Genomic DNA, 60,948 nt, shown 5'->3' with positions numbered 1-60,948 from the left:
GGTATAGCTCAAACGAGTTTGCTATTCGCAGAAACAGGAAATAGTGACACAGGCAACAAGTGGCAAATTCAGGAGTGTGATTTTCGGTTGTACCAAGAAGCTCGCTTTCATACGTAGTCGTAGGATCTCTCCCAGTCCTTGGTTGATTACCGAATGATTGCGGTACTACGGCTAAGGAGCCTGGAGAGTACTAAGTCGAGAATTGACAAAGTGGTCCGTTTGACTGCCTCTTCTATCACTCTCGAATTATGTTATGCAGGGCTGGGTACGGAGTAATAAATCATGTAATAAAAAAAGGTTTTGTATTGTTTATTCACAGTGGTTCTACCATCTTCTCCAACTTACTTATGGAGTAAACATCTAACTATTAACAACTTTAAATGATTGCAGAAACACTTTTTGATCTCTAGCATTTGAAACTCAAGTTATCAAAAATTTTCTTTTTAAAATTATTAAAGTTCGAGTTGTCTCCATCAATATTACTGTATATTTTGAATCATTTATTGCAATTCAATTAGGTTGCAAATAGTTTTTGAAAAATTAATTTGATATTATGTGTATTAAAATTATAGTACCTAATACAGTTTCCATATTCTTCAATTTAATCAAAGTCGATAGCAATTTGGATCGAAAATTGGTTAACGGTTCGGTAAATTTGATGTTTAATGATTGAAAAAATTTGCATACACGATGATGTTATCTTAACCAATTACCCAATTGATTGGCCCTAATATCTCTCTGAAGATTATCATTATAGTCAGTGACGTCATTTAGGTCACAGAAGTATGTCATTTGCATTGTACAGGCATCTGTATAATGCATTGAGTAAAAATAAGTTAAGATATTATGGTAGTTTAGAAAAAGTGTCCATAAAAAACCTGTGTATAAAATTAACACAATCAGTAAGTAAGAATTTTTAAAAGTTTGCACACTTAACATGTTTCATAGAGATCAATCTTGCACTCGAGTTTAGGTACTGTTGAAGACGTGAAGTGGGATTTATCTTCAAAGAAAAAGCGATTCACTCAAGAACTTTCAAGCTTGATGATAGACGGGGGTTTACATACCTGAAAATGATTAATAAAGGAAACATGTTTTAAGAAACTTTTTCAATATAGCTCAGTAATTTGAAACTTACTTTCGTTTCGCACTTTACCTGCGCTTAATTGATTCTACGTTAATACCATATGATCGAAGAAAACTCGTCTAGTAAGCTGTGCAATTTATTTTTAAAATAATGATGTTGGCAACACCAACGCTTTCCTCGTTCAGTTTGACCGTTACGGTCAAATAACTGTCAAATAAAGGATCAAATAGCTGCAATGCCAACATCATTATTTTAAAAATAAATTGCACGACCTACTAGATGAGTTTTTTTCCTCTTTAACTCAGTCTTTATCGCTTAGGCTCTGCAGTTCAACTGAGTGATTTATTTTAAATTTGTCTATAGATCCGCGAAAGATAGCTATTAGAAAAAGGCTGCGAAGAAAATAAAAATAAAGAAAAACTATCTCTTATTATGTAGAAAATCGCTATACTTTTAATTCTTGCCATAAGTGGCAAGTGCATAACATTTACATAATAGTGTTTTGTATTTACAATGATCGCTTTAGTTTACTAACCGATGTAGCCGAAAGCATTTCAAAAAGCTGTTTTAATGATGTCTACAACCTTGGTGCTTAAAAAAAGTAGCGAAGTGTCGGGCTTGATTTATTGTGATTTTAAAAAAGTATCAATGAAAATGGGAAAAGATAGAAAAAACACTTGACGCCAGGCATATAAACGCTGCTGGAACTGAGCCAAATGTGATTTATCATATACCAGTAGATTTGTATACATTGTCTAACTTGTATTTATTATTTTTGTAAATTTAATGAAAAATGTGTTTGCGTCAAAGCATGTCTGTTCAGTCCGGAAGAGAAATATTTTATTCGAAAATTTTTGTTTATTTTTCTACAGTAACAGGTAGTTGTTTTAACGTTCTGGTAACTTTCCAAAGGGAATTTAGCTTGACTAATTAGTCAAGTAAATATAAAGACATAAACACCTTAATTAATGTGTTCTTTATGTTTACTAGTCGAAAAAATAATCACGTTTTGTCATAAGGCATATTATCGTCTTACTTGACTCGGTTTGAAAGATTTTTTAACGAGCGCATGTTTTGTGAAGTTTTCTTAACAGCAAATAATTACATTTTGTAAAACCATAATAAACGTAATAAACAGTCATCTTAAAGTCTGCCTAAGAAGTACTATTTTCAACCCAAACAATAAACAATTAAATCCGGAACGGCTAAGTGAACTAAAATAAGCTTTCTTCAGTATAAAAGTTTTCAATAAAAGTTTTTTATGTTCAGTTCGTTAGAAACCACGAATCAAGTTTGGTGCAATGAGTTTCGATAAAAACGCCAGAAAAGCGAATACTTGTACAGATATTCGCAATTATTTTAAGGAATACTGTGATGCGACCAGTATACACGGTTTTAAATATTTTGGTGAGAATCGTTCTCTGTGTGAAAGGTAAAAAGATATTTTTTTTAAATTGAATGTGTTTTGGTAATACATTACAAAATAGGTTGTGGTGGTCCATGATCTTCATTATCTGCCTTTCTGGTTGCTGCTTTGTGATATTCACAATATACGAAAAATACGAAAAGAGTCCAGTGATCGTGACCTTTGCGACTAAAGAAACTCCAATTTATAAAATTCCATTTCCAACAGTTACCATTTGTCCGGAAATTAAATCGACAAAAGCTAAATTTTATTATGGTCGAGCAGTGAAAGAGAAAAATGATGGTAAATCGACTTTTGAAGAGTAAGAACTGTTATTTTTGTAAAAATTAGTTTAAACTTTTCGATGAATTTCAGTGATCAAAAAATAGATTACCTGTCGGTGTTGTGTGACAGCTATAATCGAGTGCCACATTTACAGAATGAGTCTTTCACTGAGGATTTTTTTAATACTTTACACGAGGTCAGTTTAAATTCGCGTCTTTTTTTTAGTTAGTAAATCATTATATTTTCAGATTAAACCGGATATTTTGAATCAGATTTACGGCTGCGTGTTCATGGGAAAAGAACTCAAATGCAAAGATATTTTTATTCCTGTAATGACAGACGAAGGAATATGCTACTCTTTTAATATTTTGGATCGTAGCCAAATTTTTGATGATTTAGTGTAAGTATAAATTTCAGCAAACATTTCTTGGGTCAAGGTTGGTAATATATTATATATTTTTGGTCTAAGTGTGATAAACTTTTTAATTAATTTTGTTCCGCATGTCGGTAGTTATCTGTTGATAAGCATTATCAAAATTAAATTACTTCCTGAATCGACTGGATAGTGTAGGTGCAGACGATGTGATCTTGCACTTATTACAAATTTTTGTTTAGTGTTATCGCATGCAAAAGTAACCAACAAAATTAACGTTCAAATTAGCTCTTGGTGATTTTTGAATCCTTTTTTTGTTCTTCTACAAATTTCCTGTACTTCTTTTAAATCTTTTTTAAAGAGGGTGTAACGTCAAAATATTATATTATTATTAACAACAAATTTACGATCAGCAAAACCGTAAAAATAAGTAAGGTGTCTTTTAGTCAGTCTGATGGCAGTTTATTAGATCGGGAATCTCTGACATTAGGGAATGCATTAACTATTTTAACACTTTTGATGTACTTTATGATTAGATAATCATAAACCTAGGCTGTAAAAAACCGGTCCTCAAATTTTGTGTTTTAAAAATTTGTCCATATTTGCAACCTTTCGTAATATTTACATTATGGGAATATCTCGTTCCTGTAACGGTATGAAGCAATTTTATGGTCCAATTAAATTATTTTCTCAGTTGTTTTGATTATAAATTGGTGTTCCGTTTATTAATAGATTTGATTTAAAAGTCTTATTTGTTACATTGTCCATTAATGTTAATACTTTAATAATAAATTTTCGTTATTTAAATTGCTCAAGAAATTTTTTAACATCCAAGGATTATGGTAAAATAGTATATTATGTAACACATTTTTATAAACGCCTCTTTAGTCACGAGTTTATTTAGTCATGAGCGGAACGAGTCTTTAAAATTCGACTGTCTAGCGAAGTAACTTTGCTGTCTCTACGACTTAAAATAAAACCATAATTAACGAAATTCTGAAATTATTACTGTACAAAAACTAAATCATTAACATCACAACATTTTTGTTGAACTATTACATCAGCTTAACATACAGACTGCAAAGTTTTTTCTACTCCCGTGTTTAAAATGTTACTTTCAGGTGATACCTTGACGGCGATAACTTAGATTTTAAATAGGGACACGAGCAGTGACTAAGCCACGGGCTGAAGTTAGCCCCGCTTTTTTAGTCACGGTCTGAAGTTGCTTCTTGTCAAATTGACAGTAGAACGAAATTTTTATTTATTAAGTAAAAAATGCATTTAAAATGTTTGGTAACAATTAACATTCATAATATGCATATTTATAAATTTACAAAATAATTTCATTTAACGTTATAATTTAGTAAGACGCTTTAGTTTTGAGAATTGCTTATGAAGGATGTTCTAAAAATTGAAAGTATAAACCGTTTTCTATATTTAATTTTCTAAACAGTAAATCTAATGTCTTCCGTTATTTCAAAGCTTGCTCGTTTAATTTTTCTGAAGTTCTTAGAATAGCATAAGTTGGTAGGATTAAATAACACAACAATAACAAATTGATATCGTTTTCATAATAAAAAATATAAATAACTCCGTTGTACACGTGTGTGTAAAAATTCGAACAAGTATGAACAACTTTAGAGCTTTATTTTTGTATAAAATCTTTGTTTTTTTTTTTTTTTGTTTTAGTGGCACCTTCTCCAATGCGCTTATTGAACTTGGTGCTTTTGGATATTTAGTAATTATACACTTATTTCGTCAATATTGACAAAAATAATGTAGGTGTCATTTAAAAATTGCAGTGTTTGTGACAAAAATGGTAATGAAACCCAGTGAATTAGGACCGACACATTTCTTTCTTATATCTTATTAACGTTAGTTAGTTTGCTTTATAAGAATTCGATTGCTAAACAACCATTGAAATATGCTGTACTGATGAGATCTAAGGATGTACCCAAACTGCAGTCTACAGATATTCATTGTGTTGTCTAAAAGTTTATAAAATAGGTGGTTGATTGTGAATAAACTATATTTCATAAAATTCTAATAAAAAATTTGCAGAGCGAAATTTGAGGTTATCTCTATCTGATATATTAAATAACTAGACAAGAATTTTTTACAAATGACGGAAACACTCTTTGTAATTAAAATCCTATCGAAATATGTTACGTACACTCAATATGTTGGTATTCTCAAACAAAAAAGATTTCAATCTATATAAGGACTAATTGTTTTGTTATTTCTACTGTAAATCTCACTATCAATCTTCTTTTCTACGACGAGTAAGAAAGAGGACTGAAAGGATAGAATCAACACCTAGGTACATTGAATAGTCTATTTCTCTTCTTTTAAAACAATCTAGACTGTTCGGTTAAAAGTTTTAAAAATTTACACTTATTAGCTGTGTGTTGATTTAAAAAAAAAAAATAATGATCATTTGGTCCCGTTTAAAGTGAGTTAGTGCTTTAAACCTTCTGAACATGCTCTCTATGCTGCAGATGACTGATCTTCTAGTTTATTCAGTATTATCAGTATATTTTTAATTATGATAGTTAATTTTGTAACTGGAGTCTGCTTTATCTTGCGTACTGTCAAAAAACTTAAGACACGCGGAAGTGAAGCGTAAAAGTGTTGCATTTATAGCTAGAACGAAATTTATAATTTACTTATTTTCAGTTTAAAACCAGATGCCACCTTTTTCGTTCAAGATTACATGAAAATAACATTTCTTTGGCAAAACATACAATTTAATGCATGTTATGTTATGGTTTAATGCACCTGGTGCTATTGTGATAACCACAATTAATATTTCAACAAATATAAAACTACAGTCTACGTTAATTTTAATATATTTTTTATCATAACACAGAACAATCTGGTTTTTAAAATATGCATCCCTTTAGTACTCACAATGTACTTAAAAGTTAGTAGATTTAACAATAAATGGTGATTAACTACATAGCGAATATTAAAATTATGTCTTCCATTATTGTTGAGACACTCTTACGTATTCTTTTAGTTATCACTTTAACGGGTATCACAAGACAGGAGAGAATTCCTCAACGTGGAGTATTGATAAAGGATATTTGAACGAATCTAAAATTGACATTTATCCAAGGAGAGCTTTACTTGCTGGAGCTGCGAATGGGTTAACAATGCAATTAGCGACCCCTAAAAATGATATAGATCATACCTGCAAAGGAATACAGGGTTACAGGGTATGTATGCTTTTGTAATTTAGGATGTTCATGTGAGTACTACTTACATTATAGTCGTTTTTTTTCTTGAGATTTGTTGCTGAAAATTTTAGTAAAAGTGCCTGTTTCTACAGCCAGATATATATATTTGCATTTCGTATTTCGTTTCTGAAATTTTATGAAAAGCCCCCGCTTAGAATTTTAATTTCCGCCAGTTTTTGTGACAAATTATAAATTCTCTGGTCTTACTAGACCCGTGTCTATTTGGTTCATATATTTGATTTTGGTTTTGTTTATTGCCATAACTTTCCGTTTTGAAATCACCATGTGTGTTGTAACCACATATATATTTTTATCTTTGTTTCTCTAGGAGCTTTTCTCGCACCAGACTAAACATAACTTGACTCTCGGTTTTATTTAAAGTTAAGTTTATACGCCTCGACTCTGAAAATTCTTGTTTATTTCCAGCTTTCTTCATGCTTGGTACAACTCTCCTTCTTTCATGTTTACATAAGCTTACTCGGGCGATGTACTTTTCTTTTTTGAGACGGCAAAATTTTCCTCTTGGAAAATTTACTTTCACCTCTCAACCTCTACTAAATCTATACCGGTGTTCACCTGCTAATTTGAAAATTGTCCTGTAATTTGTTTTTCACAAGAACTTCAAAAAATTATAACAAAAAAATTTTTTCCGAGTTTGGAGCATGTCAGATATCAAAAAGGTTTCGACATTTCTCAAGAAATTTACAACTGTCGAACAGGATTTGATGACTTGGTGATGTTTTGCTATAGCAGACGACGAGGAGAAACTACATCGAATGCAACAATGGCTTTCGAGCATTCTAGTTTCTTCTTTTCTCGATTTTACGTTTTTACTTCATTTGTGTCACTATTCCCTTTACTTCTATATTTTCTTTCTTTAGTTACTATATGATTTTCAGTTTAACAAATTATAACACTATGTCACACCATGCCATTTCTCTAATTGCAGGTGGTTTTGCACACACCTATGCGAATGCCGAGATTGAAACAGGAGTATTTTCGAGTACCATTGGATGAAGCCGTGGTTACAGCAGTTAAACCAATCATGATTAGTACGTCTGAGGCTGTAAAAAAATACGACATAAAGAAACGAGATTGTTGCTTTCCTTTCGAAAGAAAATTAATGTTTTTTAAAACTTACAGCCAGTTAAATTGCCAACTGGAGTGCTTAACTAATTTTACTCTAGCCACATGTGGATGTGTGAATTTTTTTATGCCACGTAAGTAAAATACATTTTAATGTCGAATGACACTTTACATAAAGAGTGAATTTCAGGACATAACAATACTAAAATTTGTGGAACTGGAAAATATGAATGCATGAAATTAGCTGAGAGTATTCTTTACACTGAAGAGGTTTACGAAAAATTTCTGGATCGTCCTAAAAAATTAATGCGTGAGACCACCGTAGACTGTAACTGTATGCCGCTTTGTACAGATTTAAGTTATAACACAGAAACATCACAGACAAGTTGGACTTGGAAAGAAGACGCCTTTTCGAGGAGCAAACAAAATTTAGACAAACAAAAGTAATAACATTTTTCTTTATCTGTTAAATATACAGTTTTTTTCTTTTTAGAATGCACTTGTCAAGTTTGACGATTTACTTCAAATTTAACCACTTTATTACATCAGAACGAAATGAACTCTATGGACCAACAGATTTCTTAGCCAATTTTGGAGGACTGTTGGGGCTATTTACCGGTTTTTCTCTTTTGTCTTTAATGGAAATTATTTATTTTTTAACACTCAGGATTTGTTGTAATATGAAAATGTACGGGAAATGGACGGGGCTAGCCAAGCAATAAAATAATGAAATAAACGAGACTCTAATTGTTGAACAGACGTTAAATCGTACAAGTTATCATCATCTCCCAACTTAATTATTCACCACGTAATAACGTGACAAAGTTATGTGAGATTGCAGTTCGCTTTACGATCAGCAAAATGTAAAACGCACGTTGGAAAGACTCACACATGTGTATAATCGTGTATTATTAATTTTCCAAGTGATTCTGGCGACTTGCCACAGTTGGAGATACCATAACTAATTTCAGTTTCATGAACTTGGCGATGACAAACGGGCGAATGTTGAGTCGAAGGAAAAGTTAAATGTTTTGATGCTGTGGTAACTACACTTGAGTAGTATTGGGCTGATTATCTTTATTCTAATTTATTACGTGGCAGCAACCAAAAATTTCGAGGCAATTCATAACACTTTGTATATGATAATAATTTATGACATGGTGTGGGCAGAGAAAAGTAGATTTCTGCTGGGATGTTGAAAATAGATCTTGCACGATTAATTTTATTTTCTGCGGCAAATAAAAAAGTAATAAATATTAAAAAAACATTATAACAGTGTAAGAATTTGGAATTAATAAGTTTGTTTTATTGCTTAGGCGCACAAAGAATTTGTTTTTTTTTTTTTTTAAATATTTATGTTGTTACAAAATTTCTAAAGCAATAAATTGTGTACCTATAGATTTTTGTTTAGGTCAGATTTCTGATTTTAATAGTTGACATGCCAAAATAAATGAGAGAAGTATTTTTTATTGCTTTTAATTCTGAACTTGGTAGATCATGTTTACAATTTTGCAGAACAGCGGCAGGGGTTCTATTAAAGTTATGTAACTTTTTTAATAGTCAATAGTGGAATCAACTAAATACTAACATATTTTTCACGTTTGAATTTGCCATTAAAATTTAAGGTTTGTGAGATGCTGTTCTCTACAATACCTTTATTTATTTATTACCTCATGGTTGAAGATCGTATTTTACTAGATGATTTTGTGAGACAATAAAAAATTTGATGACGAATTAGTATAATTGATACTGATAATGAACAGCAGTAATGTTATTTTATCGGATATAGGATGTAAATTCAGAAAATTTGAGGGCCATTTGCTGCGTCCAATAAAGCCAGGAAGTTCAACCCAGCTACCAACCACACATGCAGTTCTAAGCTGCAGTTCCTTCTTGCTGGAATACCTACTGTGAATTTCAAAATGAAGGCCACTCCACCGAAAAACGACGTTCTTTAAACTGTTGTTCATTTATTGTTAATTCTTTAATTAAGAAAAACAAGTGATGTTTTTTCATTTATTGTTATCTAGCTCCAAACGATTAGGAACTTGTGTGTACTTTTCGGAAGATCAATCCTCCGTTCTTATTGGCTTAAAAATATTTCTGGCGAATATGCAATCATTACAAAGATTAAAAGATCCTTCAATAACGAAAAGTATTTTCTGTAGTATAGGGATTCATCAACAGATCTATTTTTATTGTCCTATTTAAAGAAGTTCGGCCAATACTCAGCTCCAAAGTTATTTTATGTTGAGGTTGCCTAGGATTACGTCGTATTCTTTCAGGAATAATTTTAATTTTTTTGGATCGAGGTGGTTTTAATAGTTTTGAATGTCGTTACAGATTTTCCACACTTACAAAAACGCAAGCTCATAGAAAAAGAAACTTAAGAAAACAATGGAGCACTGTACTTTTTCAGGCTTTTCATTTACGTGTTCATTCTGTGTGCCGCTGTAATGAATCAGAGAAGGATATTTTCGCTCTTCAATGAAATTTAATCTTGATGCAACAAGGAGATATTCGAATCTATACTTCTATACCTACTTATATTATAAAGCTCAAGTGTTTGTTTAATTGAACGCGCTAATCTCAGAAACTACTGGTTCGAATTAAAAAAATCTTTTTGTGTTGGATAGTCCATTTATCGTACCTACATATAGACTACATAAGATCACGCTTCGATCAATAGGAGCGAATTAGCAATGAAAAATTCCGAAAAACGGGAAAATTATTCCTCCTTTGTCAGCGTCCGTTGCTTACGCTGCTTAAACGGTTAAAGTTACGTAAAAATCATGTATGACGAAATTGTTCCCCTCTAAAAGTTCTAAAGAAAAGTTCGCGACAGCATATGTCTAAGGTCGACTCAGTATAACCTTTTTTATGTTAAAGAAATTTGTTCTAAAATAATAATGCATTATGTATAAAATTCTCGCGTCACAGTGTTTGTAACCGAACTCCTCCGAAATGGGTTGACCCATTTATATGAAATTTTTTATGTATATTCGGTAAGCTAAGTGATAAGGGTGGCCCACCCTAAACAATTTTTGCTTATTTTTTAGACAAAATTTTTTATTTTTATTTTTTTAAGATTTAGCATCAAAAAATACATATAACCCTAAATTTTGAAGAATTTTTTATATTACAGGGATGGTTTATAAATAAAAAAATAGGGAAAACTTAAAAGAACAGCTAAAAAATGAAAAAATTCTAAAAAGTTTGTATGGGAATCGCCACTTCGAATTAATTTCAGTAGTTGGCGTTCCTGACGGACCGGTCGTCTAACTGACGTGTCATACAAAACTATTTCTTCCCTGCGATTGTGAAATAGTTATTTACATATCAAGCGCCGAAAATGAGACTTTGCATCCGAGCGTATTTGTAGCGTGAGAGCGAAGCTCGAACGCCACAAAAGCGCTGCTTTTTATTAAAAAAATATTAAAGAACATTACTATTATCATTAATAAAAAAAAACTAGTGAAATTGTGTTGTAACGAAAATATGTTGCCACTACCTTCTCCGTTACCATAGCAATCAATAACAATTCCGAAAAAATTGTATGAAAACTGAAACTGGTGGCGATGAAATGAATTCGCGGTAAAATGAATGGGTATGTAGAAAAATACGTTGGAAAGCATTGTCGGTGGTGCTCCCTGCGAAATTTCGCACTCGGTATGAAGAGGAGTTGAAGAAATTCACAAAATGATGAGACGATAACAAAATTAAAAATAAACATACTGAGACGACGTTTCTAGCTTATTTTAAAATCAAGTCCGGAACTTTGAAACCCTCTTCAACGCTAAAAACGACATATTGTCTGTAAACCATGACGTACATTTGGACAAATATCCCAAACTCAAAGCATTTCTCAAGCGGCAGAGCGATGGCTACAAGCCGAAAAAATCTGTAATGTTGAGGCCCATGTAGAAACTTTTTTAAAAATAGCCCCTGATGACAAATTTTTATTTATGAAGTTACATATAATATAAATCAAAATAATCGAAATTTAGCTGCTTTTTTTCAGGCTGGTTTAGTTATTACGGGTTCTGAAGCATGCAGAAGGATAGAACTGACAAGTCTTTCCACAGAAAATCTACAGTTTGTAGTCATGGCAGTGAAGCATCCTCATCAAATTGTGTTCCTGAAAATATTGAAATTGCAAATGTGACTCTGGAGGATTCAAAGACTGGTCTTACCATTTCAAATTCAAACTGTCAGAATGTCAAAATAAATTTTCATATTAATAAATAAGTGGTTAATTTTCACAAATGTAAACACCTTATTAGTTTTGTAATAAATGTTTTCTTGATATTTGATAAACAAAGTCATTATTGTCACTGAAAGAACAATATTTGTCCGGAAGGCAGTTTAGTTTGTCCGGTAGGTTAGTTTCTCCTTGTTTCAGAACTTTTATCCACGTTAATGTTTTTTAATAGTAAATAATCGCAGCAGACCAAGGTATCACAAACAACTATTTACCTTGATCCTAAATATAAAATCAGAAATTATTGCAATTGAACATTCCAAAAAGAAATCCCTGATTCCAAACGCATTAGTGTAAAATAAAAACTTCTAACCAGAATAAACTCAGCAGCCGATGTCGGCTGACGTTGAAGCAATACCAACCGAAATCGTGTGAGCAAATTTGCCGTAGCAATATAACTTTAAAACGATTTATCTAAATTTGTACTGAATTTTATAAGTGCAAATACCGCATACATCATTTTGTTCACTTAATAATTAATTCGGCAATATTGGTTTATTTTTTACTGACATTTTTTACTTTCGGCTCTAGATCCTCAAATAGTTATTTAAACATTAATAAGGGAGGTAGGTAATATTTACCAGACGAGAACGTGATTGCGCCCGAGGGGGTACCCCGAGGGCAAGCAATGGAGTCCGAATTGTTTATAACATTTTTCCTACTCCCCAGAAGATAAAATTTTTATGAAGAAAAGTAATTAATTAATTAATTGTGATAGTACAAATACAACTGAAACGTTATTAGTCAGCCTCAGCATACATCTGAAACGTTACTAGGCAGCACATACATGCAGTTATTTATAAATACAAATAAAAGGAAATTTGTCAATTTCAATTAAATTGCTGGATAAAGAAGGTGGTAATAACATTGAATTATCAAAAAATTGTAACATGAAAATGTTACCACAATTTAAATAGCGCGCGCATTTAGAGAGTAGGGGGGTAGGAGCTGGAAGGTTCGAGAAGAGCGTGGCTTTTGGTTTTGAGACGGCGACGAGAGAAGGTCGAGAGAAAAAGACACGGAAGTTTTGGGGTGTTGTTGTTCACGAAGGGGTGAGAAGTTAGTGTCAAGGAGAGGTGTCATCCTGTCATCCTGGTAAGTCTGTCGAACCGCCAACCTGGAGGTAAATTAACAGGGTGCAAGGACTGCTAAAAGCTACAACCAACCGAACTCCTGCCCACCACATTTTTTTGATTTCAAGTCATAGTTTTTTTTTATAGTGTAATTAGTCCATTTAATTTATTTTATATAAATAAAAAGAGCATTGGTGAAGTTGGGTGGTCTCAGTCCCCCCAACCCTCCTTTCCACCATAACGACTGAGTGGCGCCCTATTATTTTTGGTTAGGAAGAGTTTAGCAACGAAGTTGAATCCAAGGTAAGTGCAAACACCACGAGAAGAACCCGCTCTCCGAAAGTAGCACCGGCGTAAAAAGAAGATAAGAGGTTATACAAAAAATGGCGCCGTAACGTGGGGCCAGATGCGGTATTGACAGTGGTAGGTGGATTTACGACTTGGTTCGACTTCGTTACTTGTGGAATTCTATAAGGTCATAGGAGTTTGTTGAGGTATGGTACGGTGGTGTGGCAATTAGCAGCCCAAGTAATGAAATAGGTGGTGACAGACATTTTGTTGATGATATCGTGCGAACATAATTCTAATTACTCTGCATTTTAGACTTTGTCATCCTGACTTTGTCATCCTGACTTTGTTATCCTGACTTTGTACATCTCGAATTTGTATGTCTTGGCTTTGGATGTCTTATAACCATTTCACATTGGTGATATTAATATGGACGACACTTTTAAGGCAAGGTATTTACTAGCAGGTGAGCTCGATTATGAGTTGCGTATAAGGGGAATTGTAACCAAGCGTGGTAGTGATGATAAACGGAGGTTGTTGCAGCGTTCGGTTGATAAAGACATCGGTCGACCACTAGAACTAATTTTGGCGTATAAAGACCCGCAGTTTGATTACGAGCAGGAAGTAGAATCAATTAATAGTACGATTGATAGTATTAAACAGTTGATGCCGGAATTTGAAGGTTCTCCTCAAGATGCTTTATTTAAACGGTTGCGAACGCGAATTGCTCATGCGACTCTTCGGGTTCTTAGAATTAAAATTCCTGACAATCTTTCCGAACACGACGCTAAAGAAATGGTGGAGTTCCGTAACGAATCTCATGCAACGTGTGCGCTACTCGAGGCCGAATTGTATGATAAGGTAGAGACCACCGCATCGCCGCAAGTGTCTTCTCCGGTTGCTCCCGTTATTTTTCCGTCAGTAGTTCCTTCGCTTCCACTAGTTGTCAATACTAAATTAGTACCAATTTACAAGTGGGGGATTTCGTTTAGCGGTGAAGCCCAAGGTGTAGGGGTTAATCAATTTCTTGAACGTGTTGACGAGTTGTGTCAGGCCCGACATGCCACTAAGGATGATTTGTATAACTCAGCAGTTGATTTGTTTAGCGGAAAAGCGTTATTATGGTATCGAGCTGTTAGACATAAATACGTAGATTGGGATTCGTTAGTGAACGCGATCAAGCAAGAATTTCTTCCTAGTGATTGTGACGATATTTTATGGGATGATATTAAAAATAGAATGCAGAGCAAGGGCGAGTCCATATCAATTTACGTAGCAGTGATGGAAACACTTTTCTCGCGCCTTTCGCGTGCTCCGTTAGAAATCACTAAAATCAAAGTAATCCAAAAAAATTTGGGCTTAGCATATTTGAATCATTTAGAGATCGCGGAGGCAAAAACGTTAGATGAATTAATTAGGATCGGTAAGAAAATCGAGCAGATGCTTAGTTTGAGACAAAGATCTAAGGTTCCGTGTCGACAGTCGTGTTTGTTGGAAGCCGAGTTGGCTGGTGTACAAACACAACCTGTTCGGGATACGTTTAAGGAAAAATCCAGTAACGAGAAAATTTCTAATTTTGTGGTCCCGTCGAGGGCAGATGTACAACCTTTCGGTGAGGGTGAAGTAAAACAAGGCAAGGAAGATCCGCGGAAGACCCTATTGATCTGTTGGAATTGCCGACAACCAAATCATAGCTACCGCAATTGTGTGGCCAAGCGCGTGAAATTTTGTTACAAATGTGGTCTGCGGAACGTGACTGTAGCATCTTGTCCAAAATGTCGTTCGGGAAACGAGTAACGGAAACACGATTTTTAGGCCGGTCGTCGTTTCCAAAGTTTCACAAGGTCAACGCTGATCGGAGCAATCGTTTCGGTACTACCTATTCTAAAGTAAAAAGTTTTGTTCAGACTCGCGATGATTGGAACAAATGGGTTAATTTTGTGCGTCAATTTTATAAGAGTAGTATTAGTCCTAAAAAGGGGGAAGTCGCTCCTACATTTTCGAAAAGGGATGGGGATAACAGGCCCTTTATTTCGGTTCAATTGAATGGTAAATTTGTCGAGGGGTTATTAGATACTGGTTCTAATTGCAGTATTATCGGACGTGGTGGTTTAGATTTACTTAAACAACCGCGATATCATATAAATATGGTTCCTTCCAAGCTAAAGGCCGTGATCACCGCAGATGGAAAATCTCACTGTGTTGCAAGCGCAGTGGAACTGGAGATTGGGTTGCAAGGAAGGCGTCATAAAATTTTCTTCTATGTAGTACCTGATTTGATACATAAAATAGTTTTGGGGAGTGATTTTTGCAGACTTTTTGCGTTAAAGTTGGACTTTCGAACATTTTCTTATGAAATTTCAAGTGCGGGTTTAAATAATGGTCGAAAGCAGCCAAAAATATCGCACGTAGGTGCAGTAGAAGCATCAACAGAGTTAAATTCGGATATCGATCAGTTAATATCTACGGATTTTGATGCGGATAGTCGAAAGAAAATAGAAGAAGTAATTGGGGAATTTAAAAAGTTGAATTACACCGATCAACTGAGTCGAGCTACAGTTAGTCCACACCGTATTGACACCGGAAACGCGCCTCCCTTCAAGCAGAGACAGTTTTGGTGGTCTCCGTATACAGGGTTAGTCACGAGAGAATTACTTCTGAAAATTAATTTTACGCAACCCAAAATACGAATACCATGTACCATTTGATACTAACTGAATTTAAAATGAAATGCTTAATCCATGCTTGCTTTGAGTTTGGCAATGTCATTTTGACAATTGTGGAAAAGGAGGTTACGCGAGTGTCCATGGTGGTACCGCAGCCAGTCGGAAATCTCCTCCGGCGCCGCTAATAAATTTGTCAGTGTGCCTCTTGATCTTTTACAACCGATTAATCACGAGAAATTTATTTCTAAAAATTCCTTTTACAGCATTTTATTCAAAGGTTACAACAGAAACTCAAACAAGTAAGTAAATAATTTAACTACTAATCTGTTGAAAATGTTGGGCATTTTGGGGGGATGCTACGGTTTTTTTTGTAAATGGATGGCCGAAGAGGTCCAGAGGTTGCAGATTTGCACTTCGAAGACGCTCTAGGTGACGCAGAGATAGCGAAATAACACATGCACATTAGCGGCGAACAACATTGGTAGAGCACTTACGGCTTCAGTATAGCCCAGATTGATCTGACGGTATGTCGTCGATCCAATGGGGTTCTAGAGGCGAGTCAACGATGAAAAAAAATGTTAAAAATTAATTAACGTCAAAGTGACACTGCCAAAGTCAAAGCAATCATGGATTAGGCATTTCATTTTAAATTTAGATAATATCAAGTGGTACGGGGTATTAGTATTTTGGGTTGCGTAAAAATAATTTTCAGAAGTAATTCTCTCGTGACTAACCCTGTATGTTATCGGAATTGAATCGTGAGATTGATAAAATGTTGAAGCTTAAGGTTATAGAGCCTTCGAATAGTTCATGGTCCTCTCCGATTCTTTTAGTTAAAAAACCTACTGAGGAATTTAGAGTATGTTTTGATGGACGAAAGTTAAATTCGGTTACCGTGCGGGATAATTATCCTTTGCCTTTAGTAGATAGGATATTGAGCATGCTAGGTGACGCGAAATATATCAGTTCGGTAGATTTGAAACAAGCGTTTTGGCAAATACCGTTGGAAGAATCGTCGAAACCAAAAACAGCATTCGCCGTACCAGGGCGTGGTCTTTTCCATTTTACGGTGATGCCTTTCGGGCTCACTAATGCAGCTCAAGCTTTGCAAAGGCTAATGGATGAATTATTCGGTCCAGAACTAGAGCCGCAAGTTTTCGTATACTTAGATGACCTAATTATATTGTCGAAAACGTTTGACGAGCACTTGTCCGTACTACGCGACGTAGCGAGACGTCTGTCGAAGGCGAATCTTTCGATTAACCTAGACAAGTGTAAATTTTTTCGCCCGTCTTTAAAATATCTGGGTTTTATAGTGGATCAGCAAGGGCTCCGTACAAATCCCGAAAAGGTTGAGAGTATGGCCAATTATCCGGTGCCGAAAACGTCTACTGAAATAAAGCGATTTGTAGGAATGTGTTCCTGGTACCGCCGCTTCGTGCCGCATTTTTCGTCGTTGATAGCGCCGTTGAATCGTTTGTTAAAGGGAAAGCGCAAACGTCAAAAAGTCGAGTGGGATGAAGACGCTGACCTCTCTTTCCGTAAGCTTAAAGAAGCGCTCGTATCAGCTCCTGTTTTAGCCAGTCCAAATTTCTCTGAACCTTTCACGATCCATACCGATGCTTCAGATACGGGTTTGGGCGGTTTGCTTACCCAAACCATTGTTTAAGTATATTATAGTTGGACAACCTATACGGACAATCACTTTCCCATGCAGAAAAGAATGAATATATATTTTACATCTCACTCGCTTCACTATGAAGTGGCGGTACCTTACGAAAGGGGGTAAAAATAGTCCGTAAGCACGTGATGTCGATAAGGTAGTAAACGGACGTATTAATCAGTACGTTGTACGGGGAGCAGTCACAAAATAAGCAAACGTACGTGTTGAAGACTTTACATATATGTAATATATGTATATGTAGTGCATACCTGTTTCAAGGTTAAGGTAACAAAAATTTAATATTATCGCGGTATACCTATTATCCATGAACTGCATGGCTAACAAATATGCGTTCCTTCGTCCACTTTAAAGGTACGAAATTAAACGACCACTACTTTAATTAATAAGTAACAAGTCATCTAATCTGCCTCCAGAATAACTATGAGTTATCATCAAACTATGAACACCAAATTAATTCAATATAAACATCTTCTTACGTATTTTTTTTATTAACAGTAGTCAAATCATTAAATACATATTATATTTGAAACTAAAATGCATTTCATCCTAAGATTGTATCACAAAATATTCATCACCATTTAAATATATACGATTTAGACATCAAGAAATAAATTTAAAATTGCAAAAATTATACTAAAACAGCCTTAAATGTGTCTTGTATGTACGTGCTTATCAGTATGTAGGCATTTTAACGCACAGCACTAATCGTTCTTGATGAGTAATGACTGATGACTACTGTACATCCTCGAAATCGAAAATTTAAAACACTGAAAAATTCAAATATGGGAAAATTGTAAAATCGAGAAATCGAAACATAAAAAAATCAAAAAAATAAAAATTGGAAAATCTAAAATTTAAAAATCGAGAAATTGAACAATCGGTTAATTCAAAAATCGAAACATCGAAAAATTGGAAAATCGAAAAATAAAAAAAAATTGGACAATCGAAAATTTAAAAATTCCGAAAATTGAAAAATTGAAATATAGAAGAACTGAAAACTCAAAAAATCGAAAAAAATTAATAATTTCAAAAATTGAAAAGTTAAAATTGAGAAATCGAAAAACTGAAAAATCACAAAATTGAACGAAATATCAAAAAATTCGGAAATTAAAAAATTGAGACACAGAAAAGTCAAAAAAGCAGAGTCTAAAAATCGCAAACTTAAAAAATTGAAAAATTGAAAAATCAAAAACCTGAATAATCGAAAAATTGAAGAAGTGAAGAACTGAAAAATCGAAACTTTAGGAAGTGGAGAAATGGGAATATAAAAAAATAGATTAATTGAGAAATCCGAAAACTAAAAATTCAGAAACGTCAAAATTTGAAAAATAAAAAAACATTGAAGAACTGAAAAATCGAAAAATCTAAAATTTAAAACATTGAAAAGTTAAAATATCCTAAAACTGAAAAATGGAGAAATCCAAACATCAAAAAATCAAAAAAAAAAAATCCAAAATTTAATCATCGGAAAAACTGAAAAATCAACGAATCGAGAAGTCGAGAATTTAAAAAATTGGACAATTGAAAAATCGGATAAATCAAAAATCAAAACATCGAAAAATCGAGAAACCGAAAAGCAAAAAATCGAAAAACCAACAAATTGAAAAATCGAAACATTGTAAAATTCAAAAATTGAGACATCGAGAAATCGAAAAATCAAAAGACAAAAAAATCGAGGAGTCGAAAAATCGAGAAGTCGAAAAATCAAAAAATTGAGAAACCGAAATAGGCCAAAATCGAAAAATTGAAAACTTAAATATGGAAAAATTGATAAAGCGAGAGATTGAATAATTAAAACATCGAAACATCCGAATCTCAATGAATTGAGATTTAAAAAAATTTAAACATTCGGAAATTAAAAAAATTAAAATATAGAACTGGAAACTCGAGAAACCGAAAAATTTAGAAATTTAAAAATTAAAATATGAAAAAGTTGAAAAATTGAGAAATTGAAATAAAAAACAAAAAACTGAAAATCCAAAACTAAAAAATAGAAAAATCTAGAAGTCGAAAAATGAAAAAGAATCGAAGAATCGAAGTATTGAAAAATATCAAAACTGAAAGAAATATCCAAAAATTGAGAAATCGACAAACCAATAAAGCGAAGTCGAAAAATCGAAGAATTGAAGAACTGAAAAATCGAAACTTTGAGAAGTGGGAAAATCAAAAATAGATTAATTGAGAAATCAGAAAACTGAAAATTTAACGCAAAAATTTGAAAAATTGAAAAATTTAAATACTGAAGAACTGAAAAGTCAAAAAATCGAGAAATCGAAAAAACTAAAATTTAAAACAATGAATACGCAAAATTGAAGAATCGAGAAATCCAATTCAATTTGAAAAATTGAAAAATTGAAAAATCGGGGAATTGAAAAATTGGAAAATCCAGAAATTGAAAAGCTCAAAAGAAAAAAATCGAAAAACCGAGAAATCCAAAAATCGAAACATCGAAAAATTCAAAAACTGAGACTTCGAGAAATCGAAAAATCGGAGGATCGAGAAATTGAGGAGTCGGAAGCCGAAAAGGAAAGTTAAAAAAGAAAAATTGAGAAATTGAACAATCAAAACAACGAAACATCTGAATTCGATAAATTGAGAAATTAAAAAATTTAATAATCGAAAAATTTTAAAAAAGAAAAACTGGAAAATCAAAAATTAAAAATCAAAAAATCTAAAAATTGAAAAATTGAAATATCGAAGAACTGAAAACTCGAGATATCGAAAAACCTAGAATTTTAAAAAATGAAATATTAAAACATCGAAAAGTTTAAAAATTGAGAAATCGAAGCATTAAACAGTCGCAGAATTGAAAAATCTAAACTTTACAATAAATTGAAAATCCAAAAAGGAAAAAAGCGAGAAATCAAAAAAAATCCATCAATTCAAAAATCGAAAAGTCGAAAAATTGAAATATTGAAAAATCTCATAACTGAAAGAAATATTCAAAAAATTGATAAATTAAAAAATTGGAAAATTGAGAAATCGAAAATCTAAAAAAGCAAAATTGAAAAATCGTAATCTTAAAAAATCGAAAAATTGAAGAATTGAAAATGTGAAAAGTCGAAACTTTAGGAAATCCAGAAATGGACAAATAAAAAAAATACTTTATAAATCGGCGAACTGAAAATTTAAAAACGTGAAAATTTGAAAAATTGAAAAATCCAAGTATTTAAAAACCGTAAAATTGAAGAGGACAAAAATTGAGAAATCGTACCATTGAAACATCGAAAGATTGAGAAATCGAAAAATAAAAAAAATCTAGAAATAGAAAATTTAAAGAATGGAGGAATCGGAAAAGCCCAAAATTGAAATATTGAAAAATTGAGACATTTAAAGTTGAAAAATCGAGAAATCGACAAGCCGAAAATTCCCAATAGCGTATTTAGGTATAAATCACAAGATCAGGACTATTCTACTTTTTAAAATTTAAATAACATTATAAATTGGAAAATGTTGATTTTTTTCCAAAAATCTTGACGTCTAAGGTGAAAATTCGACACTGATGCATAAACCGTAAACGGGGCGAAACTACAATTTTACTATTGTAAAATTTGGAGATTGCGTAATTTCATTGTTCGTGACAAATTTTGGAGAGTGTAATTTGATAATACAATTTGAAATGTAAATTTTGTCATTCGGGAACATTATGTATTAAATCGTTAAGATGTTCAAGAACTTTGTTCACTTATTCGTTGTAAAGTCCAATGGTCGAAATGGGTTAGTTCTTCGTAGTGGATGTGCATCAGATCAACTCTAACGAATATCGGTTTATAGATAAATCGCTTAAAGCCGATATTGGCCTGAGTGAGCTTTGGTCTGTAGATCAAACAAGTTCTCAGGCGACGAAAAATTGCATGTGGAGGGACACTTCGCATTACAAATCGTGTCAAGAAAGACATATTTGGGAGAGATGGATTTTCAGGTGCTTGACTAGCGGTAATTTTAAATTGTTTGCTGTCGTTCGCGAAGTGAAGAACACAATTTCATTAAAATGATAATTATAAAATTATCATAATCACTACTGGTATTAATTAACACAAAGTGGCGCGCAAGTTATCAGTTGATTTCGTTAATAAATTCATAGAAACCTATATGGGATTTTTTCATGCCTTAGAAAATTAAAAACTAAAAAATACAATAACAAAAATTTTAAAATGCGGTTTACGAAAAATTAGTTGACCTGTGCAAAAATGAAAATTTTGGAAACGCTGACAAATATGACATCTTAAAAAAAATAACACTTGAAGAAGTGCTTTCGGCGTAATATTTTTGATGCTCGCGTGAACAAAATACTCTATGTCAGTGTGCAGTGCGCAAAGAGTTAACTGTGCAGATCTAGCCGAAAATCCGAAAACCAAATCGCTGTGTGTAGGGCCAGCATAACGGAAGTAATAAATCATCCCATGGGTTGAAGAACGTTGGGTCGGTGCACTGATGTCGGTGTTATATTCCGAGAGAGGCCCAATACACCCAATAAAATCGAACAGACAAAATAAAGCTTCAAACATGATTATTTTTATACTAAAATTCTGACGTTTATAAACTGCAAATTTTATTTATTTATTTATTTATTTATTTGATCTTGTTTTGGAACTATAATAAACATTTCAAACAATGTCTGTAACTTATTTTAATGTAAATTATATTCATGTGGTTAACAAAATCAGATGTAATATTAGTGTGATTTTGACCTTATTCTAGATTTTATTACAGCAGAACGGTGTATCCTTTTTAAATTTTAGAAGTTACGGAAACTAGTTCAAGAAACAATTAGTTATCTCGTATTTTTTGAACAAAATCTACCAAAATGTCCGATAACAGCAATTGTTTTTCATAGAAACAAACAGTCTTCAAAGCAGCCTTTAACAACTCAATATTACAAACATGCCTCTTAAGTTCTTAATGCGTTTTTTCTCTCTCTTGTAATTATTTGTAATGTTAATGCCGAAAGTTTATGTCATTCTGTTATTTACTTTGAACATATATTTTCATTTTGTGTTAATATTTTTGTAACACCACGAATCTAAATTTTACTTAAAATCTTGTTTTACTTTAATCTTGTAAAACTAAACAATTATACCAGTTTAAAAACCCTTGGAAAGTTTCTGTCAGTCTTCAGATATAGTCAAATAAAAATAGGCGTCAAATTCATTTAAATTCAATTCTTTCGTATCACGTTACAACGCGTTACTTCATATTTTTTATGTCAAGTATATTTTCGTATTTTGTACACATATGTTTATACACATTACTGTTTACGGAACAATGTTAATTATGGATTTATGGATAACTCCTCGTATAAGAGCAGAGTGAAGGGTGTTTGCCTTTGCTAATGTTTGATGGCGCCATCTGATTTAGAGTAAAATAAACCTAATACGTTGGCTCACTGTAGTGAAAATGCGCGTTGACGAAAAATTTGTCCCACGCCCCCTGGATTCCTTGTCCTAAAGCTCACTATTTAGGCGAAGTAAAATTTGTATTAGGTTGTCCAACTATAATATACTTAAACAATGCCCAAACCATCGAAGACCAAGAAAAGGTTATAGCTTACGCCAGTCGATCGTTAAGTAAAACGGAACGCAATTACAGCGTGACCGAACGTGAATGCCTTGCCGTGGTTTTTGCGCTAGAAAAATTCCGCCCTTATGTTGAAGGAGTACATTTCACCGTGATAACTGATCACTACTCCTTGTTATGGCTGAAAAAAATGAAGGACCCCGTCGGTAAACTAGCTCGGTGGAGCGTTAGGCTAAACCAGTTCTCGTTTGACTTAGTACACCGGAAAGGATGTTTGAATGTTGTTCCGGATGCGTTATCGCGTCTTCCCGCCGAAATTAGTTCTGTCGATACCGATACCTATTTAGATGTGACCGTGGATGATATTGAAGAAGAGTACGCCACTATCCGAAAGACCATTCTAGACGATCCACAGAAATACGTATCATGGAAAGTCGAGGGTAAATTTATTTTTAAATATTTTCCGAACAAAATCAATCTAACAAGCAATGTCCCAGAGTGGAAATTATTCGTTCCAAAAAGTCAACGCGTTAAGGTATTGCGATTATGTCACGATGAGCCCACTTCTTCTCATTTAGGCTATTTTAAGACCCTATCGAGACTTAAGATCCATTATTATTGGCCGAAAGTCAATAGAGACGTGCGTAAGTACGTTTTGAGTTGTCAAGTTTGCAGCGCTCAGAAAGCTCCAAACGTAAGTCGTCCGGGGATTATGGGGAAAGAAAAGATCGTTCAGTTTCCTTGGCAAATTATCTCAGTCGATTTAATTGGACCACTTCCAAGATCGAAGAAAGGATTCACGTACTTGTTCGTAATAGTAGATTGGTTCTCTAAATACGTCGTCATGTGTCCTCTTAGAAAAGCTAATAGTCCTAGCATTGTGAATTTTTTAGAAAACGAAGTCTTTTTAGTATATGGAGTACCACAATTCATATTGGTAGATAACGGTAAGCAGTTTATCGGAAAGAATTTTATTAGAGTTTGTAAGGAGTATAAAGTCCAAAAAATCTGGTTTACAGCCAAGTATCATCCACAAGCAAACCCTGTGGAGCGCTACAACCGTGTGATAGGGACAGCGATTCGATGCTATATTAAGGGTAACCACGAAAACTGGGATGCCGAGATAGCGAAGATCGGATATGCCATTAGAACCGCTGTTAGTGAAATTACTGGTTTCAGTCCAGCGTTCTTAAATTTCGGACGCGTGGTCCCGTGTACCGGAGAATTTTACGGGAAAGTCTGTACCAATCCCGATATTCTTACAGCATACGACCGAGAGAAGTACGCTAGGGACTTGGAGAGTCTTCAAAGTATTTTTCAGGGGGTCATGAAGCGCTTGAATAAGGCTTATGTTAGGAACAGCAGAACGTACAATTTACGGAAGCGCGATGTTGAATTCTTTGTCGGTGATCGAGTGTGGAAACGGAATAAAGTACTGTCCAACGCATCCAAAGCGTTCGCCCAGAAACTAGCACCGCGTTATGTTGCGTGTACGGTACGTAGAAAGTTGTCTAAGCTTGCTTATGAGCTGGTGGATGAATCCAACGCAAATATAGGTGTTTGGCACATAAAGGACTTGAAGCCCTTTATTTCGGCCGAAGATTCCGATGTCGAGTCCCAAGGTTAGTAGTTTTAGTTTCGGTTTGTTAACTTTCAATTTTCAGTTTAGTTTTTTTTCTTTTCTCTTTCTTTCCTTTTTGTTTTCATTGTTGTTGGAATGATTTTCGAAACCCGATTTGCGACCTACCCAATTTGTGACTTTTCCCGGCTGTGACATTTCATCTTACCGCGTCATTCAATTGACTTTCAGTTATTATCCGTTCTGTTATTAACCGTTCGGTACGCGAAGTTACCCAATTATAAGGACGAAAGCGAAAGTGTTCCCGACAACGTATTTTTTTGTAATAAGGTGTTGCAATTTTGTTTCATTAGAGGTTTTTCCGGAATTTTCTTTTTGTTAAAAAATATATTCGTTGCACGTCATATATTTTTTTCTTTTAGGAAGGGGGTAGTGTAACATGAAAATGTTACCACAATTTAAATAGCGCGCGCATTTAGAGAGTAGGGGGGTAGGAGCTGGAAGGTTCGAGAAGAGCGTGGCTTTTGGTTTTGAGACGGCGACGAGAGAAGGTCGAGAGAAAAAGACACGGAAGTTTTGGGGTGTCGTTGTTCACGAAGGGGTGAGAAGTTAGTGTCAAGGAGAGGTGTCATCCTGTCATCCTGGTAAGTCTGTCGAACCGCCAACCTGGAGGTAAATTAACCGGGTGCAAGGACTGCTAAAAGCTACAACCAACCGAACTCCTGCCCACCACATTTTTTTGATTTCAAGTCATAGTTTTTTTTTATAGTGTAATTAGTCCATTTAATTTATTTTATATAAATAAAAAGAGCATTGGTGAAGTTGGGTGGTCTCAGTCCCCCCAACCCTCCTTTCCACCATAACGACTGAGTGGCGCCCTATTATTTTTGGTTAGGAAGAGTTTAGCAACGAAGTTGAATCCAAGGTAAGTGCAAACACCACGAGAAGAACCCGCTCTCCGAAAGTAGCACCGGCGTAAAAAGAAGATAAGAGGTTATAAAATGTACTAAATAAATGTCCCAATTTTGTTAACAATGTTAGTAATTGTACAAACTGTAACATTACCATAAATATAAATTAACAGAGCACGTGTCCTGATGCACTTTTTTTCCTAAGGGACGTAAGTAAATCACTTACGTCCCGTCGTCATTAACAACCGTAATCATTTCGTAAAACGAACTTACGTCCATGAAAACAATGTATTAATGGTATGATTACGATAAGGGGAGTGGGAAAAAGTCATTTTCGGTTAAAGGACGCAATGTCAATAGACGTCGTTTTCGATTGAGGCAGCACAAAAAGTATATTGCATTTCAAATCGTTCTTTGTTTTTTCGTAAAAAAAAACCTCGTTTATTTTAAGAAAAGTCTTGATTAAAGTGAATTTAGTTACACATTGCGAAAGTTTCTTATTAATTTTGATCTGCCATTCAATTTACCTATATTCACTTTGTTGGGTTCGACAAAACCTCAAACTTTACCGTTGTTCGAGGATTTAATTTGAAGTTTTCAATATTTTAAAATTCTCAAGATAAAATTTACAGATTTGATTGACTGTGAAAATAATTCTGTGTTGTTTTATGAAGTTCATTACAATGCCGAGAAGACGACAAGCTGACATAGGTCCACGAAGTTAATCAAATGTGCGACGAACTACCTGAGGTGCAAACCGCAATGATTTATTTCATGGGTAATTCGGATACGGAAGTTGATCAGCGTTGTGCTCATAATCAACATAATCAAACATTGAAGCGAGACATTGGGTGGTATGAATAAAACTGAGTAGATACTCATATTCGAAGTACGAAGTACCTACTTCATTATTACTCTTATATACCTGAGCATCTACTCTATGTACTGAGTACCTACTTGGAAACATTGTATCTCCCCGGACACAAATTGAACATCTACGCGTTTTGTGAGCATTATTTAATCTAAAAATGAGCATCGCCGTAGCAAATGACTGAGCTGTCTGTAAAGCAGCTTAGAAAACGAGTCGGATCATTGTAAGAGTGAATTTTGACTAAACATGGTAACTTTCATGAACGTGGAACGTCGTCAAAAGATGCATTCAGTTTGCAAAACACATTAGGAGCGGGAATATCGAAAACTTTTCAGGTAATTATCTTTTATTTATGCATAAATTGTGCAGTGCGTTCTTTCTAACACTGGCCATAGAGATTCCCATCTCAAGGTGTCTACCCCATACTAACTTATATTTTGGTGACTCGATTTTTGCCTTACTGGTTGAACACTGTCACTGTTTTCCTTTTTTGTTGTATCGAGATGCTACTTGAGCATCAACTGTTACCTACTGAAGTATTAGCATCATCTACAAAAACCAGAAATATTTTGATTTGATATTCGAGTAGATACTTCGTATTTCGAGTATGAGCATCTACTGAGTTTTATTTATATCAACCATTGTCAAAAAATTGATCGAACGTTGTTTCGACAGAACTTCCTTCGCACCAAAAGTATAATGAAACATATTCAGCATTTTCGAGTTGAGTCTTTTCTTGACACAATTTTGTGATGACCTAATCAACATTTACGATCAACACGTATACCACCTTGGATTGGTGCAGTGTAATACTAAAAATAACTGTATTGTATTCCCAAAATTATCTGCGAAAATCGAGTGAGCCATTCCATCAATATTTTGGGTGGAATAAATAAATATTCTTAACAATTTACCATGCTTACAATAACTTTAAAACGTCTGCAAGATCTCAAAGTATTCATTTCTGTAACTCTTGACTTACTCACTAAAATAAATTGACAGATCCATATATTTTTTTGAGTCACTGTAAAAGCAAATCTAAAAAATATGAATGCAGTAATAAATTACGAAAATATACTGATGATATTTTGCACATTTTAGAGAGGATTTATTCGGCAAAATCTTGCGATGACGTCATCAGGTTTTTGGGCTTGATAAACAGATATATTTTGATTGAAAACCTACCATGTCAAACAGTAACTTCAAAACGTCTGCAATATTTCAAAATTCAATTTTGCAATTCTTGATTCAATCAATAAAATAAATTGACTCAGTGATAAATTTTTTTGAGACACCCCTATAAGCAAAACTAAAAAATATGAATGGAATGATAAATCACAAGTATAGTCTGATCTTATTTTGGACATTTTAGATAGGATTCATTTGGCAAAATTTTGGGCCGACGTCATCAATTTTTTGGAGGGGATAAATAAATATATTTTGAATAAAAATTTACTATGCTTATCATATTTTTAAAGCATCTGCAAGATTTCAAAGCATTCGGTTTTGCAGATTCAAAATTAAATTGTAGGTGAAACGAAGTTCACGGGGTTAGCTACTCGTAGTAAGATTATAAGAAGTTATTCCTCTCCGGAATTTTCAACTAGTTTTAAGAAATTTTGTAAAAAGCTGGTTCTTAAGGATTTATAACTTTAGAAAAATTTAGCAGAACTACAGTAGTGCCTTATTGTTTCTTTTCGATGAACTCTCATCGATACTAAACTTGCTGTAAGTAATTCATAGTTCTTGTAGGTAATATTTTTCATAATTCATAGCTTAACAGGGACTACAAGAAAATTCTCTTTTCATACCAATGACTATGACTACGACATACTTTATCTGGTATCATATTTTTCATAAATCAAGTTTAACTGTGGAAAAGAGACTGAAAATCATCTCCGGTAATTTGATATAACGTTACATTTATTATTCACAGTACTTAAAGAATATTTCAAAAACAAAGTTTCAAAAAATAAACATGTTAAAATAACTTACCACGCGCGTTGGCAGATCTTTTCGCGTGTTTAAAAAATCCCCCCGGTATGACACTCATGTTGGTAAACATGTTCTTGATGTTGTAATAATATTTTGCGCCAAAATTTTGTAGTTATAAGTAATATTGTGTTTAAACTGGAGTTATTATGGGCATCAGTTACTTATTAATACACACCGCGCATTTTAATCTTTTGTAAATTTAGCTATCGTCAAAAATATACACATAACAGTTGCTAGACATTACGGAATGATGAAGTGAAAAAGTCATCAACTTTGTGTTACATTAATCCTTATAGTTGCTGTAAAACGTTAATTTTCATTACACGAGAAAGTAAGATTAAACTGTACCATACAGAAAAATTTAGGCTTTTAGTGTCAAGATTATTAAAGTGGGCTCTCTTTTAGTCGCGTTAGAAATAAACATCAAGTATGTAGGGACTCATAATAAACTACTTTAAATTTAAGTCTATAATGTAAATATTTTGTAAAATAAAAGAAAGTAAAGAAACTGGCAAGAAATCCATTCAATAAATTTGTGTAACTTATAAATGAAGAATTTTTGTATATTGTTATATTTGATTCTAAAATCTAAGTTTAACTTTTATAACCTTAGTTAGCCAGCCCAGAATAACTCTAAATAGGTGGTAGTTGGTCTACAACATCTCTTCGATTTGTGTTTTAATGGATCGTGACCAAAAGGACATTCATTTATTTCTTTGTGTCATTTCTTTACGCTAACTTTCTGTTAAAATTAGCAAGATTCGTTCTTAGCTTTAGAATATCGTTATAGGAGTTATAATATCATTAATATCTCGTTGACCGAGCCTCGCTCGGCTCATTTGATAGTACTATTAGATCAGATTAGGACAGATAAATATGCGTATAGTATGCATAAAGTCTTTTCAACCTTTCTTTCTTCACTAAATCAGATTTCCATTCACATTCCGCAGTGAAAAAAATTGGTCTAAAGATATTTAACGAATTTCTTGAATCTACAAGCGCCAGAATGTGAAAAATTAACCCAATCGTATACTTTTGGCAAAGTAAGTCGATTACGTCGTGTGAATTAGAATCGTCAAAAACAAGTCGAAAAGAACTCATAAAATTCGACCAAAACATGATTTTCAGCTAAAATTTGATGGATTCCTTGGTACCCGTTGGGTACGCTATTTGCATTTAGGACATGTCGCTACTGCGTTTTGGTAGTATCCGACTGATGAACTATTCATATCGACATTGAAGGATGGCATTACTTTTCTTCGAGTATCGTGTTCGTGGCTGCTCTCTTGTCTTAAAAATGTTGTGCTGAATTGTCCTCTTTTGGGAAATAAGTAGAACCCATTTATTACAACTCCTTTTGGCCATAAGGTAGCTTGTAATATTTTGTCTTTTTCAGAAGACGGAATTTTTAACTTGAAGGATACAGTTTTTTCACTTCTGTTTAAGTTCAGTTTCTTAATTTCAACGTTAACAATTTAATGGAGGTGTTCTTTGATATCATCAGCTGTTGTCTCTGGGTGAAGGCCAGTTACGAAATAATTGAAATTTTTTTCAATAGCTTTTAAGAAACCGGATGTTGCTCCTTGACCTGCTCCTGCAAGAAGGTTACGAGTTCTTTTCTTCTTTTTGTATTGCACTTCAGTAAAACCTACGGTGCCTTCATCAGTTACTTTAGTTATAGGTACGTTTTTTTGTTTGGTGTTCCTGGTTTCATTCTTAGGAGGAAGATGAATGTTTGCAGTAACTAGTAATTGGCGTTCCGATGTGACAATTTCGTCATCATGTCCATCCGATAAAGTTTCATCTTCGTTGTGTAACGTCCTCATTTAGTAGTAGTAGTATTAGTAGTATTATGTGATTTAGACAAACGCCTGTGGTCACGTCCTCGACGTATACTTATTATGATAATCAACTGGTTGATATATTAAAAAGTTGTTATTGAGTGCTACAGTAGAATTTTTATCTGTGGTTTTTCCATTGCTTTGTTGTACAAAATATGACGATCCGTGATTTTCAACCGTATAATTAGATTCATTAGGGGTTTTAGCAGTATTCGCTCTTAATTTAAAACTCACATCATTTTGTAGCTGATAAATTATCGTGTTTTGAGTTGTAATTAAGGTCTTACAACTATTAATTCCTTCAAGTAAAGTACAGAACGCCACCTCACATCCACAATTAACAGTTGTTTGGCTAAAAAAAAATCCGCTAAACACTGATTTACAGCACTTTGAATACCTGTTATGACAGTAAGTGGAGCCTTTTTCACCTTTTGATCCATGGTCAACTTTCGTAGATTTTTGTGAATTTAATTAATATGACTGTGACGGTTTAATGTGATTTGCATCAGACCAGGCTTGAAACAACAAGAAAACGCTTGGAAAGCAACATTTCTGAAGTTTTTAATCATATAACTTCCCTCGTTTCCGAAGCACAATATGTTCTGTATACATGTTAAGAACGTATCGATCGCATTTAAAATTTAATTATTATTAATTGCTGCTAATCTGGCGTATGCAGATTCATGAAATTTGTTAAAAAACTTCAGAAACGTTACTTTTAAAGCGTTTTCTTGTGGTTTTAAAAAGATCAGACACCCTACGGCCTCGAAAACAACAAGGGAAGCATCAAATTTTAGCTAGAAATCATATTTTGGTCGATTTTATGAGCTCTGAACTATATTTGGACTTGTTTCTGACGATTCTGATCGACACGACGTACCTTCTGCGGTATGCAGCATCGACTTAGTTGACCAAAAGGAGACGTTTGGGTTAGTTTTTCACATTCTAGCGTTTGTAGATTCATGATGAAATTTGTTAAAAAACTTCACAAACGTTACTTTTAAAACGTTAACATGATGTTTCTTTGTTCTACGAATTTCAAGGAAATCACGTAGGAAGATTTTCATATACATATGTAATGGAAAAAATTAAGGAATCAAAAACACAAAGCGGTTTATATATTAATTATTTTTGACAACCACATATCAGATAAATTTTAATGTAAAATTGCGATGAACCAATGACATAAATTTATTTTTTTTATGGTAATTTCTATGTTAAAACAGGATGGGGAGATTAATTTAACAAAATTTCAAAATTACGTCATCAAATTTTGGATGGGGGTTGAAGAGAAATTTTGGTTAGCTCTTTACCATCTGCAAATATTCTTAAAGTGCACTTAAAATGTCGCCTTTTAAGTGCAGTAGTAACCGAGACTATCTTTAATAAAAGCTCCAGCAGACACAAACAGACGATAGATAGTGGAAACCAAAGATTGATATTTATTTTGATCTTCCAGCTGTAGAACGGTGAGACCGATTTTATTTTCTTTTTCAAACAAAGATTAAATCACTTATTAACAGCTGTCAGTATTCCTGCAAAGAAGTTCACTGCATATTTCTGTGTTCAGTATTTGGGAATCAGTTTTAGTTGCGATAAATATTATGATACCCAGGAATGCTGCTTTAATTAATTTTCTACAAAACATTTGTTTATTAAAATTCTCGCTCATACATGAATAGAATTAATTAAAAGAATTATTTCTTCGATGTTTAGCCCCATTGGTGTAATTTTTAACATGCAATAAAACTATTAGGTGACATAGGTGTGAAATTATAAGTTTTAATTAAATTAAAATTCTGACACTAAACCAGATGTGTTATGCAAATAAAAAGTACAATGTTTGAGGACGACTTTGTTAGTGTTGATTTAAGTTTCCCCGCTAAAGACACAATGTCAGAGAACAGTAGTGAGAAGAAAAAGAGTCCCATTTTGTTTGAAAAGGTTGTATACTACTTTAGGGAATATTGTAATGCGACTAGTATACATGGTTTCAGATATTTTGGAGAATCTAGAACTGTTTATGAAAAGTTTGGTTCTTTAGGCAGTTTCAGTGATATTGTTATATTTACTTAATCTCTTTTAGAATATGGTGGTTTATCGTGTTTACGATCTGTTTACTCATGTGCGTGTTTTCAATTATTTCCGTGTACAGAAAATGGGATCAGAGTCCAGTCATCGTTACATTTGCTACAAGAGGAAAACCCATATGCGATATTCCCTTTCCGTCAATAACTGTGTGTTCTGAGTCAAAAGTAAAGTACAGCGTTTTTGATTATAGAAACGCATTTTTGAGAAAAAAAGAAGGCGAGGATTTGACTGAAATGGAGTAATACCACTAAGTATTTGTTAAATGTAAACTAAGATGTATGTTTTTGCAGAGAAAATTATCTTAGCGTTTTGTCATATATGTGTAAAGAACAGAGAGGCTTTAATTATTCGTCTTTAACTCATGCCAATTCAGACAATTTTTTAGATATATTAGCTGAAGTTAGTCCAGAATTTTCTATTATTAATTGTAGACTCCGAGCAAAATCTTATCCTTGTAAGAAACTTTTTACACCTATTGTAACAGACGAGGGTATTTGTTACACCTTCAACATGTTAGACCGTAGAGAACTGTTTCATGAGAATGTGTAAGTAATTTGTTTTAAGTAAGTAAAAATCGCTATTATGGAAATTTTGAAATAGTGTGCATCACAAACATTTTCATGACATTAATGAAACATCAGAAGAATGGAGCATAGAGGATGGATACAGAGACACTGCCGACATTTTAACTTACCCACAGCGTGCACTTTTAGCAGGGGCACGGTATGGTTTAAAATTTGAATTGAAAACTGAAAACGAAAAACTGGATACTCTGTGCAGAGGCTCAGTTGAAGGTTATAGAGTAAGTAGTGTCAGAACGTAAAGCAAAATGATGTATTTGTGTGAATTCAAGATACTATTTCACACACCTCTCCGATTTCCTCGCCCAAGCCAGCAATATATTCGCATACCTTACAACCGAGCTGTTAGTACTACTATCACTCCAACTCAGATTATGACGTCAGATGCTGTTAAAAATTATCCAGCTCAGAAAAGGCAGTGTTATTTTCCGCGCGAGAAAAAGTTAAAATATTTTAACATTTACAGTCAAAGCCACTGCGAAATAGAGTGTCTCACAAATTTTACATTGCTATCGTGTCAGTGTGTACTGTTTCATATGCCTAGTAAGTCCTGTTCTTAAATTAGATTTGAATTTTGCACTGATTATTTTTTAGGAGAAAATAGTACCCGAATATGTACTGCAACGGACTATTATTGTGCCCAAACAGCTGAATGTAAAAACAAAACTATACATTTTTAATATACTTATTTTTTGCTTTTTTTGCAGTTAGGATCCAACAGATAAGACTATACAACAGGATTAAGAAGAGAATTCCGGAATCTTTGAAACAACATATTTGTCACTGCATGCCCATGTGTAGCGATATCGAATATAGAGTGGGTTCCTCGCAGTCAGTGTGGAACTGGACTGAAGAAATTGAAAGTGGCTTATATGCAGTCAACGATACTGATAATGTCAATTATCATCTATCAAAAGTGAGAGCTTACTTTCTAAGTGGTAATTTTATTGGCTCTGAAAGAAATGAACTCTATGGTCCTACTGACTTTCTTGCTAATTTCGGTGGTTTACTAGGTCTGTTTACTGGTTTTTCAATTTTGTCCTTAATGGAAATCATCTATTTTCTAAGTGTTCGTTTGATATGTAATATTCGCTTGTACAGAAATTGGGCGGGACAGATTTAATTATTATATACGTATAAATTGATTCATAATCTCTTAGGTCACATTTTACACAGACAAGTTATCGTTAGTAATAAATTGACAGGTCTAAATTAAAGTGAAGTTTGAATTTTGAATAGTATGTCTAACTTCTTCGAATTTGTCGATATTTAACTAACGACTAGTGCAAGTTTGTTGGTTGATGTTGTTTCTGAATTTACTTTACAAAAAAAATCAATGCTAGAAGATTAAAATGTGGTGTTCTTTATTTTAAAGGTTATATTGTGTTATTGTAATGTCAATTACACAATTTTTTCAAAAGTTAGTGTTACTTCTATAGATTAACAGGACTTGTTAAATGTTTGAAAAATCGTTATCATAGGAGCAATTTCGTACAGTTGCTTTTAACATTTTCATTTGATGATTTTTCAAAACGATGTTTTACATTTTACGTATAATTTCTAAAATGGAGACAACTTTGGTGAAGCTTTTTAAATTATTGTTTCGCAGATAAACCATTGTTATGTCGCATGCACACAAAGAATGTGCGTATATTTAGGAATTTAATTAAATTAAATTAACAACTGACTAACAATGACTGCATTAAGAATAATGGTGGAAAGACCGATTTAGGTTTTTTTTTGTTACACAATATTCTTCAAATATTATTAATTAGATCCCTAACTACAATAAGATTAGCATAAACAAAGTTGTCAGAAAAATATGCATGGCGACGAGATGCTCATTCGTGTTTTTTTTTTTCAAAATGGAATCCACGAAAATTTTGAAGTACTGGTTAAAATTTGACACTATTTATTACAAAAATCATCTGCATTCACCATCGAGAGGCACAGGCTATGTATATTTTTTGTAAAATTACAAAAAAGTATGGCGCTAATGAACACTTTCGCTTTATTCATTTTTGTTTAGCATTTAGTCTGTAATTAAACTTGAAATAATAAAATCTTATTTGTTATTATTTATTATTTGTTTTTGTTCAGAACTATGTTCATCTCTTACTAACTTCCTTCACACAGATATAGAGTTGTTTGATATCACAATCTGCTTAGTTAGGGACTTAAATCATAGGTTCTACGAAAATAGTTTTGCGAGTAGGTAATAAAGTGTTTTATAAAGAAATGTTACTAGTAGTTATTTAGTTAATTAAATGATATAAATTTTGAGGATCTATGTTTACATTTTTTTGTATTAAAAACATGGTGTTTAGAAGTGAGGATAAATTACATTATTCAAGCTAACATTTTCCTATTTTTTTGTATCATGAAAAATTTGGCGAAGAAAATAAAAAAACTGTTGTAATTATCCGCAAGTTGCGCTTCTGTTATGAGTACGATAACGTGAACAGTAATAAATTGAATGCAGTCCTTTATTAAACAAGACAGTCTTCATTAAATTGTTACGTTGATCGGTGATTGAAAATCGGCGTGGGTAAAACTCAACAGTTTATGTCTCAATAACTCAAATTTACACGACTGATTAATAAATCCGGCGCAACTTGGCTGTACTCTCGTGGACTGTACTGACTGAATCAACTGAATAATATTCGTTCCCGAAGGTGGCCTCTATTTAAACCAATACTTCTCTTCTTGAAGTTATGCAGTCGAGGTCTTTCTGGATTGCCCATCGCGACTTCCGCTTTCAGGCTTTTCTTTAGCGAACGCCTCTCGGCTGTCGTCATCGACGATGAGTCATCATCGCCATATATGCTAGAAAACCCATAGGCGTCGTATGGGTTTATTTCGTAACAATATTTAGTGGTTTAAGTTTAGTGTTTAGGAAAATTATCATCAGCTTATAAAAAATATTAAATAGAAAATTTAATCACTCTAGAGCCATTAGTTATATACAATGTGAACAAAACAGTTTTATGATAGTGCTTTGATTGATAACGCGTGGGCTTAAAGTAATTGGAATAAATACTCAGATAATAAGTACTATATGTATAGGTACTCAAATTTTCGAGATTATGGAAAAGCTCACTTAGAATTACTCATATCATATTTCTGTATCTATACTTTAATTGTCCATACATATCTTTATCTTAACTTACAGGTTATCAAAGAAAAAAAAGGAAAATTTGCAAATTTCATTTTTATAGTTTTTGGAAAAAACTGTTTTTTTATTGATGAAATTAAGAACGAGTCACCCCATTTTCTCAAAAAATTGAGAATACCGTACTGTTGCTACCACCTATATTTATTAATAGTAAAATAAAAAGTAATAATAATATTCAGAACGTTTTGCTTCATTGTCGCTTAATTAATAATAATTTTAGTTGCCTTCTATATTTTGTGGAGACAAAATCATTCGAATCAGGCGCTTTCTACAATCTTTTGATGTATAAACACAAACAACTGAAGTTAAGCTTATACTGATAATACATTTTTCCTGTTGGTCATCTTTTTTAATAATATTTCATTTTGTCCGCACTTGTGCGCCTCCCTTTCGAATTCGGGTTCCTACCCCGCCTGGGCTAATGTGACTCGATCTTGAAATGTGTGGCAATTAGTAACTTTTATGAAATAGAAATATATCTGTGTCCTTGTTATGCTCCGTCTTTTCGACAGCAGGTATTTTTTGCTTCCAGTATGGCGATCCTGTTACTGTCATTTGGCCGTCAATTGCCTGGGTGGTAACACGTCTTCCACGACTGTTTGCTGGTTACCGATGACACTTTCTCGTTGAATAGGGCTGGAGTTACTTTGGGACTGGAATAGTGTTCTTTCCGGTCCGTTAACTCGATAATTCTAGTACAGTCTGTCGTAACCTCAAATCGTAAACACATCAAACTTTCGTTGACAGTTCCTACATTTGATAGCGAAAATTACTAGCCTCGCGCTATCTTTGTTTAACACATAGGTTAGGTTCCTCTCTGTCGAATTCCGACCACAGGCAGTTTGCCGTACTTTCTAAAAGTAATAGTAGATCTAGTGACTTTAGCCTGGGCTGCAGGGGTGTTATTTACACAACCAGTTTTTCTTTTATAGAGGTTATGATAAAATAAAAATCGGAAAATCAAATTTTATAATTTTCAAAGAAGCGGGATATATTGGGCTGTACTTCACGGGCTAGGGAAGTATAACCTTCGGCCAATTTTTTAAGAACTGCTGGAACAATGTATACACACCGGGATAATTTTGGAGGAACATGCCTGCAATTTTTAGTAATGGATGGAACGATTATCAAAAAACATAGTTTTCTATTTTAGATATTCGAATAACGTGCTTTTTTTTCGGAGTTGTGACAGTACGTCCGTTCTAAATTCTTCTTGAGTATTCCAGGGTAAGATATATCAGAACTTTTCAGTTTATACGCATAAAATTATTAAAACTTGTTTTTAATAACCAAAGCTATAAAATCAGTAGTTTACCGAATTTAGATTCTGACAACACGATATATGTTTTTATAGTAAGGTAAATAATAGTCTTGCCAAAGCCAAGATAGATAACAACAAAATAAATATTTTTAATAGCTTGATCAATAAAGCTTCTTTTAAATTTTGTTCAGTTCATGTTCGTGCAAACTCTGATTTTTCTCGATGGAATAAGACAGTCTGAGGTTAAAAAATAATTACTTTATTGAGAGATAAAACTGGAAAAAAATTGTTGGAGTCCGGTTTTTTATGTCGTAATATGTTAATGGTTACGAAAGTGATGTTTAATTCTAATTATAGGACCTGATTGAGTACACTTATGCCGTCATCTATTAATTGTAGTATATACTTTTGTACCTGGATGGTCCTAAAATGTTGACTTTTTTTGTGGATTTTGACTTAATGTGGGTCTACGTCACGTCCTTGAACTGTGAAATTTATTTATGACCCAATTGAACGAAACATTAATCAGCTAATGTAAAATGGGTGGTTAGGGAATTAATTAATTAGTAGATGTAAAACATTGTGAAACAAGAATTCATTTAAAATAAACATGACACATATTTATAAAAACTACTAAAAACATTATGAAAGATTTTTACATAGGTAACATTTCATAAACTTGATTTCGCTGTTGCAAAGATTTTACTTTTATTTGAAATGATAAACTGCTGAAATTCACTTCTAATCGTTTCTACAGGGTGACGGATAAATAAGTGTACATGAGCCATATGAAACATTTCAAATTCCCTTATATCATGAAATATTTGAGGTAGCCTAAGGGTAAATTACACGTTGAACATAAGTTTTGCATTGTTTGAAGTTTTACCCCTTTTCTAATATAAATTTTCTAGAACTTCTCTTTGATTTAATTTCGTCCTAATTGTTTTGTTCAGTAAAAATTATTTAGAATTTAATATATTCATGAAAAACTCCAGTATATTTATTCAGTATGTCACTGCAGACTTCTTCAACTGGCGCCAACAGATCGTTAATCTCCCATTTATCTTAAAGAATGAAGATACAGTTACCATCTTCAAGTACACGAAAAATTCTGCAGAAAATATGAATAAACTTAACTACGATACGATATGAATTTCATTGCAAGGCAGAATGGAGAGACTCATTTACAGTTTTCCGATTAACGAGTTTTTAAAAATTTAAGATCAGGTCTTAACTAAATCAGGTACTAATAATGTATATCAAAACATTAAAATCATAGTGGATTTTTTTTAGGTACAATGTTTTTTATGAGTCCTGAATTCTAGTTACTAGTTTCTTTTTGTTCATTTCCGCTCTAAAATCTACATACAAATTTTGTTTCGTTGCGTGAGATACACTAGCAGTAATTTATGTAATTGTTATTTATTCACCAGAGATCGTATTTTTATCAAAACGAGCAACCTTTGTTTGGGCAAAAACTAATTTCTAATCAGTTAACATTATTTTATACTGCGTTACCTACTCACAACGTTTGTGCTTTTTAAACAGACCGTTACTCGCGCTAATTAGTTTTTCATGTTGTCAGTTTTGATAACATTTATATAATCATGAGAAAGATAGTAAAAAATATTAAGAAGTACTTCAAAGAATATTGTAATTCTACTTCTATACATGGATTTCGATACTTTGCTGAAGAAAGAACATACTTTGAAAAGTAACAAATTTGTTGAATATTTTCAATATGCTGTAGGTACAAGTTTTTTGTTAATTTTTAGGTTATGGTGGTTGATTGTTTTCATTATCTCTTTGGGGGTATGTGTATTATCAATTTATATGGTTTATAGAAAGTGGGACGACAGTCCCGTCATCGTCAGTTTTGCTAATACAGGAACCCCAATTTATAAAATACCATTTCCTGCTATCACAATCTGTCCCGAAACAAAATCAGCACGGAACAAATTCAATTTTACTGATTTACTACTAAAGAAGATAAATGATAAAAACTTGACTGATTCAGAGTAAGTGTATTATCTTATAATGTAAAAGTCTTTGTTTTATTTAAATATTCATCTTTCGTGTAGGACTTTAGGTGATGCTTATTATTTGTATAATATCTTTCATTATTAATTGTGTTTTAATTGGCTGATTTGTTTTTGTTGAACATGGTGAAGAGATTTATTTAACGAGATTAAACGATGTCTTAAAGTTTTTATATGTATATTGCCAAAACAACAATATCGAACATATGCAATGTTATTTTTACCAAGTAACCTGTGTTTTAGCGCAACCTTTCAGTATTCTGTACAAGATTGGTACATGTACAAGCAAACATTGTAACGGTTTCTTTCTCCACAAAACTTTAAAATCTGTAAATGTAATAAGTACGTAGGCAGGCACATTAACTAAGGTCTTGTTTACAATATTGATTATTATATTATTATTCGTTTTCTAGAACCGTAGTCTCCGATTCCTTCGAACAGTTTGTGTTTGTCAAAATATAAAATTGAGATTTGAACTAAAATTTAATTGAACTTAATTTTTTCATAATGTTTGACTTATTTGAAACCGGATTCGTGAGGATAATTTTTAAATCGAATTAACTCTATGTACGTTAACAATGATTGTTCTCTCAAAATTGTCTTGCACAGAAAGTGAGTTTGTAATGCGACAATTATTGCATTTTGTATTTAATGTGACGTCGCTAGATATGCGTGAATTTGAAGGAAAAGTAACACTTTTTGTACTGAAGAGTGACCCAATTGAAATTTAGTCACTCTAACGCCAGGTTCAGGTGCATTATTGCGCTAGTGGTTTGCCACTTTAGCCGCATGAGTCCGGTCGCTTAACTGTTTTTTGTTACAGAAGTGTCCAGTTTGATTACATGTCTCTGATTTGTGATGAATACCTTAACGAATCGAGCACGTTCACGGTATCGGAACAGTTTTATGATTTTGTAGATGAAGTAAAACCTATGTTTAACGTATCAAACTGCATTTATCGAGGGAAAAAATTAACATGTGACAAAATTTTCAAGCCGATTTTTACGGAAGAAGGAGTGTGTTACACTTTTAATATGCTGGATAGAAGTGAAATATTTAAGGAAAATGTGTAAGTACCAAGAATACATAATAGAGTTTTACTATATTTTTAACTAAGGTAATTCACGAAAACAAAATTCTTTCAGTGTGCATTATCGTGATTATCAGCAGTTTCTTCGGTATTCAACAAACTGGTCCATAGAACACGGATACGCAGAAGAAGCAGGTTTACTGCCGTATCCCAGACGTGCACTATTAGCAGGAGCTAAAAATGGATTTACGTTCGAACTTATGGTGTTTGAGGAAGATTTAGACTATGTGTGCAAAGCGGATGCTTTACAAGGCTATAAAGTTTTAGTTCATCTGCCTACGACTTTTCCCACACCTAGTCAAGAGTATTTTCGGGTTCCTTTAGATCAAAAAGTAATAGCAGCAATACAACCCTCAATGATTACGACTTCAGAATCTGTTAGAGCTTATAATCAAGAAAGAAGACGGTGCTATTTTCAAACAGAACGAAATTTGCAATATTTTAGGATCTATAATACAGTTAACTGTGATATAGAATGTTTAGCTAACTACACGCTAGATTGGTGTGGATGTGTGAATTTTTTTATGCCTCGAGATAATACTACGGACATCTGTGGCGGTGCAAGCTTGGAATGTACCAAAGAAGCTGAAAGTAATAAATATATATTAGTTTTAAAACTTGAAAAATTGCTGTGCAGAGTGTCTAATAATAATCATAAATGAATTTGGTAGACTAAACATGAAACACAACTTTTTTCTGTGTCGATCTACAATTTTAAATAGGTCATTTGGAAGAAGATGTATTTGGTATTTACATCTACCTAATTAATTAGAAAAAAATAAGTCGTAAATCAGTTCTAGGATTAAAATTTAAGTTAAACTTTTGCTATTAAGTCATCTGAGTTAAGAAAGAAATGAAAAATTTAATTTATTGGAACCATGTGCCTTAGGAACAAGAGGAACATATCTAAAACAATGTTTATAAAAGACGGCATCCCTTATTTGTACTCTTGTACTAATTGACATATACATATTTTAAAAAGTAAACCTATATCAATAAATTTGAGTTGGATTTGAAACGATCACTCAAAATTTGTTTGTAGAAAAAGTAAACTAACACTCTGTGTTGTAATTTTCTTTGTTGTTATTAGTGTATTTATAGTGAAATAATTTTTAAGATTAATACCATGTTTCAGGATATATGCAAACAAAAAATTTGAAACGGAAAATAAATAACAGAAATAAGTCAAAGAGAAAGAGTAAATCTTTGGAAGATTGCGATTGTCTGCCACTTTGTACAGACTTAGTGTATGACGCTGAAACTTCTCAAACAGACTGGGACTGGAAACAGTGGTATACAGCATTGGGCTTTGAAAAATTAATACCAAAGTAATATTCTGTTAAAGTGGTAATCATAAATCATAGATAATATACAATCTATTTTCCAGAACACATCACTCGTCACTTACTATTTATTTTAAAGCTGATGACTTTATTACGTCTGAAAGAAACGAATTTTATGGTCCAACTGATTTTTTGGCCAATTTTGGAGGTCTCGTGGGATTATTTACGGGTGTTTCTGTTCTTTCAGTTTTGGAAATTTTATATTTCGCATCTGTGAGACTTCTGTGTAATAAAAGGTTATATGGAAAGTGGACAGGTGTTAACGAATAATCTTTGTAACTTATTAGGAAAATATATAATGATAATGAGCATATATTAATTTTAAGTTGTAAAAACTCTTCTGCTTGGGTAGTGCATGCAGTTAGGTTTCACAGATAATAAAATGTAATTTAGTTTCACTCCTATAGATCGGTACGGTACAAATACCTACTTTAGAAATTGATTTGGGTTTCTTTGTAATTAGAATACTAAGTATATGTGTATACAAGGGTATTCACGAGAAACTTAGCACCTAAAAAATGCGCAAGACCTAACCAAGAACACAATTCAATACTTTTTGATATTTAATTCTTTTTTAAACAAAACATTAGGTGTTGATTTTGATAAATTGGAAATAAACTCAATTTGTAGCTTAAATGTATGTGTTCTCTACACAAACCCAAAAGCAACTTTTTTCTGTAGTATAAGGGAGGTAAACGGTTGCAAAATTTTGTGTGAACAAAAAATGTTGCTGCACCAAAAATTACTTTTTTGAGAAAATTCCTCCAATTTCAAAATTCCGCGACAAAACTTGGATTTACTAAAATGGTTGAGTATCATTTCGTTTTTGGGTGCACGAATAAAATTTAAAAAGTAATCCCAGCAAAACTAAAAGTCAGTGAATGACGACTTTTTTTCATTTTAGAAGTTGTTTAACTGAAAGGAATAGGTATTATCATTCGTTAAATGACCATTTTATTTCATGTTGTATCATTTTATATTTATTATTCCACAGTTCTGGATCTCACTGCATACGTATTTCACAGATTTTTGAGTAAAGCAATTATTATTTATTCCCATGTGAATTTTAAATTGTATTATATTGACTATGCTTGTACTTATTAAATATAAATATGAAGTAGTAATGTTTTCTTCAGTGCTTTTAATCTTACTTTTCTGCCTTTTTTTTCTTACGCTGTTATTGCTATTGTCTATATTTTTTGTGTATAGAGGTTATCACAAATAAACTTGTGTAATTTTTCAAAGAAGTGGGATTTGTTGGACTGTAGTTCAGGGGCGAAGTTCTGTCGAATTCATCTGTGACCAATTTTTTTTGCTGTATTAAGATTAACGTTTGGAACAATGATTTGTAATTCAACTTTTTGTTTGTTACAAGTGTTGTTTATGAATCCGTCTTGAATTTTTACCCTAAAGATTTAGATTTTTGGAAAACAATCTAAACTTTGTAACAACATTTTGCAATTTAACTTTGAAATTATAAAACCAAATGTTACGAAATCTTGCAGATCTTTTATGGTTAACGTAAACATGGTAAATCCTTTTAATCAAAATCTATCCGAGTATGGATCTCCCCAGTGATGGCGACATCTCAAAATTTTACCGAATAAATCGTATCCAAAATGTACAAAATATTGTATACTTCTAGTTTATCATTACATAATAAATTTTTTGAATTGCTCTAATAAAATTAAAGAACGAGGCAATTTTTTTATCAATCAACTTAAGAACAGTACCAGAAAATTTTGAAATGCTGTATACAGAGTGACTATTATAATAACGGTACGCTGTCAAATTGTCAATGCAACACAACATACATCTATCAGTTATTGCTAGATTCCAAAATAAACACATACGTTTTTAGGATCAACGCAGATGCTCTCCTTACCAGTTGTCATTGTTTCTGAAAGACGCCAATCAAAATTTCACAAATCAAATATTAAAAAAACACATATTAATTCAAAGAAATGTAATAAATAAATTTTGGCTCTCAAAATTTTTGAAACGGAAGAGTGAGATATTCCTACCTGCTGTGCTATAAATCTTTGTCTCACATGCGGGTCATTGTCTACGACTTCAATTACACGAATTTCATTTTCGACACCAGTAGCGGTAAGTCTTCTATTTCTTGTTTCTTTCGGCCAATTTTGTGTTCACGTTTTTAAACATCTAAAGATTTGGTCGGATGGATGTCGCCTATCGGGATATCTTCTTTCGTAGAGATTTGCTGCTGCAACGGTATTTTTTCTGCATTCTCCAAAAATCAAGATCATATCAAACGTTTGTGTATTTAACCCTCATCTTATCGCGAAGACTAAAAACTTATCATAGCTCAAAATTGATAAATAGAATTATTGCGAATGTCAAAATTAACTACTAGGTAACTATGTTTGTACATTTTAGAAACATAAAATATAAAAAGATTTACATATGAGATTTGTATTTTGTGTTGCATTGAAATTTGGTCAGGGTCCCGTTATTATAATACTCACCCTGTATATACTCTGTTATTATTAGTATTACCTACATTTCACCTATCCAAAATCAATAAATTTTATAATAAGCGAACGCACTTTAATTTAACATTACACACATTTCTTTATTTTAAGAACAATAAAATCACAAAGAAAATAAAGTTCGCAAAAACAAATTTTATAATTTTTCGAATATGTCGTACTGTAGGTCAGAGGCGAGGGAAGTTCTTCCTAAACACCCCTAGATCAGTTTTTTTTTATGTTTTTCTACTGTACATTGTATTCTTGAACTCAAAAATGCATTGGTGACCCAGTTAAAAACAAACGTTAATTAACTAATGCAATACCCGAATTACATAAAACACGGAATAGTGACTCGGTTTCGTTGTTACACCTACCAAATTAAACACAGTTGCGTTAATATGTAAAATGTTTGAATATTAACTTGAAATATACCAAATTACTGCGTGATATGTAGGTATTGCTGATGCAATTTTATTATTATTATTATTATTATTATGTGTGAGTTGGTCAACAGGTTGAAAACAAACCCAATGACAGACCAACTAGTAACGATGGAGGTGCAATGAAAGTAACTAAAATCATGTCAGTAGCTATAAGATTACTACTTTACCCAGATAGGAGGAGTTTTTCTTAACGAAATAATTCCAGATCATATAAGTTTTGATTATATAATGAGCACATTTCATAAATAGGCGAATGTTTTACAATATTAATACGGGGAGTGGGAAGATAAAAATTTTGACAAGATTTAAGACCTGGTGTTTCAGGTCGACATGAATCCCACGTTTATGACTATGTTTACCACCTTCTGAATCTTCATATTCATTAGAAACTCAAGTTGTTTGGATTTACGATTTTTATTTAAATTATATGAAGTAGAATATTTATAATTAAAAATTGAAAAAAGAAATACTTATACCATATTTTTGGTGATATAATATTTTTTAACGATTTCTATCTATTAAATGCCTGTTTACATTTATAAAAGTTGCCTGGTAGGAAAGCCACAATTTTTTTTTTAACAAACAACAAAATGTAACCATGACAGGGAAACATTTCGTGCAAACGCGATCAGCTCAATCTTTTTCAAAGCAAATTTGCCTGATTTAACTGTTTTCAATTTTTGGTTCAATAAACAGAAACCTATAAAACATTAAAAACTTAAATGTCTCAAAATCCTCGCTATCTCTCGAATTTCGAACTGACATTTGCGGCTATTATGGTATTATGACATTTATTACATCCTAGGTATGTTAATAGCTATAACTTACTTGTTCCTGTTGCTGTATACAAGTTTCTCCTGACGGAACCTCTCTCGATATCGCCAACTTTATGGTAGGGGAATGAAATATCGCCCTCCCATTTGTCACTATTTTCGACGATTGCAGGTTTGATGAAGGAACTTACCCTGTCCGTTGGGGAGCTAGTCAAGTTGCTGCGTGGAAATGATTGTGTATAAACTTGTGAAAGTACTTTCCCTCTGCTTATTATACGAAAACATTGTACATCCTTTAATGATAATGATTGGTAAGTTTTTACTAGTGATGTGTATTACTCAAAAATAATAATGTATAAAGGAATTCTTAAGCATTATTTCACTCTAAAGATGGATGTTCAAAAAAAAATATTGGCCAATAAATTGATTCCATTATTAAGTTCTTGGGTGGGTATAAACTAATATCAGAAGACGTTTAAAAGAACTGTCAATTAAAAAATATATTATTTGTTTTAGCATTAGTACGTAACTACAAATAAGCTTCTAAATTTTAATCTTCTTCATAGCTCTCTGTATTTCGTAAACTCTAACAATGTGTTTTAATTCATAAACTTCGTTTAAAAACAAATCTATCTTCTCTCTATAAATTCCAAGAAATTCACGATTCTTTTTCTTGATAAACCCCATTTTCATTCTGCTTGTTATGTCTATGTTAAACTGTGACTGATCTTAAATACAACAGAAATTAGTATAAAATATGGGTATGTTACTTAACAATTACCGGAAAAAATATTTTCAAAAGGGCGATTAATTTTTTTCCTACTCATAATGCATCGAATGCCTGAGCGACGCAACTTGAGACTAACACCTGTTCACGTTAAATTTACAAGTACATGTGCAGCTGGTTAGTGTTGCATTCAACCACTTTGCGACTGACCTTGAAAAGTTTACCAATCGTAACTATAACGGGGGAGTCCGAATTGCGCACATGACCTGAAAAAGATAGGAGTTGCGTGCTTTTACCGCTGGGAAAATGTCCGAATTGCGCCCACTACCTGAATGGTCCCTTACCGCGTTCTTAGACCGTATAATTCAGGTAAAAATGACTCTCTAGATACAGAATAGTCTACAAGTAATAAAGAGCTTGAATAAATTTGAAACGCAACCCAAAATACATTTTCACCACTATCTTGGATATTATTATACAGGACTTTTATAAATGATTCTAAGGGCGTAGTTGGCCATGGATTTCAAAAATCCCACTTCACTGAAATTACGCCCGTGATTATGCCTCATTATGACAGTTCTCACTTGTCACATTAATGTCTAATATTATTTGTAACCTGTCATTTAAAGTCGTCGGATTTATTGTTTTAACGTTTTTCAAGTGCAAATTACAGTAATTCTCATTGATCCAAATAGTTTATTCTGTTGAACAAGACACTTCTTTCATCGTTATATCTTGTTATCGCAGTGGGACTTCGGAAAGGAAGAGTGGCTATATCCTGTAATAGTTTGTAAGCAAGAGTATCTGGCCAAATACCCTGATTTAATAATTCAAAAAACATCGTTAGAGCCTCACATTAGAGATGTAATCAACAGATTTGTTCGAACTGGCAGTGTCAACAAAGATAAATCTCGTGGAAGACTTGAGTAGAATTGAACAATTGAACAGCGGGGTCCAAAGTTTTGACGAAAGGATGTGACCGAATATTTTTGAAATTAAAAAGAGAGTGAACATGTCTCTTGAACAAAATGATGAACATTTGCAACATTTACTGTGATGTTTAACCGCAATAAATGTGTTTCTTTTTATTGTAATAAATTAATTTTATTTTTTAAAAAGATGTGAAGCATTTAAGCAACCAGTTATACAGATGCGTTTGGTCTTTGTCATGCGTCCTTGGGCATTTAGCACAGACCTCCGTTCAGGAGGTGAGAAGCGGCCTTAGATCATATAATAAATAGATACCACCATGCCGTGTTCTTTCCCTAGCAGAGCCTGTGACGACATCCTCCTGTCACACATCTCTCTCGTGCATGGAGGGATTACAATGAAGCTATCCTTACCTGATCACTATTTGAATTTTGCGCGCCTAAATTTTAGGAAGTATGTCTGAACTAACTTCGTACGAAAGATGTTGACAGCTTGATATTATAAATAATTCACAATAGATAATGAAAGGAATAGTAAATTATTGGGCAGCAATTGTGATCCTTTATGGTTACATCACTTAAAATAGGATCTTTGTTCTAAATTCTAAAATTGTTTTTCGTACGACAACTCGAAAGAGAGGTTAGAAGAAACATCTGTCAAAAGCGATTTGTTGCGCTGGTGCGGTACAAGGATGGAAGTGAAATAGACATATACAGATGAAATGCATATAACAAAGATGAAGATGTAGTGATCACACAAGGATAGCATTATACTACTCCTCTTGACGTAGAAAACGACAACAGTTAGCTTCATGTCTAGTCACAGCTTTCAGTTTGAGTATTGGTATCTATTTATTATATGATCTAAGGAAGCGGCACGTTTACATGACCTACTGCTACCCTATAATTATTTATAGAAACCCTGTATAATTACAAACATAGTAACCTTAACACTTGTCAAAAGTTTTGACAAAAGATTCAAATTGAAAGATAAAAATACGAAATCATAAAAACGCTAATTTTTTTGGGTAGTCAGTGGGTTTTAGTTCTCGAACAAAAGTCAGGTGATAGGGATGAAATTTTTTTGGACAAAGTATTCGTTGCACCGACGTTTTACTAACGTCAACATTTGCTGGAATTGTTCTTTGACTCCAATGGGGATTTTCGTTAACCATTTCTAGAACTGCCTCTTTATTTTCAACACCGGTAGCTGTTCGTCTTCAGGGTTTTCTTGTAGATGGTCAGTTCTCCCTCAAGAAACTTTCTATTCTTTTAAATATGGAGGGGCCCTTCTTTCAGGAAAACGTGAATAAATACGGCCTGCCAAAAACGCGTTCTTTTGGCATTCACCGTAAATTAACCCCATATCTACCTCTTCGTATTATTATTTGCTAATGTATGATTTAATTTCTGTGTCACAACCAATAAAAGGAGTCCTCAAGACGGAGTAGGGGTGGGCGGATGGGGCTAGTTTTGACTTTGTTTTTAATCTTAGATTCTACCACTTACCAGTTCAGAATTCAATTTCTATTTTACAATTAATAAAATATTAAACTAGTGAAATGGAGAAAGGGGGTGACTGGAACTAAATTTACTTTTTTTCAAAAACTCTTTAAGTAATCAATAGGACCGCCCACTATTAGAAGCTCCACCTTTTTGAATCATTTCATACAGGGTGTTATTGAAAGGTACGTACAAGAAAATTGACAGTTATTCGCGAAGTTTAAGAAGTCTGAAAAACTTATTTTGTGTTATCAAAATTATAAGGAGAAAATTAACCCTTATCTAACCTTTTTAGACGCTACTGAAGGATAAATGGGTAAAATTAATTTATTTTAGTAAATCCTAGCAACTGTAACAATAAAACTTTTGTCAAGACTAAACGTTGCTATAGAAACGAAACATAATCTGTTTATCAGAGGCGTACAACGAATTTGGACATAAATTTTAATAATTTATGTCTCTAAAAGAAGAACACTTTTACCTGAATTTTTTTTTACTTTTAGCATCTATACTTCGAGACCAATTACCGATTTTATTTTGTACGTACCTTTCAATAACACGCTGTATAATACGCATGACAGAAATTGACAGACTTTGAACTTTCCGTCAGTTTGAAGTTCAGATTGCTATGGGTCACCACTTCGAACATTTATTGCATTAGTAAAAAAAATATCTTTCAATTTGAAGTTTTTGTCAAAACTTTTAATTAATTTAATGCTCCAATTGTAATTATAATAATATCCAAGGTAGTGGTGAAAATGTATTTTGGGTTGCATTTATTCAGGCTCTTTATTACTTGTGGACTTTTCTGTATCTAGAGAGTCATTTATCATGTATGAAAATAATTATAGGCTTAATTTCTATGTTCAGATAAAAAAAGAAATCAATGAATTGTAAGTAGGCAATCAATTTTACGTCGGCTTGCTTGATTTAGAAAAATACACTAAATTTCAACTTGTTTGTATTATTGTCCTACAAATATTTTACAAAAATGTAAACAATAATAATACTCGATGCGTCACGTATAAACGCCAATAAAGAAATAGAACAAGCAATGTTGTAATCGAAGAAAAGAGGTTATACATATTATGCTATGTAGAAGAAAACCCAATATCTTAAATAACTTCATTCCAACTACTTTGGAATTTCTTGTTCTAAAAAAGTCAAGTATGTATTTTGGTTATATACTTTCAAGATTTGATGTGTTTTTTAAAACGGAATTTTATATATGAAATCGACCAACTAAAAATAAATTTTGAAAGCTGATATTTAATGTTTATTATATTTTTATCAGTGAGTGCCCAGTAGAAGGATAATTCTAAAAATATTCTTAGATTTTTTAAACGTTTAGTTTTTTAAGAAATGTAGCTTGAATTTAGTACAAAATTCATGACAAGTTGACATATAATTGCTTATTTCTCAGTAATTATTATCTGTATAATGACAATGGAACGGTGCTCATTTTAAAGCAGTACAATATAGAACAGGCTTTAATATAAAATATATGACATGAACTACTTTATAAAAAAAAAGTTTAAAATTTTTGAAACTTTCAAAAACGTTTATTTCAACGAACAGATTTTTTTTTGGAAAAACCTGTGAAAAAAAAATTTTTTCTATTTTATCTCTCAAAATTTTACGACGGGATACAAACCTGATCACGGTAAAAAAATTCTAACAAAATTAATGTTGCCTGGTTGACATATGGATTGACCCATAATGTACAACATGAAAGAAAAAACTGGAACGTCAATACGACATAATTTGATAGCTCTCTACTTATTCCTTTGTCTATAAATTTTATAACAACAGTTAAATTTGGGGACTAATACCACGTATTTAGCACATACCACCAAAATAAATCTTTCTTTTGATAATTTTTAAATTCATCCAATCTAAATTATAAAAAAATATTCCTTTGGTTACTGCGCAAATGAAAATTTTGTTTTGTTACGTGACACAAAACAGCAGCAATTAACATTATGTTAATTACTCAGCTGAGATCGCGCATTTATTCATGTATATTTTGTCCCCCTAAAATAAATTTTGGCACTCCTCGGAACGTTTGTGCTTTTAAAACTGTTACACACGTCAACGAATGATGTTTCTGTGTTGTGCACATTGATAGCGCTAATAACAAAATGAGATCTTTTATGAAAAATACTAAAATTTATTTTAGAGAATATTGCAATTCTACTACAATACATGGATTTAGATATTTTGTTGAAAAAAGGACATTATTTGAAAAGTAACGTAATGTAAAGTCTTGATATTTTAATTATTTAATTTTTAGGTTGTGGTGGTTTATCGTCTTCATTGTTTCTTTAGGAGTTTGTGTGTTGTCAATTTATATGGTTTATGAAAAATGGGAGCAAAGTCCCGTCATTGTCAGTTTTGCTAACACAGGAACACCGATATACAAAATACCATTTCCTGCTGTCACAGTTTGTCCAGAAATAAAATCAGCACGAAAAAAATTCAATTTTACAGACTTGGCATTAAAAGTGGAAAGGTCAAAAAACATAACTAACTTGGAGTAAGGTTTCGTTTTATAAATATTTGAATAATCTAAGCATTTTAACATATTTTTGACTCGATTTGCTAAATTTTGTTTATTGTTTGTGGAGATAATTTATTGTGTTTTCGTTAGCGCGTTGATTATTTTTACATTGAATAGGCTAGAGATACTTTACAAAATGCATGAAAACAACAATATATCAAGGAGTTTCAAGGTCTATGCATGGAAGACTATGAATTCTGTATGAATTATGCAGAAAATGGTTTTCCACAGTCTGATAAAACGCACACTTTAGAACTTACATTTGGGACTACGATCTGGAATTTAAAATTATTTTTAGACATATAGGGTGTTTTATTTGAATGTTATGCAACATACAAATTTAGATTTGCTTTTTAAACGGGAGGTAAAGTATGAAAAGTGATAATACTTGTAAGCAGAACTAGGTACTGTTTCTTTGGGTCTTTTATAAAACGGTTTTACATATTTGTGAAGAATGGAAATGGCTGGTGGCACTGAATACTTATTAAAAAATTCGAATTTAGGCTGAAATTAATTAAATACTGAGTAAAATGTTAGGTAATTTAATTGGTTTCTGTGAATATTATTTCATAATGTACAGCTAACAAATGTATGTTAATCACTTGTCTTCAATGCCAGCTCAAGGAATTTTTCTTGATCGCATATTTAAGTACTATTGTGAAATAAATAAATATTCTAAACGTACTACTCGGAAAAAATCATCACAATCTCATAGTAGGTGAAAGTAATTCATTGATAATGATATAATGAAAATACCTAGTACTTTTACGTGGAAAGAATATGAACTTTCTCAAATGCTTTATTCATTTTTTGAAGAAAACTTAGTCATAATAGTCATAAAACCTTTTTATTTTCGTTAATGAAGTCATGTTGTTTTTTTTTTTAGAAGTACTCAGTTTGATTACATGTCTTTGATTTGTACCAGTCATTACCGTGACGCATCTAGTACCTTCACGGTGTCGGAAGAATTTTATGATTTTATACATGCAGTAAAACCTATGTTTGACATAGAAAACTGCATTTATCAGGGAAATAAACTATCGTGTGAAGAAATTTTCAAGCCAATTTTTACAGAGGAAGGAATTTGCTACGCTTTTAATATGTTGGATAGAAGTGAAATATTTAGAGAAAATGTGTAAGTGTAAAAAACGCACAGTAGATACAGATTTTTTCTCAAATAATTTACCTAAACAGATATGTTTTAGTGTGCACTATCGCAACTATCATCAGTTTTTCCGGTATTCAGCAAACTGGTCTACAGAATATGGATATACAGAAGAAGCCGGTCTGTTGACATATCCACGACGTGCACTATTAGCAGGAGCTAAAAATGGATTTTCATTCGAACTTACTACCTTTAAGGAAGATTTAGATTATTTGTGCAAAGATGATTCCTTACAGGGTTTCAAAGTTGCAATACATTCTCCAACGACTTTTCCCACACCGAGTCAAGAGCATTTTAGAATTTCCTTGAACCAAAAAGTAGTAGCAGCAATACAACCATCAATGATTACGACTTCAGAATCTGTTAGAGCTTATGATCAAGAAAGAAGACGATGCTATTTTCAAACTGAGAGGAATTTACAGTTTTTTAAGATCTACAATACAGTTAACTGTGACATAGAATGTTTAACAAACTATACGCTGGATGCGTGCGAGTGTGTTCACTTCTTCATGCCTCGAGATAATACTACGAATATTTGTGGGCCTGAAAAGTTAAAATGCACCCAAAAAGCTGAAAGTAATAATAACATAGTAGTAGTATAGATAGTAAACAAAAGTAAGATCAAAACACTTATATTGAGCGTTTCATAATCATAAGTCAGTTCGTGGGTTGGTGACAGAACGTGAAAAAGTGGTCATTTATTTTGTAGTAGGTTACAATTGTTGGCACATTCGTTTGAACCTTTATTTTATTACTATCTAAACATTCTAAACTAAAGTAATAATTTACGGTGATTCAAATTGGTTCTTTGCCACCAACCAGAAAATCGGCCTCTGTACATGCTGCTTCAAATATTTGTCAACAAAATTTAAGCTGCTTTTTTATTAAGTAATAGATTGTTTTTTATAAAATAACTTTAATATTTCGTCAAAATTTGTATATAAAACCGGTGTAATTAATTAATACGATGTTTTAGGAGACATGCAGACAAAGAACTTGAAAAAGAAAATAGAAGAGAATAAATCAAAGAAAAAGAAAAAATCTCTAGCACATTGTGATTGTTTGCCGGTTTGTACAGATCTAACATATGACGTTGACACATCTCAGACGGATTGGGACTGGTTAAAAGCGTATACAGTTTGGAGTGATGACACTGAATTTATAGATCAGTAATACTTTAGTAAAATTGATAAAGTATTGATTATAAACAATTTCTTTGTAGAATGTACTTCTCTTCACTTACTGTTTATTTTAAAAGTGATGATTTTATAACCTCCCAAAGAAACGAATTTTATGGACCAACTGATTTCTTGGCCAATTTTGGGGGGCTTTTGGGATTATTTACCGGCGTGTCGGTTCTTTCAGTTTTGGAAATTTTATATTTCGCATCTGTGAGGCTTTTATGTAATAAGTGGTTATATGGAAAGTGGATAAGTGGTAATGAATAATAACAATAAATTTTTCAACTTTTCACCCTTTATGGGTATTTGATAAAACTGTTTATCATATTCGCTTCGTAGTAAGAAATCATTCTTGATTCACGTTATTGATGAATGATGATTTATATAGACAACTTCTCCACTTTTGAAATTTATGCATTTGATACTTTGATAAATATGCATAATCACATAGTTATATATAATTTTTACTTCCCGAGCGTAAGCAAAGGAAGTATTGTAATCGAGTCCGTCGGCCGACTCTCTACTTTTACGTTTTCTCGATCTTTCATGACCCCTAGAAGACGAAGAAATAGGTCTCCCATTTCCGTCTGTCTGTCCGTCTGTCCGTCTGTCCGTCCGTCTGTCCGTCTGTCCGTCTGTCCGTCTGTCCGTCTGTCCGTCCGTCTGTCCGTCTGTTGTCCCGGATTTTTATTAGACAGATAATCTCCGAAAGTACTCGACCGATTGTTGTGAAATTTTGTACTTATATTAAGAATATCATGTAGATGGTAAAACGCTAACCAAAATTTGTCTAATCATCCCCACCACTAATGCGATGACGTCACTTCAAAATTGTACATAGTAAATGGGTTTTCAATTGTATAAAATAACATAGTCCTACACATGTAGTTTACAACTCCGAATCGACTTTTCACTCGAAACGTCCAGATTTTTGGAAAAAAAATCAAAATTATAAAACAACATTTTGAAATTTAATTTTTAATCTGCTAACCAGAATGCTTTGAAATGTTGCAGATGTTTTAAGGCTATAAAGAGCATCATAAATCTTTAGTCAAAAAATATTTGCTTATCCCCTCCAAAAACTTGATGACGTCAGCTCAAAAGTTTGTGGAATAAATCATATCTAAAATGTACAAAATATGATGAGTCTGTACTTGTGATCTATCACTCCATTCATATTTTTTGGATTTGCATATACAGGGTGACTCAAAAAAATTAATGAATGCGTAAATTTATTTTACTAATTTACTCAGAAACTACAAAACCGAATGCTTTGAAATCTTGCAGATGTTTTAAGGTTATGAAGAGCATAATAAATGTTTAGTCAAAATATATTTGCTTATCCCCTCCAAAAAATTGATGACGTCAGCTCGAAAATTTGCCGAATAAATCCTATCTAAACTGTAAAAATATGATGAGTCTGTACTTGTAATTTATCACTCCATTCATATTTTTTGGATTTGCATATACAGGGTGACTCAAAAAAATTAATGAACGCGTAAATATATTTTATTGATTTAATCAGAAACTACAAAACCGAATGCTCTGAAATCTTGCAGATGTTTTAAGGTCATAAAGAGCATAATAAATGTTTAGTCAAAATATATTTGCTTATCCCCTCCAAAAACTTGATGACGTCAGCTCGAAAGTTTGCCGAATAAATCCTATCTAAACTGTAAAAATATGATGAGTCTGTACTTGTAATTTATCACTCCATTCATATTTTTTGGATTTGCATATACAGGGTGACTCAAAAAAATTAATGAACGCGTAAATATATTTTATTGATTTAATCAGGAACTACAAAACCGAATGCTCTGAAATCTTGCAGATGTTTTAAGGTCATAAAGAGCATAATAAATGTTTAGTCAAAATATATTTGCTTATCCCCTCCAAAAACTTGACGACGTCAGCTCGAAAGTTTGCCGAATAAATCCTATCTAAACTGTACAAAATATGATGAGTCTGTACTTGTGATTTATCACTCCATTGATTTTTTTTTGGATTTGCATATACAGGGTGACTCAAAAAAATTAATGAATGCGTAAATTTATTTTATTGATTTACTCAGGAACTACAAAACCGAATTCTTTGCAATCCACTGCGAAAAAAAAAACATAATAGGCATGCAGTCGTCACGTTTCCGACAGCGAGGGAAGTACTGTCTAAACTCTTTAGACCAATTTTTTAACTCTGTTACTATTCCCAACCATTAATGTTCTTGTTAAAGTTAATGTACAGGGTGCGTGTAAAAGGTGAGTTTTCGAAAATTAATAGAGTTGCTTAATTAAATGGATGTTTTATGACTTTTATGTAATTATTATAACTGAGAGCCCGGTATAGAGACCCGTCGTTTCCGTGGATGCGTCTACCAAACTAAACGACGTATGCTTAAAACATTTTGATATTTTACCCACAGAAAAAATAATTTTGAGCTGCAAATGTTAACGTTTAACAATAAAAAAATTGATCCAAGGTTATTTCGACAGAACTTCCCTCGCTCTTGAAGTACAATCTAACAAATTCCGCTTTGTATAGTAAAAACCAGTGGTGTAAATGTCGAATGCTCCACCGGTGTGCAAATTCCAAGGAGGTGTCGTCCGCATATATAAAAACAATATAAAATGTATTCAAAGCAAATAACCAACGGAAAAGGGTGTATTATTATGAGTGTATACTGTACATGCTTAACTTCGATTGTTTATGGTTATACATCGATAGAATGTCACGTAGAAATCTGTTCATTTTGAATGAGAACAATAGACTAAAATTATTAATTAAGCCACAATGGAACAAAATGTTTTGCATATGATTATTATTATTTTTATTTGATCATAATTAAATAAAACCGTAGGTATTCTAACATTTCCTACAAAATGAGGTTCTTAATTTGATCAATAAAAACTTGGTTGAAGGCTATAAGTATAATCCGACAAATCCAGCTCTTTAAAAAATGTATAAAATTTGATTTTTTAATAACCGATGTAAAGTAAAAACCAGAGGCATAAGTAACTCTTGTCCTTCAGCACTAGGTAATAGCGATCCGAAGCTCAAGTGTTTATTTATGTTTATACATCGAAAGAATGTCACGTAGAAATTAGTTTGATTTGAATGAGTTTGTCTTCATAAAACAGGACTAAAATTATTAATTAAACCACAATAGAACAAAATGTTCTTGATATTATGACATCTACATGATATTTCTAATATACATACAAAAATTTGATGACAACAATCGGTCCAGCAGCTTCGGAGATTACATATCTAATAAAAATGGATACAGACCTCAGACAGACAGATAAACAGACAGACGGAAACGGGAGACTGCTTTTTTCGTACTGTAGGAGTCATGAGACATCGGGAACACATAAAAGTGGCGATTCGTCCGATGGACTCGATTGCAATACTTCTGTGGCGGCACAATAACACGTCGGTAAGCAGAGAAAGATAAGTGGCCTCGTGGTCTAGCGGTTAGGATGCTTGCCCGGAGAGCGAGAGGCGTGGGGTTCGGATCCCACCGAGGCACAACATATTTCTCTGCTTACCTACACTTCCTTCACTTACCCTCGGGAAGTAAAAACATGGAACGCGTGTTTCACAGTAGCCTGGTCTTTTCTTAACGGAACTACAGTCTAATTACTAGATTACTAGTAATAAGTATATTTGAAAGTTTTGTTTCTTATTGTTTTTGCCCAGAATTGTATTCCTATTATATTATATTAAGTGATAACGATTTGCTTCCCCAGCGTAAACTAAGAAAGGATTGTACCAGGCTCCATTAGATGAACGGTCACTTTAATATTTTTTCGTCGTTTTATGACCCTTATAGCATGAAAAAATAATTCTTCCATTTCCCCCTGACGATGACGGTCTGTTTGCCGTTTGTTTGTCTGTCTGTCTGTCCGGTTGTCGTCTGTGTCGATTTTTATTAAACACGTATCGTCATCTCAAAATTTGCCGAATAAATCATATCGAAATTGTCCAAAATATCAGTGGTGGCTCGTGACCTTTCGAAATGGGACACATTTTGACTGATGAGTTAAATATGAAAGTATAAAACAGGTTGTTACCAATAAATAGACGAAATTGTGTGACGGAAATAAATATAAAAATACATTTAATAAAAGTAGAAAAATAATTGTTCACATACCTTTGATTTTAATTCATTACTGAAGAGACACATTTAACAAAACAATTCATTATTTTTTTCACAACCGCACATCCACAAAAATTTATCATATCTCGTTTTGCCATGATCACTTTTTTTATGAATAAATCGGGGGCGACTCTCCCTAAATTTTTCACTACAATTTTATCATCGTAACACAGAGGACGGATTTTTATTAGATATTCAACTGAATTCATTATTTTTATTTAAAATCAAACAATTTCATTGGCGCAAAATGAAACTGAACTCTCGTTATCGAATTACTGCTAGTGCTCACTGTTTCAAATGTGACCCGATTCCAGCCAAATACAGCGACTAGAGACGCGGTTTCCACGGAAACGGTGTAAACAAAACGTCTAAATGATGATGATTTGGTCTCTGCTTTTATCGAGACCTTACCAACGATATAGCTAAGACACAACATCTTCAGATGTAAGTTTTGATACGTTTGATACAATGGAGGGAGATAAAAAAATTAATTTTGATAATTATGGCACAAACATCCGGAAATTCTTTAAATATTGAAAATTACTACATATTTTGCTATGTCCAGTGTGTTTGTAGACGTTATAATTTTATTGATTAAATCAAGAACGACCCCCTCCTTTTTCCCGAAAATTTGAAATTCAGTATTGTTATTGTTGCTATTACAGTGAACCTTTTGAAATGAATATATACGTGTCCTTGCAAAAATCTTGATGACGTCATCAAAAAAATTTGTAAAGAAAAACTCACTTGAAACATACGCGTTGTATGCCTCTTTACATTTACTTTAATATTACATATCTTTATTGTAACTTATTCCGGGTTTTTGGGACACATTTGAATAGAGTTTATCTAACATCTACACGACATTTTTGAACCAGTCTAAAATTTTACAGAAATCTGTTTCGTGGTTTCTCATGTTATCAGTCTAATAAAGCACCAGTGACAGATAAACGGAAACGGAAGATCTAGTTTTTTATTTTATCTAGTTTTCGCTTAGGAAGTAAAAAATAAAAAAAAGTTATGAATAAATTTTAGAGTGACTGTTGATATCAAAATAATTTTCTATGTACTACTTGTACACAAGTGGAAAGCATACTTAATTTGTATTTAGTTGTAATATAATTTCAAAATTAATATAAGTTTTATTTTGTTCTAATTTTAAGTTTCAGTGAAAGGAGGAAAGCGCTTTAGTTAGACAGTTTTAATCTTTTATAATTTTTGATCGAAATTGTAACCGCTAAATCTATAATATATAAGAAGGAGTTTTATTTTACTTTTAATTAAGTATGGCTGCAGTTTGTTGTCTTGTCTAACAGATATACCTATATACCCAAATCTCAATAAGACCATATTTAAATATTTGCGCTGTATCCTGTCTACAACGAAATTGATTTTCCATGCTGACGAGTGTTTTAGCGTTTAGATTTTCATTTACACGTAGAGAAGAGCAACACTAAAACTTCCCAGAGAATAGGTGCCCCTTTGAATTTAAATAGGATGCTTACGAAAAAAATACCTTCATATACTTCTCTGTACTTAATTACAGCTTAAATAACATGACAAATAAATCAAGCAGTTCAGAAAATGGTTCCTTCGTTCAAAATATTCGAATATATTTTCGAGAATATTGTAGCTGCACAAGTGTACATGGTTTGCAATATTTTTCCGAAAAAGGGAGAACAATTTTTGAGAGGTGAGTGCCACTTTTTTGTGATTAAAATAGTTCATAATGAATAAATTTTTGTGCAGAATTTGGTGGTTTTTAATTTTTGCTTCTTGCGCGGTTGCTTGTAGTTTATCAGTTTATAATATTTATATAAAGTGGAAAGAAACCGCTATTATTGTTAATCCGGCTAATAAAGAAACCTCTTTGTTTACAATTCCGTTTCCTGCGGTTACTATTTGCCTGGAATCAGTTTTTGGAAAGAATAAGCCGAATTACGACAAATTATTGGAAGATATAGAAACTTTTAAACGGACGGGGAATGTATCTGAGTATGTCTAATTGTATCTTCTAGCTTTATCCTAACCGTGTTTTTTTTTAGAAGCCTGGAGTTTCAGTATATGTCACTGATTTGCAGCTCACCACCACTGAATTACACTCAATCAAGCAACGCTAATCGATTTAAAAAGTTCACTTCAAATTTTTTCCGGATAATGGATGAAATGAAACCTGATATGCACATGGTTGAATGTTCATATAATTTATTTAGTTCAAGTTGTGAACATTTGTTTACCCCAATAATAACCCACGAGGGCATTTGTTACACATTTAACATTTTAAATCGAAGTGAATTATTCAGGGATAATGTGTAAGTAAGATCTCGAAAATATTTATAGATCTCTCATTAACCTTTGAATTTAAGACGTCATTATGAAAGCTTTTATACCGTTCCAACAAAGTCATCCGATTGGAATATAGAAGGTGGTTACTACGAAAAAGCGTCTTTAAATTCTTATCCTTTTAGAATTTTCTCTGGGGGCGCAGAAAATTCGTTAAAATTAAAAATTTTAGCTTCTGATGATGATTTAGATTATGGATGTAAGAGCATTGAGTTAGGTTACAAAGTTTTTTTGCACACGTCAGTGACTATACCTGATCTCAATCAAGAATATTTTTGGTTGCCGTTAAATCAGAGCGTAGTAGCAAGTGTGAAACCAGTGATGACATCGTCTTCAAAATCTGTGAAGAAATACAGTCCCCACGAGCGCAAGTGTTACTTCCAGAAAGAGCGCCAGCTAAAATATTTTCAGTACTACACTTCTGCAAACTGCAAAATGGAGTGTCGTGCAAATTACACTTTATACTTGTGCGACTGTGTTCCTTTTTTTATGCCAAGTAAGAAGTTTGTACTCAAGTTTTTTGCATTTCAATACTTTTGTACACATTTTTTTAGAAGAAGAGACTGCTGAAATTTGTACTGACCAGTTATGTATGCGAAAAGTGGATGGTAAGTTTTTTGAATTAAAAGATTTACATCCCACGTAGATGTATTTTTGAAATGAGATAAATGTCACGTGGTTGTTTTAGTAGTAGATGAACATGTTTTTCCTAGAATAATTAAGTAATGCCTGCACTATAATCTGTTTGAAATGATTATGATTACATCTGATGATTTTCGAAATCACTCTGTATAATATACATATTTTATTTTATGCACAGTCAAATTTAGCGTCATTCTTGTTTCAAACATAACATATGAATTAATGCAATCAATCTCTTAATTTTAGTTATAATGTTAACTGACAAGATTTGGCATGAGGTCAAGGGTTCT

General features: G+C 32.8%; 5 protein-coding genes across 6 annotated transcripts; all 5 read left to right on the top strand.

The window, feature by feature from the left end:
* The first annotated feature begins 2,369 nt into the window (after positions 1-2,369).
* Positions 2,370-8,234, top strand: LOC135132466 (pickpocket protein 28-like). Its single transcript, XM_064060576.1, has 8 exons — positions 2,370-2,519; positions 2,575-2,814; positions 2,868-2,973; positions 3,026-3,177; positions 6,170-6,368; positions 7,339-7,609; positions 7,666-7,918; positions 7,969-8,234. Exons 1-8 carry the CDS (start codon positions 2,389-2,391, stop codon positions 8,195-8,197), a joined length of 1,581 nt encoding a protein of 526 aa, XP_063916646.1. The 5' UTR covers positions 2,370-2,388; the 3' UTR covers positions 8,198-8,234.
* A 4,432-nt stretch (positions 8,235-12,666) lies between these two features.
* On the top strand, positions 12,667-15,806 carry LOC135133067 (uncharacterized). The gene is made up of 2 exons (XM_064061320.1): positions 12,667-12,831; positions 13,413-15,806. The coding sequence occupies exon 2, from the start codon at positions 13,527-13,529 to the stop codon at positions 14,892-14,894; it is 1,368 nt and encodes a 455-aa protein (XP_063917390.1). The 5' UTR covers positions 12,667-12,831; positions 13,413-13,526; the 3' UTR covers positions 14,895-15,806.
* Positions 15,807-32,000: 16,194 nt separating this feature from the next.
* On the top strand, positions 32,001-35,674 carry LOC135131598 (pickpocket protein 28-like). The gene is made up of 9 exons (XM_064059409.1): positions 32,001-32,191; positions 32,248-32,490; positions 32,543-32,797; positions 32,853-33,054; positions 33,106-33,376; positions 33,428-33,487; positions 33,541-33,846; positions 34,934-35,048; positions 35,509-35,674. Exons 1-9 carry the CDS (start codon positions 32,001-32,003, stop codon positions 35,672-35,674), a joined length of 1,809 nt encoding a protein of 602 aa, XP_063915479.1.
* A 2,837-nt stretch (positions 35,675-38,511) lies between these two features.
* Positions 38,512-42,437, top strand: LOC135132688 (pickpocket protein 28-like). 2 transcript variants are annotated; one of them, XM_064060859.1, is made up of 6 exons: positions 38,512-38,983; positions 39,045-39,287; positions 40,132-40,377; positions 40,454-40,989; positions 41,534-41,726; positions 41,786-42,437. In XM_064060859.1, exons 1-6 carry the CDS (start codon positions 38,877-38,879, stop codon positions 42,009-42,011), a joined length of 1,551 nt encoding a protein of 516 aa, XP_063916929.1. In that variant the 5' UTR covers positions 38,512-38,876; the 3' UTR covers positions 42,012-42,437. The 2 variants fall into 2 exon arrangements, with proteins under 2 accessions (XP_063916929.1, XP_063916928.1); XM_064060858.1 differs by having other exon boundaries at positions 39,027-39,287.
* An 8,315-nt stretch (positions 42,438-50,752) lies between these two features.
* On the top strand, positions 50,753-53,509 carry LOC135131597 (pickpocket protein 28-like). Its single transcript, XM_064059408.1, has 5 exons — positions 50,753-50,859; positions 50,905-51,147; positions 52,058-52,306; positions 52,377-52,912; positions 53,313-53,509. Exons 1-5 carry the CDS (start codon positions 50,753-50,755, stop codon positions 53,507-53,509), a joined length of 1,332 nt encoding a protein of 443 aa, XP_063915478.1.
* The last annotated feature ends 7,439 nt before the right edge of the window (positions 53,510-60,948 follow it).

Source organism: Zophobas morio, unplaced genomic scaffold, assembly GCF_036711695.1.
Source record: "Zophobas morio isolate AGI-343-1 ecotype UQ-CSIRO unplaced genomic scaffold, CSIRO_AGI_Zmor_V1 ptg000021l, whole genome shotgun sequence".
In the NCBI taxonomy this organism is placed as follows: Eukaryota; Metazoa; Arthropoda; class Insecta; order Coleoptera; family Tenebrionidae; genus Zophobas; species Zophobas morio.
Note: the sequence above shows the minus strand (reverse complement) of the source record. Positions and strands in the feature narration are given on the sequence as shown.

Bases quoted from the DNA above. Each gene is read 5' to 3' on its own strand.
- LOC135132466 (XM_064060576.1), top strand. From the start codon at position 2,389: ATGAGTTTCGATAAAAACGCCAGAAAAGCGAATACTTGTACAGATATT. The intron at 2,815-2,867 runs GTAAGAACTGTT...GATGAATTTCAG, and splicing joins GGTAAATCGACTTTTGAAGA to TGATCAAAAAATAGATTACC. The intron at 3,178-6,169 runs GTAAGTATAAAT...GTATTCTTTTAG, and splicing joins CAAATTTTTGATGATTTAGT to TTATCACTTTAACGGGTATC.
- LOC135133067 (XM_064061320.1), top strand. From the start codon at position 13,527: ATGGACGACACTTTTAAGGCAAGGTATTTACTAGCAGGTGAGCTCGAT.
- LOC135131598 (XM_064059409.1), top strand. From the start codon at position 32,001: ATGTTTGAGGACGACTTTGTTAGTGTTGATTTAAGTTTCCCCGCTAAA. The intron at 32,192-32,247 runs GTTTGGTTCTTT...AATCTCTTTTAG, and splicing joins TCTAGAACTGTTTATGAAAA to AATATGGTGGTTTATCGTGT. The intron at 33,488-33,540 runs GTAAAAACAAAA...CTTTTTTTGCAG, and splicing joins TTGTGCCCAAACAGCTGAAT to TTAGGATCCAACAGATAAGA.
- LOC135132688 (XM_064060858.1), top strand. From the start codon at position 38,877: ATGAGAAAGATAGTAAAAAATATTAAGAAGTACTTCAAAGAATATTGT. The intron at 39,288-40,131 runs GTAAGTGTATTA...TTTTTGTTACAG, and splicing joins AAAAACTTGACTGATTCAGA to AAGTGTCCAGTTTGATTACA. The intron at 40,990-41,533 runs GTAATAAATATA...ACCATGTTTCAG, and splicing joins ATGTACCAAAGAAGCTGAAA to GATATATGCAAACAAAAAAT.
- LOC135131597 (XM_064059408.1), top strand. From the start codon at position 50,753: ATGAGATCTTTTATGAAAAATACTAAAATTTATTTTAGAGAATATTGC. The intron at 50,860-50,904 runs GTAACGTAATGT...TTTAATTTTTAG, and splicing joins AAAAGGACATTATTTGAAAA to GTTGTGGTGGTTTATCGTCT. The intron at 51,148-52,057 runs GTAAGGTTTCGT...TTTTTTTTTTAG, and splicing joins AAAAACATAACTAACTTGGA to AAGTACTCAGTTTGATTACA.